This window comes from Lepidochelys olivacea (genome assembly GCF_965140295.1).
Source record: "Lepidochelys olivacea isolate rLepOli2 genome assembly, chromosome: 1".
Lineage (NCBI taxonomy): Eukaryota > Metazoa > Chordata > Testudines > Cheloniidae > Lepidochelys > Lepidochelys olivacea.
In genome coordinates this window covers 221,279,555-221,351,643 of record NC_140411.1, presented here as the reverse complement: position 1 = coordinate 221,351,643, position 72,089 = coordinate 221,279,555, and the positions used below count along the sequence as shown (strand labels likewise).

Below are 72,089 nucleotides of genomic sequence, written 5' to 3'. Positions count from 1 at the left end.
GAGGGATTTAGAAAAATTGGAAACATGGACAGAGAGCAACAAAATTAGATCATCCAGGAAAAATGCAAACTAACAAGGCTGTAGTAAATTAATGGGAGAAGCCTAAAAGTCAGTATATCCTGGGGTGATAATGATCAAATTAGATACAATATGGTAAGGAGGGGGTGGGTGGGGAGGCAGTGTGATTCAGGATTTAAAGTACAGTGGCATCCCATCACAGGCCAGGGACATCATAATTCCTGGCCGGTGAGACCATGTCTGGAATATTGTGCTCAGTCTGGACACCACAGTTACAAAAATGTAGACACACAAGGTGGGTGAGGTATTATCTTTTAGTGGATCAACTTTTGTTGGTGAAAGGTAGACAATTGGGAGGGAGTTCAGAGAAGGTCATGGGGCAGAAGGTATTGATTTATGGAGACAGAGAAATGTGGATAGCTGTCTAAATGATTATGTGGCACGATAGCCATCTGCAAACATTTGAAGGGTGTCTGCAGCAAGGGGAGAAACTGATACTTCAAATGGCACAATGGGCATCTATAACTAGAACTGCTTAGAAAAGAAAATTTAGGCTAAATACTGGGGGAGAATGGGTATGTTAATTCCTGACATTAAAGTTTTTAGGACTGATGCTGAGGGCTGCACAGCACCTTGCACTTCCACTGAAGACACTCAGGATGAAACAACAGATCAGTCTGAATCGGGCAGAGCAGAGGCTTAAACCTCAGTCTCCCACATCCCCGACCAGCTCCCACATCACCAGGCTATAGAGTGCAGTAAAGTCTGTCTCTCAAAACCTTTCCACACAATGTTTCAGCTTTGACAAAACAGCATATTGCCATGAAATGTAATTTCACCAAAGAGGTTTCAACCAACTTTTCCATCATGGAACAAGAAGCCGGTTTGGAGCCTTTGATTTTAAGGTCATGGGGACAGAGATTGTGTTTTCATCTGTAAAAAGCATTGTGAGAGGCAACGAATAATAAAGCAGACATGAGAAAATAAGGTGAAATGTAAATACACACTGAGCATAAAATACAAATAGGGCCAGTACGAAACTTGCTGCATGAGAAAAGTATTGAGGGCCACAAATTTGACTGTGAGATGGTTCCTTGTAGGTCACCAACTCCTTTTGTTGCACTAAAAGGACACAAGCAACATAAAAATAAAGAGCCTCTCTGCCTCACCATGGGTTTAAGAAAGGTTCTTTGAAGAGAAATTTAATATTCAAATCCCTCCTATAGGCCAGCAGAACTATGGGACACAAGTGAGTTGCAACAGAAGTTTCAATGTATATGGAAAATGTAGAGATGAATTTGCAATAACTATCACAGACTGAATATAAATTAAAAATCCTACTAAGGTTCTGGTGATCTAGAGAGTCACACACCTTGTTGCTTTTATAGGCCAGCTGTACACCCAGCCAGGCCCCTTTACTTCTTTCCCATGCTGGTCAGAAACCTACTGATTATGATGAAAATCAGAAAGCAGGGAAAGCCTAATTTCCACTAAAATAAGGCTATTCCAGTTTTCTGACTTTCATCAAAAATCAATATGAGACTACTCATTGATGCCGAGAACATTCTCTTAAAATTTTGGAATTGAGTGGTAGTACATTACTGACAGTCAGAGAAATACAGCATAAAAATAAATAGCCTTTCCTCCTATCCATAGCTTTAAGGAAAGGGGCTTTGAAGAATATTTAATACTTAAATATTTAATATTATTCCAACCCCTGCTATCATCTCACAGGATATGGGAAAAAAGTGCATTGCAACAGAAGTTTCAATGTGTATGGAAAATGCAGATGTGAATTTGTAACAGCTATCAGTAAATGAAGAGCAATCAAAAATCCTACCAAGAGTTGAGCGTAGGGCTTCGATTCATTCAGCCTCACAAGTGTAAAAATAAAGGATGGACTCTTGGAAGGATTGAGAGATCTAGTGCTTTTAGTTTTAAAAACAGGCTTCATGCAGAATTTAGTCCACATGAAGGGGGCACATGGCTCATCTACTCAGGCAAGAAGAGATGGTTTTGAGGCTTAAATACAAGATTAGAAGGCAGGAGACGATGGTTCTAGTCCCAGCTCTAACACAAAATTCCTTTGTAGTCATGAATGAGTAATTTAACCATTGATAACTACTCTTTTAAGTACAGTCTTTCAACCAGTTGTGCACCCACCTTATAGTAATTTCATCTAGACTGTATTTCCATAGTTAGTTTATGAGAATGTCATGTGGGACTGTCAAAAGCCTTACTAAAAACAAGACATATCAAGCCTTCTTTCCCCCTGACCCCCATCCACAAGGTCAGTAACCTTGTCAAAGAAGGAAATTAGGTTAGTTTTGCATGATTTATTTTTGACAAATCCATGGTGGCCATTCTTGATAACCCTAGGTGCTTACAATTAAATGATCTAAGTGATTGTTAAATAATTTGTTCCAGTATCTTTCCAGGTACTGAAGTCAGGCTGACAGTCTATAATTCCCCAGGTCCTCTATGTTTGTACTTCTCCAGTTGTCTGGGATCTCACCCATCCTCCATAAATTCTCAAAGATAGTTGCTCACAGTTCCGAGATTGTTTCTGCTAATCCCTTAAGTAGCCAAGGATGAATTTCATTAGGCTCGGCTAACTTGAATACATCTAATTTATCTAAGTATTCTTTAACCTCTTCTCTCCCTGTTTTGGCTTTCATTTCTTCCCTCTTGTTAATAGTGCATTGAATATCTGGTCACCATTAACCTTTTCAGTGAAGACTGAAGCAAAATAGGCAAACTCCTCAGCCTTTTTGATGTCATGAGTTATTAGCTCTCCTTCCTCATTAAGTAGAAGACCTACAGTTTCCTTCATCTTTCCTTCTCCTCATGTATTAAAAGGCAATGAGAAGTGGTCTTTAATGTCCCCTACTTGGTGTTTCTGATTTTGTCCCTACATACTTGTGCTATTCTTTCGTATTCCATCTCAGCAATTTGTCCCTGTTTCCAATTTTTGTAGGATTCCTTTTTGGTTTTCAGGGCATTGATGAGCTTCTGATGGAGCCATATTGGCTTCTGTCACGGAGTGTGGGGGAGTCCAGGCCCTGCACCCCTCTTCCTGGGGTTCACTGAGACTCTCAGCCAGCCAGTAAAACAGAAGGTTTATTGGACAACAGGAACACAGTCCAAAACAGAGCTTGTGGGTACACCAGGACCCCTCGGTCAAGTCCTTCTGGGGGAGCAGGGAGCTTAGACTCCAGCCCTGGGGTTCCCTGTGTTCCTCTACCCAGCACCAAACAAACTAAATCCCCCCCAGCAGGTTCCCTTCTCCAGCCTCTGTTCACGTTCCTGGGCAGAGGTGTTACCTCCCCCTCCTGGCTCAGGTTACAGGCTCTCAGGTCTCCCATCCCCAGGGCACATTCCCAGGTCAACACTCCCCCCTCCCTGCTGCGTCACATCATCACAGCTTCTTACTATTCTTCTTAACTTTTCTTCACACAGGGATAGTTGAGAAACTGCCAGCTCTCCTACACCCCTTTATCTCTTAGATTTTCTTCCCATGGTACCTTTCCTACCAGTTCTCCAAGTTTGTTAAAATCTGCCTTTTTGAAATCCATTGCCCTTGTTCTGTTGCTTTCACTCCTTCCTTTCCTTGGAATGATTAAATCTATCATTTCATGACAGGTTTCAGAGTAACAGCCGTGTTAGTCTGTATTCGCAAAAAGAAAAGGAGTACTTGTGGCACCTTAGAGACTAACCAATTTATTTGAGCATAAGCTTTCGTGAGCTACAGCTCACTTCATCGGATGCATAGTGTGGAAAGTGTAGAAGATCTTATTATATACACACAAAGCATGAAAAAATACCTCCTCCCACCCCACTCTCCTGCTAGTAATAGCTTATCTAAAGTGATCACTCTCCTTACAATGTGTATGATAATAAAGTTGGGCCATTTCCAGCACAAATCCAGGTTTTCTCAGACCCCCCCCCACACACACACACAAACTCACTCTCCTGCTGGTAATAGCTTATCTAAAGTGACACTCTCCTTACAATGTGTATGATAATCAAGGTGGGCCATTTCCAGCACAAATCCAGGGTTTAACAAGAACGTGGGGGGGGAGGGTAAGAAAAAACAAGGGGAAATAGGCTACTTTGCATAATGACTAAGCCACTCCCAGTCTCTATTCAAGCCTAAGTTAATTATATCCAATTTGCAAATGAATTCCAATTCAGCAGTTTCTCCATCATCTCTGACTGGGTCCTGATAGAAGTTTCCGGAACAGAGCTAGGCCTCACGGCTTGTTTAGCCTGGCTACGGGTGACCATTCCCACCCCCTTGGCCCGCTTCACATGATTGGCCAAGTCTTCCCCCAACAGCATGGGGATAGGATAATCATCATAGACTGCAAAAGTCCACGTTCCTGACCAGCCCTGGTACTGGACGGGCAACTTGGCTGGAGGCAAATTGAAAGAGTTGGACTTAAAGGGTTGAATCGTCACTTGGATCTCTGGGTTGATTAAATTGGGGTCCACTAAGGAAGCATGGATAGCTGGCACTTGTGCTCCGGTGACCCTCCACGCGGTGACCTTCTTCCCGCCCACACTCACAGTTTCCCTCTGCTCCAAGGGTATCTGAGAGGTATCTGGGCCTGCGGACCTCTGGTGTGATTCCGGTGCAATGAACTGTAATCTGTTGGGGTTCTTGGGGCAGCTGGCCTTTACATGCCCCAGCTCGTTACATTTAAAACATCGTCCAGCTGACGGGTCACTGGGGCGAGGAGGGTTGCTGGAGAACAGGGTGGTGGGACAATAAGGGGTCTGGATGGTTCTTTGGGAGGTAGGTGGAGCTTTGGGCGGCCCTCGGTAATAGGGTGTGGTCTGGGGTTGTCCCTTCTGGTCTCCGCTCCAACTGCGACCAGTTTTCTTCTTCTCGGCCACCTCCACCCATCTGGCTCCAATCTCTCCTGCCTCGATTACAGTTTTGGGCTTCCCATCTTGGATGCATCTTTCTATTTCCTCAGGAACACCCTCTAAGAATTGTTCCATTTGCATTAGGAAGGGCAAATTTACTGGAGATTCAACACTTGCTCCTGATATCCAGGCATCCCAATGTTTCACAATGTGGTAGGCATGTCGGGTAAATGACACGTCTGGTTTCCACCTTAGGGCTCTGAACCTCCAATGAGACTGCTCGGGTGTTACCCCATCTGACTCTCGCCTTGGATTTAAACAGTTCATACTTGTTCATGTGTTCTTTAGGCATTTCAGCTGCCACCTCAGCTAAGGGTCCATTGAGCTGTGGCCTCAGCTCTACCATGTATTGGTCAGTAGAGATGTTGTACCCAAGGCAGGCCCTTTCGAAGTTTTCTAGGAAGGCCTCAGTATCATCGCCTGCCTTGTAGGTGGGGAACTTTCTGGGATGGGGAGTGGTACCTGGAGAAGGATTGCTAGGGTTTGTTGGTATATTCTGCTGAGCCTTTACCTTCTCCATCTCCAGTGCATGCTTCCTCTCTTTTTCCCTCTCTTCCTCCACATGCTTCCTCTCTTCTTCCTTCTTCAGCCGCATGAGTTCTATCTGTCTTTCATGTTCCCTTTGTTTTTCCTTAGCCTGAAATCTGGCTAATTCCAGCTTTTGTCGAGCCATGGATTTTGTCATCCTAACGCCTCTGTTTTTTAACTAACTTTACACCCGAGGTTTAGAAATAAACAAACAAAACTTGGCTGTAAAATTTTGCTGTGCTGGAATAGAATACCTATTCTCTGATAGTGATTGTCAGCCTACAGAAAAAGACAATTCCCTTGTCTCTGCTCTGGCCCCAAATCAAAGCAAAAAACCTCCAACTACTTGGAAACCTGCTTACCAGCAGCCCAAAGGAAAAAAACAATTCCTTTTCAAACTTGTGCTCCTTGTAAAAAAAAATCAAAATCCTAAAAAAAAAAAAAAATGGCCCTGCCACTTTTGTCTCCAGGCAAATGGGTAGAACACCCCCCCTATTTACTTTTAGGGGGAAAAAAACCCTTCTGGTTTGGAAGACTGTGAATTTCCCTGCAGGAGTAAAGTACCCTGCCTCCAGGCAAAGAAAACCTGCAATTCACAAAGATAATCCCCTTTTGTCTCTCCTCTGGCTCCAAAGCAGAGAAAAAACAAGCTGCTTTCAGTTTCAGCTGCTTTCTGGACCTCTTTTCCAGCAGCCCCAAAGGAAAAAAAAAATTCCTTTTTAAAATCTGTATTTCTAGTTCAAAAAATCTCAAATTGATCTCAAAATGATTTCAGGTTAATCCCACCACTCTCTTCTACACTTTCCACAGTATGCATCCGATGAAGTGAGCTGTAGCTCACGAAAGCTTATGCTCAAATAAATTGGTTAGTCTCTAAGGTGCCACAAGTACTTCTTATCATTTCATGATCACTTTTACCCAGACTGCCTTCTACCTTCTGATTCTCAACCAATTCCTCCCAGTTAGTCAGAGTCAAGTCTAAAATGGCTGTCTCTCTAGTTACTTCCTCCATCTTCTGAAACAAAAAGTTGCCCCAATACATTCCAAGAACTTATTGGAAATTTTGTGTTTTGCTGTACTACTTTTCCAACAAATGTCTGGGTTGTTAAAACCCCCCATCATTACCAGGTCTTGTGTTCTGGATATTTCATAGTTTGGGTCCATCCCTTATATACAGGCATCTCCAGAGGTGTTCCATAGGATTTACATATGGGGACCTCAACAGGCATACAATGTCCCTTTAAAATAATTTGCAAAGCCCCTAAACACACACTTCTCCCCACCTATTTATTACACTAGCAACTAGCTATGTCAGCATTAGAAGACAACGGCTGCCAGAATCTCCAGTGTAAGCCAAAATCTGCAATAATGCCCTTCTAATTTACGTTTTGCATGAGTAACACCATTAGTATGTGAGCACACACTCAGAAAATACCTGTGGGAAAAATACCATATTGCCCTGATCCATACACATGCAACCCCCATCCAGATCAGTGACTGTGCTGCTGGTGCCTGAAGGCAGTATAGGACACGGAGAAGTTTAACATGCCTTCCAAATATCACTGTCCCCCTGCTGAATGGTATTATTCAGGTGTGTGTGTGGTGATTGCCCGGTGGTAAAGTTTTCTCTTTCTTTTTAATCCTCTCTACCTCAGCAGCACTGTAACCTCAAGAAGCATGTGTTCCCCCATTGTTCCTAGACCCCACATAGCTGAGTCTGTTCCCACTTCCAGCCCGGTGATTGAGCTGGAAGAGTACTTTGATGAACTCTAGCTGACTGCAGGCAGAGCGCAGAGATCATGGATGGCAAAAATCAGTGGGCAAAGCATGCAGAGGGGAGGGGATCACTGTCAGAGGGTTTAGATGAGCCCAGCTTTTCAAAAAGGCCATCAGTCTCTGCTCTAGTAGTGCCCTCCTGTGGTCAGTGTGGCAAACAACCCTTGTGTTTTATGTGAAACCTTAGTTTCACCATTAAATTGCTTTGAGCAATTTCCTGTAAAGAGGAAACAGGATTGGCTACATTTTCAAGTGCACTTGAAGAGCCTTCTGCAGCAAAGTGTATAGCTTTGCTGTACAAATTCATTGTGGGCTGAGAGTTAGTATCCAAGGTCTTCACTATTGGAGTAATACTTTTTCCAATACAAAATCATGAAAAGTCAATTGTGTGTTTTCTAATAACAATTAAATGAAATATGACAAATAGAGAAACCAGGTCCTTTCTTCTTCCCCGTTCCTGACTTTGTAAGCATCAAGATGTCTCCACCACTCCAAGCCCTCCTGAATTTAAACCCCAAGTGTAGGAAATTTTTACATAAGCCAACACCACTCTCCTGACCAAAAACAATACTCTTCTCAAGTGACAAAGAGAAACAAAACCAGAATCAGCACCACACACTCCAAATTCTGTGCTACCAGACATTTTACCAAACAGCACCTCTGTTGGAATAATTTCAAACATTATTAATAATTAATATGGGAACCCACAAAATATTTATTTAACTATAAATTTCTTTATTAAATCCAACGGCCAAATGGTATGTATACAATTGCACTAAACATGCCTAGAAAGCCTAAATGATAAACAATTTACTATATCCAAGCAGTATCAAAACATTTATAAAAGCATTTAATCAAGATACTTTTACAAACAGGCTAAACCAAAGGGTGCTTATTGACAGTGGTGAGCTGGAGCTGGTTCACACCGGTTCGCTAGAACAGGTTGTTAAATTTAGAAGCCCTTTTAGAACCGGTTGTTCCGCGAGGGACAACCGGTTCTAAAAGGGCTTCTAAATTTAACCAGCCAAAAGTGGCTCCTTAGGCACCAACTCCATGGGTGCTCCAGCCCTGGAGCACCCAAGGGGAAAATTTGGTGGGTGCAGAGCACCCACCGGCAGCTCCCCACCCCACCCCCACCCCCAGCCCCAGGTCACCTCCGCCTCCTCCCCTGAACGCGCCACCCTGCTCTGCTTCTCCGGCCCCCCAGGCTTCCTGCGAATCAGCTTTTTGCGCAGGAAGCCAGAGCAGGCAGAGAAGCAGGCCGCGGCTTCCTGCTCAGGCCCAGGGAGGCGGAGATGAGCTGGGGTGGGCTGCCCGTGCAGCAGCAGGTAACGGGGGGGGGGGGGACGCGCAGGGCAACCGCTCCTTGCCCCAGCTCACCTCCACCACCCTTGGCCTGAGTGGGAAGCCGCGGCCTGCTTCTCAGCCCTCCCCAGCTTCCCTCCGAACAGCTGATTTGCGGGAAGCCGGCGGCGGGGGGGGGGTGCAGAGAAGCAGAGCGGGGCGGTGCGTTCAGGGGAGGAGGCGGAGCAGAGGTGAGCTGGGGCCGGGCGCGGGGTGGGGAGCTGACGGCTCTGCACCCACCAAATTTTCCCCGTGGGTTGCTCCAGCCCCAGATCACCCAGGGAGTCAGTGCCTAAGGCTCCACTTTTGATGTGATCAGTGGGGGGAGCAGCTGCTCCCCCTACTCCCCACCTAGCTACGCTCCCCCACCCCTAGGAGCCAGAGGGACCTGCCGGATGCTTCCTGGGAGCCGCCCCAGGTAAGCACAGCCGGGACTCCCCACCTTGCCCCCTGGCAGGTGCCTCTGGCTCTTAGGGGTGGGGTAGGCACCCACTACGGTGGCCCACGAGACCCTCCTGTCCAGTTCCAGGGACAGTCAGGGGACAGAAGAGGGGTTCTGGGGGGGGCGTCAAGGAACACGGGGGGGTTGGATGGGGCAGGAGTCTTGGGGGACGGGGTTGGGCAACGACCCCCTTGTGGGGTGAGGAAGGAACCCGTTGTTAAGATTTTGGCAGCTCATCACTGCTTATTGGTCAGCTCCAGCGTAGTCAGGCAGGTATTATCAACAAACTGTTAAAAAGTCTACTCTTTATACCCTTTAACCAACTAGTGATCATTGCCAGTTACTGATGTCAGCTAAAAACCAATTTGAGACAGTTCACCCTTATTTCCAGTCTTAATCAGGAGAAGATTTACAACCTCTTTTCTTCCCAAGGCCTTTCCTCCCCTGGGTTCACACAAGCTTTAACATGGGTGTGTGGGTAGGTAAGGGCCATGTGGTCTCATTTTAAGACAGATTCTCTTTGTTTGATTTAAAGCTATTTGCACTCAGTCATCCCTATTGGTCAGAGGCCTTCTTTTTAGAAGCTTCCTCTTATCTCATTAGTTATTCTTTGAACCAGACATCCTCCCTACTTCATTCCTTCTAGCCTTATAACTTATTACTTTCAAGGCCTTCCTTCTACTTGCTGCTCAGGACCTTTGTTTACAACACGCACATTTCCTTAACCAAACTTAAGCTAACTTTAATTCTTTTAATTTTATACCTATCCTACAACCCGTCCCAGACAAGAAATTTAATGCTTTAGTCTAACCCAGGTTATTCAGCTCATTACTGGAATAATTGGGTGGCGGTGATGTGCAGGTTACAGTAGGTCCTTTCTGGACTTAAATTCTATGAAACTAGAATCTCCTCACAGAGGAACAAATCCTGAAAGAAGCAGAACATGTGCAAATTGCACAGAAGCCAGTGGAACTTGTGGATGCTCAGCATCTGGCCCTAACTGTATTTTGCACCATATATTTCTACAGTAAAATTCTTTGACGTTTCCTCTGGAAAGTGTCTTGAAAGTTTCACTTTCCAAGTTTACATTTATTCCCCCCAAATAATAATTCCTAGCACTTACATAGAGCTCTTCATTCCAAGATCTCAGACATTACAGAGGAGACTCGCAAATAACATTATCCCCATTTTACAGATGGGGATATGGAGGCACAAGAGAGGATAAGCGACCTGCCCATGATCACACAGCAAACAGAGGGTAGAGTTATGAACAGAACACAGCTCTCCACACGCCCAGTCTAGTGCACTAGCCTCTGGACCATGCTGTCTTTTGAATAACCAAATGTTCTACCATGAATGAATTGGGAAGGCATGATGGACTATATGCCATCCCTCCCTCATCTTAGCAGATGCTTCAGAGGTTTTGTACTATATTTACCATAGAAATGTTATACCAAATCTGACAGACGGAGGCAACCAGAAAACTCTAAGCTAGTCGGAATACAAGTGGTGAATGAGAGTGTAATGAAGGGATTTAAACTATGGAATAGGGCATATCGCGAGGAAACAGTGTAAAGAATAATGTTAAAGTGTGACTTGATCACAGTCTGTAAATACCTACATGGAGAACAGAATTTGATAATAGAGGGCTTGTCAGTGTAGCAAACAAAGGCACAAGATGCAATAGCAGAAACCTGAAGCTAGACAAACCAAGGCTAGAAATAAGGCACATCTTTTGGACAGTAAAGGTAATTAACCACTAGAACAACTTACCAAGGCTTCTGGTGGATTCTGCATCACAAGAAATTTTCATATCGAGATTGGATGATTCTCTAAAAGATATGCTGTAGATCAGTGGTTCCCAAATTTCATTGTTTCACATACAATATTCGTAAAGAGGATGTTTGAAGTACCACATGCAAATTTCTCCATCTTGTGCATTTATTTTAGGCCTTAGTAGGCTTAGCTTAAGTATTTATGAACTCCTCATAAAAAAAGTTTTGAATTTGGTTGGTGGAGATCTGTCTGGAGGAAATCACAGGTGAAGAGAGTTTGGCTGGGGGAGACTGGGTGGGAGGGTTGGAGGACATGAGATTTAGAGACGGCTGGAAAATGCCTATTTGTCAACACTGAAATTTTGCAGGAACCTACCTGTTTTGATGAAAATTTCATCACAAAAGATTTCTCAGGTCTAGGATGGAACTTATGGTCAAGGCCAGAGAGAGAGAAAGAAACCCACCTCAGAGCAGCCTGGTAGTCAGAGCACACACCTGTAGCGCGGGAGACCATTCGCTCTGCTCTGCCTGATTCAGATGAATGCCCTGGCCACCAGGCTATTGGCTACTCTGGGTTGGATGGGTCTCTTTCTCTCGTGTGCACTCACTGATTTTTCATGAACAACTTTGAAAGTTCTGCCATCAGGATGAAACTGAGAATGAAAAGAATTTTGACATCACAAAAAGTTTCATAAAATGAAGAACAATTTTCCACCCAGCTCTAATGAGGTTAGATTGAGACAAGATTCTGGATGGAGAGCAAGGGGGCATTTTTGGGGTGGGGTTTAGAGAAAAAGAAGGGACAGGGAAGACTCTGGTGGTTGGTGTGTGTGACTCAGGCAGGAGGGGCATAGAGGTATGGGGAGTCTTGGCTGGGAGTGAGGGGCTTTACCTGGGCATCAGGCTGCTTGAGCTCCAATTCACCCTCATTCCAAGGCTTCAGGTTCCCAATTTCCCTCAAGCTCCTTCTGCGCCATGGAGCTCAGGCAGTGCCAGTGTAGCCCTTGGATTCTTTGGAGTCTTTCCCACAGGTCTCCTCTTGCCTTGCTCTCACAACTCCTTCTCTTTGGATAAGGGATTCCACAACCCTCTTCCATGAGGGTATGCTGTGATTCAAGCAGGCTTCCCCAGCCCACCAGAATCCAAGTTCCAGCCCCACTTCACGGAGCTTCCCTTGGTCCTTGGACTCAGACTATTCATCCCCTACCAGCCCCCTTCTTGTGGCCGTCATTTGATGGAGGCAGGCTTCCCCAGCCCACCAATCTTCCTGCTGCTTTTGGTTCCCTCCCCAAAGAGTTTTACTCCAGACTGGATGCCCCTTGCAGTTCTCCTCTCCAGGCTGTCTGTCCTCTTCCTTTTAATCTTCCTAGAGGTTACCGATCAGCTGGGTTTTATCATGTTAAGGAGATAGCTACCTTTTTCCACTACTGTGCTGCCCCCTTGAATACCTGGTTCCTTAAAGAGGCCATGTCCTATAACAGGGACTGGCTGGCCCCAAGCCCCACTACCTCTTCAAGGGAACAGACCACGCTGTTACAGCACAGAATCCTAGAAATGTAGGGCTGGAAGGGATCTTGAAAAGTCATCTAGTCCAGCCCCCTGAGCTGAGGCACAACCAAGTAAACCTAGACCTTCCCTGGCAGCCATTTGTCCAACCTGTTCTTAAAAATCTACAGTGATGGGGACACCGTAATCTCTTATGGAAGTCGATCCTAGAGTAGCATGCCTCTTCCAACAAGCTCATGTACCACTAGTACACACGTCACAGTTTGGGAACATCTGCTGTAGTTCAAACAGGTATTAATGCAAGGGAGTCCTGTGTTATACAGGAGATCAGACTAGATGATCACCATGGTCCATTCTGGCTTTATGACATATGAATGAATGTTTAATCTAGAGGTAAAATTTGATCTAAAGCCTTCTCTAGAACTATCAAAGTACTTCAGAGAAACTGAACCACTGTATTCAAAGTGACATGGATGCCAACTATAGGATTAAAGTCACCCTGTGGATTTTGTTGCATTCTACTTGCAAAAAGCCTTCACGGTTTATTGGATATGCAGCTATCTGCAGTCAAAAAGCCAAGTAAGAGCCACCAACTTACCCTATATTCCAATTACACTAACAAAAACTATGTTAAAAACCCCATTATTATGGTCGCTAAGTGAAGCACTCAAAAAAGAGGAAATGCCAGAATTAAGGTTTCCCATGAAAACTTAATGCAGCCTCCTTGTGCATATGCATGATGATAGTTTTTAATGACATGATCACATACTATGTTTTCCACAGGCATGCTTCATCCAGTGCTTAGAATAGATGATGGCCACTGAGCTCAACATGTAGCTCAGGCCTTATGCACTGAACACTAGTCAAATCCTGCCCTGAAGACAGAATTACTAATTTCCTCATGGGGTTTGTTATGGTACTCAACAGTATAACATCTGAGCGCTTAATAACCTTTAATCTGTTAACAATACTCCTCTGAATGGAGGGGTTATCATCCCGATTGTATAGCTGGGAAACATAGGCAGAGATTTCAGGCCCAAAGTACCTACTACTGGGGTGTCCAATTTGAGATGCCTGGTATCTGATTTTTCCAACGGTCTCTCATTATGTACCACTTCATATGCTCAAAGCACAGCTCCCACTGACTTCATTTGCAGTGAGAGTGCTCAGCACATCTGCAAGTCAGACACCAGGAAATGAGGAACACACAGTGATCACATGTGAAAAGCCTGGTTTAAGTGACTTGTCCAGCATTACACAGGAGCTCTAACAGAGGCAGGGATAAAATGTGATTCTCATGGGCAGCATTCAACTGCCTTTACCATGAGCCCTTATTTTCTCTTCCTGCAATCCTTGGCCTCATTCTTGGCACATCTTCAAAAAACTGAAACAGGTCCTACAGAAACAGCCTCTTTCACTACATACTGCTAATTCAACCCCAGAGCAGGTCCCTCGTGGGCACTGAATAAGGCGGGGACATCTGAAAAAAACAGTATTGATCATGTAATTAAAGACTGCATCATAATAATTCTGTGCAACCTTTATTCTGGCATTTCCTAACTTCTGAGAGCTTGACTTTGCAACCTTACTATTCTTTTAACTCTTTTATGTGTGTGTAATTTCCTAGTTTTTAAAAAAGCAAAATGAAAAGACATATTCCATCATCAGGCATCATATTAACATCCACTTGGTTCATCAGCAGGGTTGGAACCATTAGCTCCATGACACAGACTTCTGCCACTTCACCTAAGGGGATAAAAGATAGCAGTACTATGTTTCAGAGTAGCAGCCATGTTAGTCTGTATCCGCAAAAAGAAAAGGAGGACTTGTGGCACCTTAGAGACTAACCAATTTGAGCATAAGCTTTCGTGAGCTGCAGCTCCTATGAAGTGAGCTGTAGCTCACGAAAGCTTATGCTCAAATAAATTGGTTAGTCTCTAAGGTGCCACAAGTACTCCTTTTCTTTTTGCAGTACCAGGTTGTCATCCTCTAGGTAGATAGCACTAGACAAGGACAGGGCACTGTCAGCAAATATGTGTGAAACACACAGGCAGCAGAGGAATAGTGAGACTCAGAAATTTTGGGTTCCATTGCAGGCTCTGGAAGGGTATGTTCTCTGGTGGATACAGACTCTTTTGCCCATTCCTCCACATGTGACACATTCTATCGTGTCCCTCCTACCTGTCCTTATCTAAGTTATGGCTCAGGCTCCTCCCTGGTTCTTTTGTTACAGTTCGATTCTCCTCACCTAGCCAATCCGTCTTCACTCCTCAGACCTCTCATCCCACTGCCAGTTTCCTTGTCCAGCCAGTACTAATCTCCCGCTTTTGAACGTCTTGTCCCAGTTCTCAACCCCACTCCTCACACCCAACCCCAGTATCGATCTTCTTGCCCAGCAAGTCACAATTCCTCCCTTCCTTGTTCCTCATTTGATCTCTCCCATCTCAGCTTCCAGTCACCTCCAGACACATGTTCCCTGTCCCCACTGTGTCCCAGTCCCTGTCTCACCCCCCCTTCCTTGTCTGATCTCACTCTCCTCTCCCCCTGCCTCCCAGTCCCCTTGCCCAACCCAGTTTGCCACCCAACTCCCACATTTCCTGTCACGCCCATCAACCTCCCACCCCAGTCTTCCCCCACCTAGTCCTCCCCTTGCCACAATCTACACCCACAGCCTCTTGTCCCCTTAGCATTTGATTCAGGCAGCTTCCTCCTCCACGCTGCCGGGGTCCAGCAGGGTGGGGGCATTGAGAGCACAGGATAGGCAGACCCCCTACTCTGAGTTCTGGTGCTCAAACTCAGACAAGCATAAGCAGCTGGGAACTGTGATTGCAGGGCCAGTCCTGCTTTACTCCTAGACTGCAGCATTCAGATGGAATCTTTGGGAAAAATCAAACTGCAAAGCTCTAGCAGGTCTCTACTGAGCATATGTGAACTATAGGTTTTCAAAGCCTTATAACTTGGCCAAACTCAGGCAGATTTTCACAGGAAGAGCAAAAGGCACATCCCTGACACAAAATCTGACCCCTGGCCAAATTTCAAGTCCCTGCACCAAGAGCGTGGTGGCACTTCAGCTTCTCAAAGAAAAAGTCACCAGAACTCTTTTGATCTACACAATCTTTTTCCCTAGCCTTGTTCTCAAAAACAGCTGACCTGCTTTGACTGAAATCCCCACCGCCCCAAAATAAAATCAGCTTGAGGCAGACACCCAGCATGGAAAATTTCATCCCAAATGGTTAAACTCTGGCAACGTATAAGCAACTAAAAACAGAGACTTATAGTGAGAACTATTGGGCAACCTTAACAGGCAGCACTACCAGCTCCACCTATAATAAGGGATGGCTTCTAAAGTCTGATGGAGGAGCACTGAAGATGAGAGGACAAGGGCTCTAAATTTGTTGAGCTAGGTTACACTAAGGTAGGAAGCCCACTGTACAGTGGTTTTAAGATAGGAAGAAGAAACTGACTGTATTGTTTAGGCTCCCATGAGCTAAAACATTTAATGATCACAAACTGAGCAACATCACGCAGTATGGATTAGATGAGCTTTAAAAAAGGAGAATTACAGAAAACAGACCTTTTTCCCCCATGATTAAAATCTTGAATGAAAATAATGACGCGGCTGAAATAACGCTTACATGATCAACATAGGGATTTTACTCAGTATGTACAGAATTCTCCAAACAAAGTAGGTCAGCACAAAGGCAGTGTGAGAAGCACTGGAAGCCACCTTGGCCACTGTTAGATGGGAATAGTCTTTGATGGTTTTATCTCATCCAGCTCAGCGTCCAGCCAGCGATATCTCCGGTGACGGCGCAGAACTTCAATTGCTTTTAGTTCTACGGGAGTTGGTTGAATGCCCAGGTCCTCCAACCCAGGAAGATCAGGGAACTTCATGTCTGTTGTATGAAACTTTAAAAAAAAAAAAAAAAAAAAAAAGGAACTATAAATGAGCATAGCAGAGAGAACAGCTATACATGTAGTTACTCAGCTATTACGGTGAATCTAATCCTTACTGTACTAAATACATTATATTATACTTATAACTGAGCTCGCCTTTTGTCCTCCGGAAAAACTGGTATGGAATACTACGACTAGAAACAATTTTAAATAAGTCTAAATGCAATGCCATAGCATCACTGCAGATCCTGGTAAACTCTACTTCCAACTATTTGCAAAATTTCCTTGATATTAGTGCAGGCTGCTGGAATAAGATCTTTCCCAGGAGAAATAACGCTGCAATATAAGGCACTGCTGGATCTTATAATGGATTACAGAGGACTGTGCAGCTACTGCTGAGGGATTAGGTAACCACATACCACCTCCAGATCTCTGATCACAATATGCATGCATGGATGTGTGTGTTTGGAGGGAGGAGGGCGGCAGCAGGCAGGCGTGATCCAAAGAAGCCATGTACATTTGTGTCCTGAATTAGTTTCAATAGGAGTAGCAGATTTATATTAGGGTACAGGGGAGACAAGCAAATGCACTGCATTTCTTTATTACCTCCCCTCTCTTTCATATATTAATGGGAAGTTTACTCTGCACCACCTGCAAAGAATTAATTAATGCTGACCTTGTATTCACAAGCACACAGCTGGACTGAAATTACTTCTCTGGCACTTTGTCAGAAAACTTACACAGAATTAACAACTGTGATGGGGTGTTTTATTCAGTTGCAGTCCTGAACAGATTTTGTCATACAAAGATATGTTCACTCATCTAGCCCCGCCTCTGGTAGATGGTGCAAGATTGTTCCTTACTGTATATTCCGCAATGTTTTGGTTCAAGTCCAATTTTAAAATGGCTCAAGTGATGGGACCTTGGGAGAATATTCCATAACCTCTTCCATTTCACACGTCACAACTGAGTTTGAACTTTAAAGTCACCTACAGATGGCTAAAATTGTCATTTTAAAAGAACTGTTATAACTTTAGATAATTTGCAGTTTTTAAATGAAGAAAATTAGCTACCTTTGCTATGAAAGCTCTTTAAAACGAGGTAACTAAAAACTGATTCTGGATTCCTGAGGTCAGCATTTGCACCATGTCCTTGCATCAACAAAACCTTAACACATATCTTTGTTTATGCTATTTATGTTCACCTTATTTAGCTGCACACCGGCAGCATGTATCCTCATTTCTACAACACCACAGCTTTGAACCCTCCATTAAAAACACTTCCCCTGCTTCTCTGCTGTGTGCTCCAGCAACTACATTATCAAAGGTTTCAGAGTAACAGCCGTGTTAGTCTGTATTTGCAAAAAGAAAAGGGGTACTTGTGGCACCTTAGAGACTAACCAATTTATTTGAGCATGAGCTTTCGTGAGCTACAGCTCACTTCATCAGATGCATAATCAAACTCTGTTTAATCTTGACTACTGCAGCTGCTCACCTTAGAGCAGGAAGACAGCTGGATTTTGCTAGTTTTGGTTTAGAACATTGCAACCCCTGAGAACTCTACTGCTGCGGGTATCCCACCATGATCCAACAACAAAGGCCCTCAAGCAGTTTATCCAGCTGAGCCCACTGAAGGTGGTGTGCCTATGAGCTGCATTGTTATGATCACAACAGACCAACTGAGGGCAACTTTCCCTAGGGTGGCAGAGGGAGGAAAGAGGGCCAAGTTTTTGCAATATGTCCTGGACTAGCTCATGAATAAATAATAAGCTCTTACATAGCACTTTTCACAAGGGAGCTCAAAGTGCTTTACCAAGGAGGTGAGATGTTTCTATTTCACAGAAGTGGAAACTGAAGCATCAGTGACTTGCCCAAGGTCACACAGTGAACAGATCTGGGAACAGAACCCAGGTCTCCCGACTCAGTCCAGTGCCATGTCCTACGGACCATGCTGTGTCCAATTAAAAGTGATGCACACGTTATGTTCAGACAGACTATTGCTGCCCTATCTTAGTGAAAGATTATCTAAATAACTCCATTTATGCAAAGATTTGTAGAATATCATCATCAACCTTTGGAAAAGATTACATCAGGTACTGACATCGAGGATATGTCTGCATTTTCGCTAACCCTACCCGTGGAATAACAGGGCTCTGATATGTAAATATTGGCTAATACCCACATTTTCACAATTGAAACAAGGTTTGGCAAGAGCCACATGGCTAAAACCACATTAAAAGCAACTATGAAAAGTTATGGATAAATGTCAAGAGGCAACACTTTTGCCTATTGGTCAGAAGATCACGGATTCCAGTGTTAAATTAAGACTTCGGTCATAACCAATGCGGAGATTTCACCTTGAGTTGTTGAAGGTGTCATCATCTGGATGGGATATTAAACCAAATTCCCTTCTGCCCACCCTAGTAAAACACAAATCCTGCTGAAAATAGCTATGTAGGCTTAACTGTGCTACAAGGGAAGGTGCTTGTGATTTAGTGAAGTGCACATAAAAGTAGGAAAAAAATCCTCACTCACTGCACACAAACAGGTAACCTTTCCAACAGAAAACAGTCAGCTGCATGCCAGATATCTACTTACAATAGTTTTCTCTTTCCAACCACCCCTTCCTCTGATACTTAAGAGAAAAGGTTTATCTTTCCAGGTTACTATCAACAATTCTGTTGTCAGTCAGTCTGGTTCCTTCCTTACATGTTTAAGAGAAATGCGCCAAACCCAGCTGGCCCTAATTTCCCATTAAACAGCTGCCAGACCAAACCAGGGGAACCTCCAGGCTGCTTCAGGTATGCATCCCTTTGCAGTCAACCCCCACATCATCCAACAGGCCTGGACAGGTAAAGTAAGTGGGAATTCATGGGGTAACAGTGGCTGCAGCAACTATGCTATGTATTCCATGAGGACTTTTGAAGACAGTAAAGGAGAACTCTGAAATCTTAACATCTCCATAAAGAGATTTTGTCTCCAAGAACAGTCTGCAAACGTTTACAGGGTTTATACATTCTGTTAATGACACACTACAACACCAAATTCTATTTGTGGAACAGATTGAAACACTGCAATATACAATCTGCAGGGACATCATGTTTCATTACTCCTTGGATTGCTAAGGAACACTCATTACACTTCCCCAGTGAAAATATTAACTAGTGCTGCCCCAGACCTACCCGATCCACTTTGTCTCTCGTTGTCCATGGTTCAAATGGATTAATCTCAAAGAATCTTGCAAATAAACTGTAACCATGAAAAATGGTGCAAACATGAGAATTGTCATAATACAGATACACAGAAGGCAATTCAGACAGGCAACAATATTCAGACTACCCAAGGAATTAGCATTTTCTGTTCCATATTTCATTTTCCTAGCTGGAAATTCCATTAGTGCATAGTAAAGAATGTTAAGGTTTCAGCAAATTCTCAGTTATGGTTCTTATTACTATAAATGATCACTACCACATTCTTCCATCTCCCAACCCCAGAGGAATGATATATGTGCGCACGGAATCTGGGGAGGGAGATAAAAATCCACATCTAATTAATGCTCACTTCTACCCCCACTTTTGAAACGGGAAGGACTAGTATGCCTCTTTTTCAAGCTCTGCTCCTTGGCAGACATAAGCAATAATCTCACCACTCATAAGGGCTACAATTCAAAGCCTCTAAGGCTAAAACATGCTTGCTGACAGCAACAATTTAATGGATGTGCAAGCTAGGGGATGTAGCTTGGAGCAATCTGCATATATAATTTCCATATTATAAAAAGTGCAGTTTTAGTCTTTAAAAAAATGATTGAAAATGGCAGTAGGGTGATGAAGCTCAATGTTTATTTTTGCTCAATGCCTCAACATCAGATTTGCTCAGTTTAAGTGAACAAGTGGGTTTTCTAACTGCTAGCCCTGCAAACGAAGCCTGGAATCTAAGAGCCAAGATGTTGGGTTTTTTTCTGGTTCATGCATTATAATCCAATAATCATGATTCTGTAGGCTAATTTCTGCCTTCAGTTACCCTTACACAATCCCATGGTCTCCAGACATAAAAGGGCAAAATTTGGCGTTGCAGATTTACTTGACAATTCTGTCAACGATACTCAAGGCCAGAAAAGAATCCAGTTCACCCTCATAGTTATGCTATCTCTGCAGTGCTAATAAAAGTGAATTCATTTAGCCTCTGAATGACAGAACACACAGCAGATCTGGACACCTTTGGTTAGTTTTGATTTAGCAAAAATGAGACCGTTTAATAATTGCATAGTGAGCATGCACAGTGAAGAGTTACCTTAAGACTACTACAATTGCACACTTAATTGCAGTACATCCTAATGCGTGGATTTTTGGCTGAGCATGAGAGCTAAAATAACTTAGGAGTATTTTGGGAAATTCAGTCTACATCGACTTCTTATTATATCCCTTGTAATTATCCTGTAGTAAAGTTTAAAGACTAATGTAAATACTCAGTTACTTTAAATTCTTCATGCTTCTATCCACTTGATAGGCAGCAATTTCTAAGCCAAGAAAGAATTCTACTTACTGGTAGAGAAGACGTGGGAGTGGGTATGGGAAATAGTATCTATAGGCAGTCGCAAACAGATAGTCTACCAAGTCATAAAGAAGGTATCGATGAGGTCTGCAAAAAAAGGGTACCAGGTAAATTATGCTGTTTCATGCCTCCTTTTGCAAATATTCAAGTAACCTAGCAACATCTAGCTTTCTTCAATCTAAACGATTTTTCATTCTTGTTGCCAGAGGGCAATATTAAGGGAAGTTTAATGGCTCAAGAGAAAACTGTGTTGTTTGAAACAGTAAGCAATGAGGTCAGTAAAATGTACAAGCATCATATACAGTGTGTGAGGACACAATAGGTTTTATGAGCTTAGTGATACCAACCAGATTCATCCCCAAGGTGTAAGTCTATTGCCTGCAGTGAGCTTACCACAGGTAAATAGGGCCTTATTAAACCTGGATACAACATTTTCAATGTTGGGACTGACCTGGACTTGCAGTGTCCTAACACTCAGACTTCTATCCACCTTGTCCTAGAAGGAGGCCAGGAAGCAGTGGATCTTGTTTAGATTCACCAACATCTTGTTTTGAACTAGGACCCCAAATAGAAGACTTTGCCAAGGAAAAGGGGGTGGTACCCAACTCGAACAGGGGAGAGAATAGGGGCTACCAGAACACCTCTGGACCAAGAGTTTATCTATGTTTATCTGGAGGACTTTGCCTACCAGTGAGAAGGCAGAGTGGTAGAAATCAATAAGAAAACCTCCCAGAAAAAAAAAAATGCATCCACCGCAGGGCTAATACCTTTAGCAATGGAGTGTCACTTTCCTGCTTAACAGGTTGGGCACTAGTTCCACACATAATTGTGGCAGATTAAGAAGAAAACAGATTATTGGAGTTCCCACTCCCCTGCCTGGTTCTTGATCATGTTTTGCCAGTTTGTCCTGGCAGTTTAGTACACTTGTTAAGTAAAAGGCTGAGCCTAATAAAGAATTTCTCTTGGCCCATATAAGGATTTGTCAGAACTCTGTTGCCAAATCTTTGAGACTACTCATGGAAGCCCTTTATTATTGAGCTATGCGATATGTCACACAGTCTGTTTGAATCCTCATAATGTTGTCATGCAGGTCACGATCAAAGGACCATTGAACATGCCAACAGATTTGGTCTCTGAAGGGTTTATTGGAAATTCTCAGCTAGCAACCAGTGACCTTGATGAACCATGAGCCTGGACGTGACTGCTGCAACATTATACAGTTGGGGCATTCCAGAAGTAATATTTTGTGGCATTTTCATATTTAGTATCCAGGGGAAAGTGGGATTTCAGATCCAGCTGTAAACATAGGAGGATCAGACAGTGCCAGGATTATGGTGACCAGTAGGTGAGCTTGTTAAACTACACACATTACATCTATGCAGCTAGCCATGAAACTGCAAGTTGGGACAACTGAGTCAGAGAGGTGAACAAAACTTTAGTTTGACAAGCCATGGTTCTGATGGGAAAACTTTGTGTTTCTGTGTATCAGAACTCGTGCCCACAAATGGCAAGCTTTTGGGAAGAAAGAGCAACATTTAATAATTGTGTAATTCCATTTTCTTAAAGAATACGGAAAGTGTTATTGTATAACCACAAAAGTTGTCAGGGGGCACCAGAGCAAGGACAGTACAGCTACACCTTTTACTATTTTTGTTTCAACTGACTAGGTCAAATATTTTCTCATTTGTGTGCCTAAAGTCAGACATCTAAATACAGAGTTAGGAGCCACCTAATGTAGGTGGCCTGATTTTCAATGGGGCAGGGCACCAGCAGTTTCTATTGACTACAATGGGATTTGTGGATCTCAGCATCTTTGAAAAATCAAGCCACATATATTGAAAATGTTGACAGACTTCAAGATGACGGTGCCCCTTTAATACCTCATTCTTATAAAGCCACATTAAATTCTATTCTCTTGATACAGCTGATAAAATATGAAATGAAAACAAATAAGTAATGTCAAATTCTCCTGAATTCTAACATTACCAAATGTTGAAACAGAAAAACAAATAAAACCATTCTTAAGGCTTGTACTGAGTTTCTTGCACTCTTAACATCCTCTTGTCTCTAATTAGTTAAAAACTAACATAAGTCAACTTCTATATTGGCTAAAAATCTATTTGTATAATACTGTATATAGTAGGGGTATTAAAGTATATTCACACTTCAGCACTCATTTTTCTTTAGTGTTCTCTGCTTTCCCACTAGTAGTTCCTTGGTGATAACAGGGGCCTTATTGTGCTAGGCATGGTATAATCATATAGTACATGAATAGCTTACAATCTAAAGGACAAGATATAACCAGTGGAAGTGACAAACAGAGCCAAGGTGGGGAAAAGGAGGAAACAGCATGACAATAAAATGTACCAAGTATCAGAGGGGTAGCCATGTTAGTTTGTATCCACAAAAACAATGAGGAGTCCGGTGGCGCCTTAAAGAAGGTGCCACCGGACTCCTTGTTGTTTTAATAAAATGTATAAAATTCTTAGGCATTCAAGAGAAGCAATTACAACAGCACCTGCCGTCACAATTTAACACACATCTCAAAGAAATTTAACAGAATATTAGAAAACAACGTTTTGTTTTACAAGATGAGCGATTTTATTTTGCAACATTTTAATAGCTTGAGTTGCCAGCACCTTTTAAAAGAGGCAGTGTGCAGCTTTAGTCAAAGATTACTAGGCAGCCTTTCCTTGATTTTCCAAAATTGATCTGACCCTTAGCTCAGAAAATTAATTATTCAAAGTCTTTTTAGTCATTGCTAGGTGCTTGAATCTCCAAATTCCTTGGGGTGAAAGGATGGTATCCCCTGCTTGAATTCCTGCCTCTGAAACACGGGTGCTTAACTCTTGGCCTTCTGTGGACTTTCAAAAAATTAGACTTTCAAACAATATGAGTATGTTCGGAATTTAGCTGATTCCTCTTTATATGTGGCTGAAGAGCTGGTCTGCTATTTAATATGCAATCCTCACTTCCTTCTGAAGTTGGAGCACTTGTTTCAACAAGGCCAAAGCCCTGCAGTCGAATACATTTTTTTCTGTTCTAGTAGGAATCATCTACTATCACTGCTTTGCATGCATAGAGACCTATCTTCTCGACTGCCCCACCTGCAAAGTACGACAATTCAGAGGTTTAACTCCACTCTTATCTCGTTGTCTGGACTCTCTTCTAAATTTGCTGGATTCTTGCATGTTCTGCCCATGTGACATGCTTCTCTCTCATTCCTTCAAATAATTTCTATCTTTGATCTGCTGTGCATCATTTGTCTCTACTTGTCCTTTAAGATGACACTTCATCCAGAGACTTGTAAAACTTTTCCAGGTTTCTTAAAACACCCATCATCATTATTTGCTCCTTTAGCCAGTTACTTGCTTCTTTCTACTGCTTTGCCATTTTTTGAGAAAGATTTTGTAGTGTACTTTTCAGGAAGAGTGAGTAATGGCTGGTTCTGGACAGACAGCATGAAGCACACCTGCCACAACAGCTAGGACACTGCCCCTTCTAGGAGCCCTGCGTTTGAAAGATTAATTACAGTGCTGAGGACAATGAGATCACAGGAGGGAAAGACTGACCACCCGTGTCCACTGCATATGAAACTGGAGGGCTACCATAGTGACAATATAATAAACTAATGAATACAGAAAAGTTATTTAGTCACAGATAGGGTTTTTACAACCCAAGTCCCAGACCACTAAACATATTTTATATAATTGTGTGCAGGTTTTTTTTAGAAGCACTTTGTAACTTGACTACTTAGCAACCATTCCTCTCCATGATGTAGTCAAATGCTTCTCTCACCTCATATACTAACTAGACCTAATTTTGCTTTGACCCCACATTACATAACTGAACTGGTTAAGTCAGAGCAAAATTTGGCTCTTGGGAGTTTGCTGATATCCTATTCTACCCTGGAGTTTTTGTGCTTAGACCACTGAGTGGCTACACAGTTTGGTTCTAAGTGCCCCTACAGAGCTGTTCCAGAATTCTCTCCAAATCTAAGCATCTGCATCAGAGGCTTTCACTAAAGTCAGTGGGATTTCTCCTTTAGTTTTTGCCTCTACCTTGTATTACTACTTTATCTTAAATACCAGGTACTGTAAATCAGAATTACTCAAAAATAAAGATTATAAGTGAGCTGCTTCTACTTCATGAAAACATCTAAATGGGGCTCTTAACTAACAGAGATACACTTGTTAATGTGGAATAAGGGAGATGTAACTGACAAATAGATTTCTAAATTTACAGTAAGATTAACATTAAATAACATAACATTAAATTATGTTCTTCAGGGAACTGACTGATAGTTCTCTCCATGTTACTGAAATAATGCATACAAATTTCTCTTTAAGCTTACTCCTCTCTCACTTCCTTTATAGAATATCATGACAAGCACATATGCTATTCAGTCCTATACAATAAAAATCAGTGTTTATAAGAACTGTTCCGTGTGTTGATGTTTACAATATTAGACAAAAAAGAAAACCCAGAACAGAATGTCTTGTGTTAAATATTAACCATCTGCCTGTATGTTATATCCCTTTCCTACACTATCTTATCTAACTTGTCTAGTTAGATTGTGAGCTCTACAAGGAGGACTGCCTATTTCTCTGGATATGTACACAACAGTAAATACAATGGAGCTCTAATTGGGATTACCAGAATATTAACAATAATGGCTCAAGTCTGTGTTTTTGGTTTTTTTATTATTATTTTTTTCCCAACAAATGAGATGGAATTTATTCCAGCTAAAACAGCATGCATAACACAGCGGAGAAGCACAATTTACTGCGTAATATGTAGGGCCCTTCGTTTTCAGTTTTTATTTTATTTAATTTTTCCGGGAAATTTATCAGTGTTTATTATCACAACAAAAAGAAGCGAAAACCAGTGCAAAAAACTATTAATAGTTTTCCTGGGTAAATATCGGGGTTTATTTTGGTGGCCGGAAAGATGGGGAAAAAATATTCAGTAGATTAATGCTTTGAATTCCATTCATCAATGTGGTTTGTTGCAGAACTAAAACAGAACTCAATGTCATCTCTGAGATTAAGAAAATATATCTCTAATCCCCAATAAAACTTTTCATTTGAATAAACAGTTTACTGTTGTAGTCTTAGAACTATTAGCCTATAAATATTTACATTTAATAATTGGGCCACATCATTTACAGCGCATACACTCAACTTCATCCCTTTCTCCTGTTTTTGTTGTTTTTAAACTTTTGAATACTTCCTTGTGTTCTGAAACGTATTCTGATACAGATTTTCATTTTCTTCCCATTTTAGTGTGTCAAATCTTTAAATCGTTATCTGCTAACGGCTTGAAATGTGTATGTGGTGGGCGTGAGATTCATCAGTATGTTCAGATGCTCGTGCACTTCAGAGTGTGTGGACCTGTTTGTTTATTGTGTGTATCTTCTAGACTAGTACATAGCCTTACTTCAACAGGTAGCTTTACATATACACACAGACTAATGTATTATCATAATACATCTATCTCATGCAATGTATTGTATTTTCCTAATAAAACAAGTTATTTTTTATATATTTGAATTATAGAAAAGTAGGGTGAAAATCAGAAAAAACTGAATAATACATTTTGCAAAATCTGGGAATTTTTCAGTAAAAATCGGTTTAAACTGAAAACGAAGGGGTTTAATAATATGTGAAAAAAGGCACCACACAGAAGCACTACAGTTAATTAGAATCAGATGGGTAACCTACCCAGTCAAGGCATATGTTTTTCCTTTAGCATCAGGATCCTTAATTGCACTAATAATTGCCTTGGCTACATCAACAACCTAAGAGAAAGATTTATGTTAGTTTAAAAATATTTTTAAAATAACTTTAGAAAAGCAATTATACATTTTCTACAAGTGGTTTGAAAACAAGTTTTTGTCCTCCCCCCCTCCTTTTTTTTTTTTATAATACCTACATATACAGGTTGCTTCTCTGTTTTCTTGCCCAGAGCAATAAGTGGCACACCGCCAAAGGAACGCATATCTGGTAAAGAAGACATATGAGTAACTTAAGAATGTGATCAGTGAATCAGAGCATTGGGCAATAACCAACACATGATGTTTCAGAGCAAGGCAGACGAGCCAAAATGCAACTACATAGTGTTGAACTATTGTGGAAAGGAACTATGTTTGAAAGGTGCATAAAAAGTGTTGTTCGACCACAGTCTAAAATGTTTATTAGCTTTTATTGCAATTAGCAGTGCAGAACCCATACAACCTTGGGAGAGGGACCTGGATTCTATTCTGCCGCATGTATCCGCATCAGAATTGCTACATAAATTACAATTGCAGAATCTTTATTCTTGACGATGCATGAGCCAGAAAGAGAACCCAGCTCAACTGTTGCACTCCAACCCTGGCAATTAGATAAAATAAGCAAAGAGTGTCTCAAATACTCCAGATAAAAACATGAAGTCCAACACTATAAAGTCACTTTTCATAGTAGACACTGCATATTCTTTCCTAATCTCCACAGATCATGGTCTTAAACATGAGGTTCAGTTTTATTTACATTATATAGATGATGACTTAAAGTACAGGAGATTTTTAAAACAAGTGTGCTTATGCCCTTGAGAAGGGAAATTATTTATTCCCTACTTCCTACAGCCTCTAGGGTTAGTTATACAGATTGCATATTGCTTTATTGTAATACATACTTGCATAATAATTGAAAAATCGGTCCTCTCTTCCAAATATCTCAGCGGGTTTCATAATGATAGCGTCTGGAAATTCCTCCCTGACTACCCTCTCTCCAACAGCCTGCATTAAATCAATATGAACAAACCAAACAACATCTCATTAACATGATTCACTCTAAACAGACTGGGTGTTTCTCAATCTTTTTGATACCAGAGACCGGCTTGCTGCCTTCCTAAACTGTGTTCTCCAGGACCAGCACCGGTCCACAGATCGGTTGTTGAGAAACACTGATATACAGAATACTATCGTACCATACTATTGTAGCAATACCTGAATAAAATATTCCATGAACTAACTCTGGCAATAACATCTCAACATTATTTCCATCCAGGCCATTTGGTCTTTGATAATGCACAGAGTTATAGTAATGTGCATTTCTCAGGGCAACCCACAAAAGCACCATCAACATTTCTTTAAGGCTACTCAGATATAGTTTACCTACATAACTCCCTCCTTAGTGACAAGATAAATATGTAAAGTAAAGGAGTTTAAGAAATAGCTTGGCCTCAGCACATTTCTCTGACCATGCAGGGTTCAGAATAAGTCAGGTGAGTCACAGGCCTCCACTTTGCCACCAAAACAAATGACTTGAACAACTTTGCTTGACTATAGTTTAAACTTGGTTGCAGCTGAAATGTTTTCTAACATTTGACTGGCCTATGTTGACAAGGTCAAACTATTTTCTAGCCTAGTTAGAAACCAGGGCTATAACTCATTTTTTAAAATTGTCCTAATATGATTTGGCCCCAGTTTTTAAATTTTGTTTTGATACTATGAAAGTCTGGTGAGTTCACTGAGCGGCCTACATACCCCAAAATGAGACAGAAGCCATCTGAAAAAAGCAAGGGAACAGAAAAAAAGGGTACCTCCTATTAAGAAAAAGAGATTAAACACTAGTACGGATAATTGTGGTGCAAGAGAGCCTATGTGATGTAATCCCAATACAAAGATAGTACTTTTGAAGCCTTTCTATACTCTCGTCCCCCATTTCTTCATTTCCACTACCCACTTATCCCACTCATGCCACACCACCACCGGTTGTTAGGCCTGTTCCCAAATATCAACTCATTTTTGCTGACTAAGACAGTTTCCTCCTCTTAATAAGAATGGTACTAGATGCAGGGGATGCTTGAGGATATAGGGGTAAACCAGATTAGATCCAAGATTACTTTTTTTTTGCCTAGAAATGTGTATGGAGAGCTAGGTGGGTCTGTATACACACTGAAGGGCACACTGCACTGGTCCCAGGCACTCTGTGTCTAATGGTGTAAGGAGATTACATTTTAGGAATTGCTCTCAACCAGGGAAAATGTAACTAAATGGACATAGTTCCCAAAGTACTCTCTTGAAATGGATCTGGCAAAACTTTTCAGTCTTCTGAATAAAATACAGACTGAATTCCGACTCACTTTATTCCTAAGGTATTTGGAAGGACTTTTCATGTCAGCATTCAGGTGAGAGATGTGAATGAGCTTTTCTACTCCAGCTTCCCTGGTTACCTGGGCAATATCTCTAGGAATATTTACAAATTCATCTTCAAAACTGAAGTTTCTAAAATAAGAAATTAAATGTTACTTTAAGACTCTTAAGAACAACCAAGCCTGTTATCTGGTTCACCGTCACATTTCCTGAACAGATTTAAGAAACGCATTATGATGCTATTGTTAAAAAAATGTCCTTAAATTAAGGGACTCTGCATATTCAAGACACAGGCAACTCAAACATAGCAGAATACTGTACCAAAGCAACTCTACTTTGTGGTTTTACCTTGTCTCTAGTTATACTAAAGCACAGCTTTAAAAAATTCACTCATCTGCTTGTCTGTGGCAAGCAAGAAATTTTTCCAGGCAAGTGCTATCAATTTCCACAGAAGCTAAACTTTTCAAAAATAAAAAGTATGCTTATAGCCCTTTTTGCAGGCTACCTTTAAGCCACATGTTAAGACTGTTAACCAATGTGATGTTTAATCTTCTTAAAACTATCAGTTTCAGTGCTTCTAACTGTTGCTCAGTTTTTCCAAGTTCGGTCACACGGAAGAACTGTGGCACACAAGATTTCAATCTTGTCTCTTTATAGATAGGGAGGATAATCCCGAAGTGATCACGTACCATACCTGTGGTGCTAATTATGTTGCTAAAATATCCAATACCGGTTATGAATCTATCCAAACAGAGAGACAAACAAGAAAATTACTTTGTTTCCCATTCTTGTCCAACAAGATTAATGACCACATTGCTGTGTTCCACGGCTCTTCGGGTAGAGTCTTTGTCTCTAGAGTCCCATTCCTGTAACCATAACACCAATTGGGAAGGTATATGAGATAATGTGCAAACAGGTGTAATCAAAGGAAGTTCTTTCACATAACTTCCATATACAATTTAAACAGATAGAACTCTGTGGTTTACTTCACAATTGATAACCACTGGCTTCCTAGCATAAATCAAAAGCAATACTATTGCTAAAGTCAAAGCCAAAAGACTCACCAAGAACAGAATTTGCCCCAGGTCACCCATGGGTCGAAGATACATGAGCTCATACTGATCGCAGCGATGGGGTATGATTATCTGGGATCCAATACGCCCTAAAATGTTCAAAACAATATTTCTTGATTTAAATAAAACTATAATATAAATATTAAAGGAAATGCTGCTGTTAAAGTACAATATTTTCTTTTTTAACTGCATAAAATAAAAACTCAATAGATGAGCTCAAATAACTGGATTCTAGAGATAACCTTTGTGATCAGACTAGTAATGACTTTCATGCATCTGAGGATCTAAAGGTACTGTACAAATAAGTTAAGTTTCTCAATAGCCTATTTTAAGAATTCTTATGGATGCCTCATGGATCAAACCCTGTAACTTTATAATAAGTTTACAGAAGTCAACTGCCTGCAAAAGAAAAATTCTGTGTAATAATATGCCACATAAGTGTGTGTATTACAATGATATGACTAGCGAGCACAAAAAAGTGCCTTACATCTAAGGAGATATATGATTTGCATTGTGATTAATATAATTTTTTAAAAGTTGGGGGAAATTGCAAATATTATTTGACATTTCAAATGATAAAGGACAACTTTAAAGGGTCAGATCAAAATTCTAAATAAAAAAGTACTGCTGCAAAAATGATTTTATTATACAACTAAACACAAGTTCTCATCACTATTTACTTAAGAAACATTATTAATGTTGAAAACATAAGAACTGACCAGAAGCTTCACCTAAACCTAGAACTGGATTTTATGAGTTCAAACAAAAGGTAATTCCCCTTCAAGCACTATTCCCATTACTTTAAAACACATTCAGATTCTTCTGCACTCCCTGGATCAAAACCAGAAATCTTGTGAAGATAAGCCAGTTTTCATCTTTTGGGACTACAACACTAGACAAACATTAGGAATGTACCATTGAGAACAATCCTACACCACAGAGGTGGGCAAACTATGGCCAGCGGGACCCTCCTGCCTGGCCCCTGAGCTCCTGGCCTGGGAGGCTAGCCTCCAGCCCCTCCCCTGCTGTTTCCCCTTCCCTGCAGCATCAGCTCACTGCGCCGCCGGTGCAATGCTCTGGGCGGCGGGGCTGCGAGCTCTTCTCGGGTAGCGCAGGTGCAGAGCCGCGGCCTGACCCGGTGCTCTGTGCCGCGCGGTGGGGTGGCTGGCTCCAGCGAGGCGGCACAGAGGCCTGTCCTGGTCTCTTGGCAGCGCGGCTGTAGCGCCGCCAGCCACCAGTGCTCCAGGCAGCGCGGTAAGGGGGCAGGGGGGATTGGATAGAGGACAGGGGAGTTCGGGGTGGTGGGCAGGGGCCGGGGGTGTGGATAGGGGTCGGGGTGGTCAGAAGGGGGGGAACAGGTGGGTTGAATGGGGCAGGGGTCCCGGGGGGGGGCAGTCAGGAAGAAGAGGAGGGATTGGATGGGGCGGCAGGATGCAGTCAGGGGCAGGGGTTCCAGGGGTGGTCAGGGAGAAGGGGTGGTTGGATGGGGCAGGAGTCCCGGGGGGGGGGGGTCGGCAGTCAGGAATGAGAGGAGGGGTTGGATGGGGCAACGTGGGGCAGCCAGGAGCAGATGGTCAGGGGGCAGTCAGGGGACAGGGAGGGGTGGATGGGGCAGGAGTCCCGGGGGGGCCGTTAGGGGGTGAGAAGCAGGGGGTGTTGAGTAGGGGTGGTTGCCGGGCCATGCCCGGCTGTTTGCAGAGGCACAGCCTCCCCTAACCAGCCCTCCATACAATTTTGGGAACCCGATGTGGCCCTCGGGCCAAAAAGTTTGTCCGCCCCTGCTACACCGGGTCAATTTCTAACCTCCAGTACTCAGGAGATTTCCAGCCCAACTTTGTAGACTGAAAACATGTGGATAGTTTAGACAAACATCTGAACTACTCAGTGTTATTCTCAGGAAATATTACCCAGACGGGTGACAACATATCGTCCCAGAAATCCTGTGGCCCCGAAGACAGTTGCCACAATGCCACTAACGGAGGAACGCCCGCTTCTTCCATGGGGGATCACAGTATAATGTACGTGACGATGCTGCTGCGGTGCAGGAGATATTGATGCAGGAATGCCAGAGCCTGAAATACACAATCAAAGGGAGAGAGCATGTGAAGTCACTGCAAGAGTTATTATTTTCACTCCACAGATAAAGTTGAAGTTAGCTTTCCATTAAAACCCTGATTTTAAACCCACCTCCTTTTATTTCCCTCCAAAGAAACCAGTCTGCCCTGAAATTTCCCATACTACATCTCAAGCTAGGGTAGGATATTTCAGGGAAGTTTGGAAAAGTCAACAAAGGAATGGGTTTGGGTACAGGATCAGAGTGAGAGAGAGTTGTGGGGGAATTACAAAGACATAATATAAACACCATAGTAAGATAGACAGGGAAAGGGGTTAACTAAAAGATCATTAAGGCACTGACTCAGACAAACACAAGGTAGCTCCTGTAGGGACCTTGAGGAGATGAAATGTTCTTCTTCCCCAATCCAGGCAACAAGGGGAAACTGATCACTTTGCTATACTGTTTATAAGACAATTTCAAATTAAGGTCTTTTTGCTCTCGTCTATACAATGGACCAGGATGAAGAAGTGTTCTGTTCAGCTGTATGTGCTATAAGATGGCAAGATGCAGTATTTTCTTTATCTGTAGCTAAAGCCTGTTATTTCTTATTTGTATTACCATAGCACCTAGGAGACCTAATCAAGGTCCAGAACTCAATTGTGTTAGGTAAAAAGATGGCCCCTGTCTCAAAGAGATTACAATCTATGTATAAGACATAAGACAACAGATGGATACAGGCAGATAGACCAGGAAGTGCAAGGAATCAATGAGACAACATTGGTCATCACAGTAGGCAATGATATCGGTACACCAGCAACCTAATAGCTGTCAAGCTTTCTGCAGGCTTCATGGCAAAGGAGAGTTTTAAGAAGGGATTTGGAGGACAACGATGAGGTTGCTTTGCAGAGGTTTATGGGAAGTTCCACTCAAGCATGAGGGGCAGCACGGGAGAAAGCACAAAGCTGTTTTCACATGTACAAGAAGCAAAATTAATAAATATAAACTGATTTGCCATTGGGCACAGGGATACATAGTAGGAAATGAGGGGTGGGAGTAGATGTGATGACACAGGCATCCGGGAAGGGACACGAGGGGCAATGGACTAGGTGGTTATGAACTGTTACCTGCTCCTGGAATATCTGGGAGATGGGTGAGTAAGACAGGGGTAGGAGACTAATAGGACAGAAGGGGCTGAAGGGGTGGTGGTGTAGACCATGGGCAGGCATGGATAGGGACAGGGGAAAGTAGAAACTTTTAACATTAAACTTCAAATGCTTATTTTCTAGATATAAAAACCTCTTCCCTTCCACTGTACTGAAGTAACAATTGTACACCTAACTACCCAGATCCTGAAAGGAAAGCATCCTCCTTGTTTCCCTTGTCTCATCCAAGTACAACTCCCACACACTTCCTATGGACTTGCTAAAGACTGCAGCACCTTAAGGTCTAACAGTGCAGGACTACCCTCTTGTGGACCTTACATGCCAATGCAAGTTAAACTATTAGGGCTTATTTTAAAAAAATGGGAAATTCACAAACAAAATAATTTGTTAAAGAGTTCAGTTGCAAAGAGTCCAGTTAATGCCATCATCAGTTATACTTTAACACAAACATTTAACATTTTTTTAAAAACCTAAACATTAGAATCCCTCAAAATCAACATCTGAGGAATCTGCCAGTTCATCACGACCATCCTTCACCACTCACTATCACCCCAGCTGATTTACACCTCTGAGTCTACTTTAAAGTTGCCCCTGAAATCTACAAAGATATACACAAAGGTAAAAAAAAAATTACTAGGAGATTATAGAATCTCATTTCCTACTTAAGGGATTCATTTCAATATAGTGTATTACTAATATAACCTGGGTTATTACTCACTACAGAAAACATTAGCTGTTTGACAATTTTGCAAAGTTCTATACACACAAACACAACACTCCTTATAAATAATATACTTCATAACACTAAACATTTAGTCATAAAAAATATTATTCTACTCAACCAATCCATTTCTTCTACGAGAATTTATAGAACTCACATAAATTAATATAGGCTAGGACTATATTCCTATCAATATATAACTTCAACAGTATACCTCCAACAATCTTTTTCTTTATAGAACAAAGCAAGGAGCAATGTTTAAAGTAGGCTAGGTGATATAAGTGAAATAGGTGAACAGTGTGTGATCCAGAATTATGTTGTGGTAGAGAACTGGATAGATGGTTTAACTTCATTTTAAAGTATTCTAACATTTGGGGTGTCTTGAAGAGGTATATAATTTTTGCAACGAAAGTAACTGCTTTTTGAGTAGTTAGCTGGACTCCTTTGAAAATATACTTTCTACCTTAAATGTTGTAAGTTTTTTTGTGAAAACAGTATATATAATATACACATACAGTATTAGTGCTACTAGTTGTATTACTAACAGCAGAAGAGTTTCAGTCACAACACATCCTCCCAAAAGCAACATTACCTTAGACAGGTATGAACGGAATTTGAAAAATGTGTATTATTAGACAGATGATTAAATCTAGTGGCCAGAAGCTAATATGAAAGATGGGGCAAAAGGTTCACCAACAAGATTCCAGTAAACATCCGTAAAGCTACCTCATTATCTTCCATCAAATCTCTCCACAAAACTCTCATTTTCCATGATACCTACCAAAAAATCTGACAACGGTTAGGCTGATATTGCACTGATACCACTGTCTACCATGCTGACCAATACTGTCTCGTCATTTTCTTGTACTCCCTCATCTATGTCTGTATCCATCTGTTCTCTTGTCTTATTCTCAGATTGTGAAGTCTATGGAGTAGGGGACATCTTTTTGTTCTGTCTTTGTACTCTCTAGCACAATGGGGTCTTCGTCCATGACTAGGGTTCCTAAGTGCTAATACAAATAAATGATGAGACAAGATCCAGAGGCAATACTCTGGTAAGAGTCTCAGTCTCTCAGTTGCTGGGAAGGGGGAGGATACTGATATTTTCCCCAAAACTATGATCGTGGACCCTGTAGGGATTCCATCTTCCCTGTAAAGATCTGATATTTCATCATTGAAATGTCGATTCTTTTGGTTGATGGAAAGAAGCACATCTCTCTCCATCCTTACTCCCTTCTGTTACACCTCCAGAAACCTTCTGATGCTTTTGGGAGGAGTTGTTCTGTTACTCTGCCCTTCCCCAGCTTCCTTCCTTCTCACTCAAAATAGCTCCATTGCTTGTTCTTGCTGCTACCTGTAATTTTCTGAGGCAGCAGTAGATCGACATAGATTTTGACAATATTACTGCTACCCAATGTGTTACGAATTACAACAGTGAAACCAAGTTTATTAATTTCACTCTGCTGCTTCCCAGAGCTATTGTAACTGTCTGCAAAGTCAGGAAGGTAGTTCTACATTGGGTCACATTCAGAAAGCTATGCTTACAACGTTAAGAGTTAGTAACATGGCCTAAAAGTGTTGCTGCTCCAATTGAAGTCACTAGTAGAATTAGTTCCTTTGAGGACTTTTAAGAAAGTTTACACACTGTAGAACTTGTTGGCATAGGTCTTTTCACCGACCAGGGAGTCTCCTATTTGTCACTAATTTGATTTTAAAAGCCCTGCTTGACTAAATTTTACAACACCCGAAGAGGCAAGGAAGTATCATCTATCTCCAGAAAAGGCATATTTTTTAAAATGTAAAGTGTTAAATGCTCAAAAGAGCTGCCCAAGAGAGGTTTTGGTTGCCAACCTTGAGACACATAGGTCCAGATTATCTGAGGTGCTGAGCATTTTCAGGTCCCTTTGAAATAAACTGAAGTTCTTTATCTCCTTGGGACTTGGCCAAGGTCACACAGAAAATCTGTGGCAGAGCCAGGAATAGAACCAGAACCCTAATTCCCAAGCCTGTGCTCTGACCACCCTTGCTGCAGCTCATCAAAATGGCATTTATACTTCATTTAATTAAATTAGATGGTTGCATTCTATATATACCAGACTACCTCGAAAACAATGCTTATGGTGATGGAATTAAATTTTAATCACTAATTTGTCATGCCATTTATCATTTTATATGCTCCATGTGAATTTAGCATAATGACGACCACACAAATATTTAGAAATGAGAGGGAAAAGCTATTCCCAGCCTGTGGAATAACCAACTTGATTGGTGCATATAGAACTTACTGAAAGAAAGCTATATCAAAGAGACGAGTACTAAACACAATAAAATCTGTGGTTATTTTTAATCACTTACAGGAATAAATCCAATAGTTTAATTCAGTCCTGCAATCATGCCCCTATTCTCTGCATTTCCTGCTCCAATGGTTAACAGTTTCATAGAGTTTGCAGTATAGACCTGGCCTATGTCAGTTTAGGAATGTGAAAAAAATCCATCCCTAACTGACAAGTTACAGAAACAAGGTGGGCAAGGTAATATCTTTTATTAGACCAACTTCTGTTGGTGAAAGACACAAGCATGACAAAATCCCCCATGTAGACTCAGTTTATACCAGCAACTCTTGCCAGTGTACAGTATGTTGCTCAGGGAGATGCATGGGCAGCGGGTATCGAGGCAGGGGTATGCTGTGCCTCCCCAAACAGCCTAGCGTGGCCCCACTCACATTCTACCCCTAGGCCAGGCCCCCTCCTGTGGTTCCCAGCACCCTGCCCAGGCTGGCTGACCTGCCTCCCACAGGGACTCAGGGCAGCTGGTGCTGTGCCACCCAGCGCAGCAGGGCTGGGGACGCTGACACCTGGTGCACCAGGGCTGGAGCCTCGCTGCCTGGCACTGGGGCCTTCAGTGGAGGTGCTCTGGGCTTGTGCGGGTGAGAGGGGGGCAGAAGAGGAGAGGCACAGCCTTGTACACACGGGGAGGGGCTGGGAGCCTGTCTCCCCCAATGGCTAGGTCACTGGTCACTCATGAGGAAATGGATTAACTATGGACTTGTCCACATGGACAGCACTGTAGTGCTTTAGTAAAGACGCTACCACGCCGATGGGAGAGCATCTCTCGTCTGTGTAGTTAATCCTCCTCCACAAGGGGTGGTAGCTATGTCGACGAGACACAGCACTGTGTACACTAGGGGTGCGTCTACATTACACACTGGATTGACGGGCAGTGATTGATCCAGTGGGGGGGGTCGATTTATCGCGTCTAGTCTAGACGCGATAAATCGACTGCCGAGCTCTCGCCCGTAGACTCTGGTATTTTACCGGAGCGAAAAGTGTAGGCGGAGTCGACGGGGGAGTGGCAGCCATCGACTTACCATAGTGAAGACACCGCGGTAAGTAGATCTAAGTACGTTGACTTCAGCTACGTTATTCACGTAGCTGAAGTTCCATAATTTAGATCGATTCCCCCGCCTGTGTAGACCAGGCCTAGGTTCACACCCCTGAGCAACATAGTTATACCGATGTAAGTTTTCAGTGTGGACCTGGCCTATATTGATAAAAGTATTCCTTTTGTCAGCATAAGTTCACTCTCTACTAGGGAGCTTTGCCAATAAATATAACTACTGCAGCATAGACTAGCACATATGTCCAGTGCAACACAGCTTCTGTGTACGTTAAGGTAAGGAGAGGTACTGTCTCACACTTGTTCTATAACTAAAATAGGTCTACCTTGCTACATTGTCCTGGAAAACATCATGCCCTGTGCGATGTAGGCAGTTTGATCTAATCCCCACTGTAGACACAGCTAGACTGATGGAAGAATTCTTCCACTGACATAGTTTCTACCTCTCCGAGAGGTAGATCCACCAAAGCAACAAAAGAAACCCTTCTGTCACTGTAGTTAGTGTCTACCTACACTGCTGCAGCTGTACTTCTGTAGCAATAGAAATACCTTGAAGTAGCTAGGGCCAATCCAATGCAGTACTTTTAATATCAAGACAGATCTTACATTGAACTCTATTAACTGGGGAGCTGGAGCAAAACACCAAAATCATGATAATCCCTGTAATGATTCATAAATTTAAAGAATTCTCAAAACTGTAATCCTATGAGCTTTTCCTGGCGCTCTGCGGAATTATTTTGAGGACCAAATGCAGGGAGGAGAGAAAGACCCATGGACCTTTTATGAAGAGAGGCCTTTTATGAAGTGGGATGCTGAAGAAGAGAAATGTTGGGGATGCTGATCTTGGTGGAGTGGAGAGAGCACAGTGGTGGTGCTAGTCGTAAGCAAGCTATGCAATGCTTAGGGCTCCAAGCAGCTCTTTAGTATTATCTCCAATATTTCATCTTATTTAATGTGGACTTTTCAAGAAGTGTCTTAGTAGGGGCAAGCACTACCTCTGTGTCTGTATCACCAGATATGCAGTGTAGTTATAGGCTTGTGGGTCCCAGCATATTAGAGAGACAAGGTGGTTGAGACAATAACTTTTATTGGACCAACTTCTGCCAGTGAGAAGAACAGACACACTGGATTTATGGCTTATTACAACAATCTGCAACCCACTAAGCCTTTTTGTCCTATGACTGCAGCCGGGGGGAGGGGGTGGGGAGTGTCAAAGGCCCACTCAACCTTGACTGGTTCCTTACAGCCTGTGCTAACTACTTATGCCAAACAACCTCCCCCTCCTTGCGCTTTGCTGTGACACTTGGAGTTCCTTCGAAAGCGTCTCTCTCACCCACAGGCGCTATGGCCTCGCCCGGCCCGTGTCTCTGTGTCACCAGCGGTCACTCCCCCTACTCCGGGCAGCGCAGACGCTGTTTCCAGCCGGGCGGGTTTCTGCGGCCAGGAAGGAGGAGCAGCAGCGGCCTCTGCGGGAGCTGCCCCCAGCCCCGGCCCTGGGGCACGACGCGCCCCCCCGCGCGAGGCCGCGCCGTCACCCAGCGGCAGCCGGGGAAGCAGGAGCTTGGTCCCCCTCGCTCGTCTCCGGGCAGGGCCCTGGCAGCGCGGGGCCCGGGGCGAACCCAACGGGCAGCCCGCGCCGGGGACGGGCGAGGCCGGGCTGCCTCACGCGGTGGCGCCGCGGCGGTGACACTCACCTGCCCTTGGCAGCAGCAGGAGACTGCGGGCAGCCCGAAAGCAGCCAGCCGCTGCCATCTTTCCTCTCCCACAATCCCCCGCGGCTAACGGGTCCTGCGCGGGGACAAGCTTCCTTCCTCCGCCAGCCGGGGAGGCGGCCGAGCCGCCTCCGAGCTGCGCATGCGCCACTGGGCGGGGCAACGGCTCCAGCCCTTCATCCCCGGGGTCGGAGTGGGAGGGCGGGGAAGCAGCAGGGGCAGGGCGGGGTGTTCGCAGGGAGCCACCCGGGGACGGGGAAGATGGACCCGACCCGACCATCCAACAGCCCGGGCCCTGCCCCCTCCTCTGCCTGGCAGGCCCTGTCTGCGCCTCCGTCGGCCAGCCTCGCCCCGTGCGCCCATCGCCATGGCGTCGCGGCGTCGCCCGGCACAGCACTGGGCAGGCGCCAAAGACTCGTCGTCCTGTTAGTTTCAGTCAGTGTCACGTGCTCTGTGACTTCACCTCTGCCCCCCCCCCCCCCCGCACACACACACTCTCCTGGCCAGGGGCCGCCCCTCCGGGGGTGTGCTCGGCCCTTCCCCGTGCTGGGGTCCAGCCTCCTGCTCATCAGGCTGCTCGGGTGCTCCCACCGCGGGGCCCGTCTCTCGCAGGCGTGTCTCTGGGACTTTGGGGCCATTTCCAGCCCCGCCCCTGCAGGGTCCCCTCTGATGGCTGGGTCCTCTGATGGTGTCACTAGAGGACCCAACCACATGAGCCACACCATCAGGGGCTCATTCTGCGGCTCATCTGCTAACGTGATATATGCCATCATGTGCCAGCAATCCCCCTCTGCCATGTACATTGGCCAAACCGGACAGCCCTTATGTAAAAGAATAAATGGACACAAATCAGACATCAGGAATGGTAACGTACAAAAGCCAGTAGGAGAACACTTCAGTCTTCCTGGATGTTCAATAACAGATTTAAAAGTAACCATCCTTCAACAAAAAAACTTCAAAAACAGACTTCAAAGAGAAACTGCAGAGCTACAATTCATTTGCAAATTTAACACCATCAATTTGGCCTTGAATAGGGCCTGGGAGTGGCCTGATCACTACAAAAGCAATTTTGCCTTTCTGGGTATTGACACCTCCTCATCAATTACTGGGAGTGGACCACATCCACCCTGACTGAACTGGCCTTGTTCACACTGGTTCTCCACTTGTAAGGTAACTCCCTTCTCTTCATGTGTCAGTATATATATGCCTGCATCTGTAGTTTTCACTCCATGCATCTGAAGAAGTGGAGGTTTTTACCCACAAAAGCTTATGCCCAAATAAATCTGTATCTCCCTTAGGTACATTTGAAAATCCTAACCTCACTCATTAGTTTTTCTGGAGGGATTGCCATTTGTCAGGTACTTATGCCTACTTCTGAATGCTTGTCCCACTAAGAAACAAACTTGAGACCAAGGGTTCAGCGACAGCAACTTTTGGTCACTACCTTGCTGCACTGATTTAAATCATACTTGGTAATTCACTACTTATCCTTTGAACCACCTGTTCCCACTCCACTGATCTTGAATGGACCCTAAGGTATAAGTTATATGAATTCTGCATATTATCTGTCTATTAAGGACATCCAGCAGTTCTATGATTCCTAACTCATTCCTCCCCCAGCTCTTAAACTTATTTTTCATCCTGCTGTAAATGTTGTATTATAGCCAAACACAATGTTCTCTAAATCTGCTACATGCACTTGTATAGCCTGGATTTTCCTACAGATTCCGTCTGCTTTTTAGTCTACTTTGAATACAAATGACCAGTCTTTTGTAATCTTCCTTACCTCATTGTAATGAGCACTCATATTCACTCAAAATCTTTTAAAAACATGAACTCAGCCAGTAAGGCGGGGAAGACAAAGATCTGTTCCAGTAATTGTGGAAGTGCAAGAAACACATCATGTAAATGGAAAGAAGTAGGATAATAAATGGGCTAGAATATGATCTCACTTATGCTGGCATAATTTCAGAGTAACCCTCAAGATGCTTTTCATTTACACTGGTGTAAGAGAGTAGACCTTGCATGGTATTTATATTGACTTCAGTAGATTTAATCCTAATACACATACATGCAAGTGTAAGTGACAGCTAATCAGGCAACACTAGAATCTAATGTAAAACAACCTCAAAAAATTATCCAGTTTTGTCCTAATTAAGGGCCCAGTACTGTACTCAGGGACGGGGGCTGTTGCATATCACCCCTTCTCTTTCCCAGGCCCTTGCCTTTTCTTTGGTGTGTATTTATTCTGAGAGTGGGCTGCATTGATGGAACATATTTGCTAGGACAGAGGCTAATTGCAAATTTGTTGTTATACAGTGGGCCAAATTCTGTGTTGGTGTAACTATTTGTCACACTGCCAGTGAAGTTACACTAGCTGAAAATATGGGATAGTGTCAGTTCCTTAATGGGCAAGCAGATGTGTTGAGGCAACATTTTACTACTAAAAGCAATACGGTCTAGATTCTGAAAGCCTTACTAAATTTTCTCAGCACTTTCTCAGACACAAATTTCCTTCCAATCAATCATTGTACTTCATCAAATTCCTTGGTTTGATCCTTACCCTGGACGCAAAGCACTAACAGCCAGATGAGCTGAGCCTGTGAGATCATCTTGATACGTCTGACTGGCCTGATGCTGATCAACAAGCCGTAACAAGTGACGTGGAACATTTAAGACCTTAAGAAAGGTCTGATCTGACTTCAGGTTTCAGCACTATATCAATAAGTATATTGTACTGTGTACTCAGGTGGAAACCATGGAGACTTACAAAGCATAGTTGGAAACCAGTCTCATTTTAACCTCAGAACTGTAACTTGTGAGTTTGTACTTTAGGCATCTAAACAAACGAGAATTTCAGGGATGCTGAACAGCTACAACTCACATTCACTTAAGTCTATAAAGCCATTCTGTTCCCAAGCAGCTGCATGGATTTTCTAATCTTTGCCTTCCTTCTCCCAAGCTCCTAACCCTCATGTTGCCCTGTTCTTGTCTTAACCTTGACTGGAAGCTTTGTACTACAAGGGCTCCATCTTTCTTTGTGCTGTACAATTCCATGCACATGTGTGGTGGTATATAGAAAGTAATAATATTGTTATCTTAATGAGCAAGGATGGATTGTGACTGAGACAATAGATTGAAAGTCATCCAATCTGGGTTCCATTTCTGGCTTTGTCACAGACTTCCTCTGTCATAGGCAGTGAGTTATATGGGTGCATGGTGTCCGTGCTCCACCAACATTTAGGAACATGGGCCTGGCTCCACCAACGTTGGGGCTTACCGTGCTTTGGGGGGCCCTGCACTTCAGGGGGATGAGGGGTCCAGGGCGGCCTGGGGAGATAGCGGGAGGCCTGGCACCAGCAGTAGCGAGCGATCCAGCCCCAGCCCGCTCTGCTCCGCCCTGTCTGGCCCTGCCGGCTCCTGGCATCGCTCTGGGGAGAGGGCGGAAGCCAGAAATGGGTAGAGGTGGGGGCTTGGGGAAAGGGGTGGAATGGGGGTGGGGAGGGGGAAGAGCAGGGGTGGGCTGGGGCCAGGTTGCTCGCTGCTGCCAGCACCAGGTCCCCTGCTAACCCCCCAGGCTGCCCTGAACCCCGCATCCCCCTGAAGCGCAGGGTCCCCCAAAGCACGGGGCCCGGGGCAGTTGCCCTGGTCTGTCCTATGGACGGGACGGTTCTGCTTGGACCCGTTCTGGGCACCACCAAAAATTATACAAACCTGGCGCCCTTGTCTTCTGTGACTGTGCAACTCACTTCCCATCTCTATGCCATATACTCTCCTCATATAAAATAATGCTTTCCAGTCTCACAGTGATGTGAAGGTAGATTTGTTAGTTTGCCAGAGATGCTCACTTATTTCAGTGATATTCGTTATTAAAAAGCCTGTAAAATAATAAATAAACCCTGATTGCCTTGATCATGCAGTGAGTCCCATTCAAATCAATTTTAATTAGTTGCATGACTCAAGGTGAACAGGATTTGGCCCTTTATATTTTAAAAGGTTTTGGGAAGGCAAAGCTGAGTGGGAAAGATCTTATCGTATTTGAAACATGGGAAAATAAAAACCAAACACCAAAAAGAATTCTAACTGTTATTGATCACCTGAAGATCTGGTAAAAAATCACATACTTCAGCAGTCATGTATTTCTGCCCCATCCCCTACTGTACCCCAGGGTGGAGAAAGTATAGCTGCAAACTCTATATTACTTAATGTGCTAGAAGAATGGGGATCAGATATAAATGGTATGTCTCATTTTCCATTTGCCCACCTAGTCTAGATCTCCTCCTTGTGGTGTTACAGTTGCTATAGAAACACTGAGGTCTCCAGAAAGCCTTGTGATGTCAGTCTACATTCTGACAGGAGGAGATTAAGTGGATGACCACAGCTACTGTCTTGCAAGAACATCCTAGCAGCTTAGTTGATAAAAGTGTCCTTTGAAATCCTTTTGGGCCTTCCACTTTGATGGCGCAGAGGTAGGAAAGTCCAACTGGTTTTTTATTCCACAAGGTATTAAATGTGAGGATTAAACAGTAACCTAGAGAGAGCTTCCTTATGGGCCTACTCAGAGTGGAGTAAAGTACAGATTACTCAGTCTGAGTAAGAGGGAAAGAATTAGGCCATGAGTTACTTCCTGCAGGTTCCTTCTATTTGTATCATCACCCTATGAATTGATCCAGATGGCTCAATGTTTAAAAAACAATAAAATGTTCTAAAGCTATTTGCTGAGTCCTCCCATCCCCATCTTCCCAAGGCTGTCCTTGTCCCCAGTTTGACATCTGTGAGTGTGTGGCAGGGTGGGGAGCAGATCATCTCTACCTTCAGGAATGCTCATTTCTCTGTTAATGAGCTCAGAGAAGTTTGGCTAGTGCCTAAGAGGATAAAGCAGAGGTCCCCAAACTGTGGGGCACACCCTTCCGGGGGCCGGGCATGGAGGAACATCTGGGGGGAGCGTGGCGGGACCCAAGCCAGCCCCCATGGGGGGCGGGGAGGGATCACCACCCAGCCCCTCCCCAGCTCTGCTCCAGTCCAGCACATGTTCAGCTCCTGGTCCCAGCCCCAGCCCCAGCCTCAACGCAGCTCCGCTCCCATCCCCAGCCTTGGCCGCTGACTGCGGTGGGTGTGAGGCCAGGGCCCAGCTGCCAGCCCCCACCACAGTCCACCAGCGGCTCTGCTCCCACCCTCAGCCTTGGCCTCTGGTGCAGTCCGAGCCGCAGCCTCGGTCCCCTTACCCCCATCCGCGTCCCTCCCCCACATCTCACCCCAAGCCAAAACCCTGCTCCAGGGTCAAGGTGGGTGCAACCCTCAAAAGTTTGGGGAACGCTGGGGTAGAATATAGTGTACCAGGGGTAGGAAGCACCCTTGGAACACACACATGCAACCAGAATAAAGTGATTGGAATGCGGTCTATTATCCTCTCTAACATGAGAGGTTAAATTATTTCCCCAAATCAAAAACTTCTCAAGTCAAATTAAACACTCCCAGGGCACTAGATTGGTGAGTGCAAGGGGACAGTCTTCAGCTGTTGAGACCACTGCATAGGGATGGTATTTAATGTCTCTCTTCTGTTGTTACTTGTCAGTCTGTTTTGCCTGAAGTTTGATTGATTGAGCTCGGTGACAGATAGTAAAAATTAGTTAAAGCTATTGCTGGGGAGGCAGTGTTGTCTACTGGCTAGAGTGCTAGATTAGAACTCAGGAGACCTGGATTCTAGTGCCCGCTCTGCTACTAGCCTGTTAGGTAACCTTGAGCAATTCACTTCACCTCTCGTATTGTCTGTTTCCCCATCTATAAATGAGATAATGAAACCTCTTTTATAATGCTCTTTGAGAGCTACTGATGAGAAGTGCTATAGAAGAGCGAGGTATTATTTATTAATAGTCACTATTTTTTCCCCAGGTAGCCTCTCATGTGGACTGAAATCCCAACTCTACAATCTCCCCTGTTTTTATAAAAAGAAAAGGAGGACTTGTGGCACCTTAGAGACTAACACATTTATTTGAGCATGAGCTTTCGTGAGCTACAGCTCACTTCATCGGATGCAACTCATGTAGCTCACGAAAGCTCATGCTCAAATAAATGTGTTAGTCTCTAAGGTGCCACAAGTCCTCCTTTTCTTTTTGCGGATACAGACTAACACGGCTGCTCCTCTGAAACCTGTTTTTATAGTTATTTATATCTGTTGACCATTGTTTACCTTTATATAATATAATATAATTTTTATGTCTTTTCCCTAATTGTCCCTTTAATAGCAGAAATCTCTTGCTGCTTCATTTTTCTCTTGACACAGCGGTAACGTAAATTGTCACTTGATTGTGCCTCAGCTTTCCCCACAAAATTCCCTTTCCCATAATATACTTCAAGAAAAAATCTTTGAGAAGAGCAGATGTGCCAGCTCACAGTCAGACCCATTCAACCAAATTACCTTAGCACCAGTGTGAAGACCTGCTTTTAGCTGGGCAAAATTCAAGCTAAATTCAGTCTAGAATCTACTGTAATGAAACCTGGTGTTACACCTAGACACAGGGAGCCTGAGGCAGAAAGTCCAATAGGAGGAGGTTGGGTGGGGGCACAGATCAGCCCAGATTCCTTTCCATTGGCGTGGAGGGAGGCTAGTTGGAGCCCCACACAAAGCATGAACCAGCACATCCTCTGCTTCAGGAAGTGACTAGTTTTTAAAGCTGCCTCCCTTAAGTGGAAACCTCAAGGAAAGTGGGGGACAGTAACACTCCCTGCCCTTCCTGTGGTGCAAGGCTCTAGGCTGGTAGAAGGAGGAGGTATAACTTATACTTTTCAGCACCATGCTCAGGAAATCTCTCCCAGTACTTAATTAAGACATTGCTGTAAATGATTAGCAAAACTCATCTCTTCCTGTCATCCATACTATGTGAATCTTAATACAAGCAGATTGTCCCTTACAGGCATGAAGGGGTGTAATTTGCTGCAACTGATGTGGAATTCACTTTCTGGATAGGTCAGGCAATAGTATTTAAGGGTTATGCCAGGGCCAAACTTCTAATTTATAGTCAGAGCCCATAGGATTGCTGCATCTCTTGGGTACCCTGTTCCCACTTTGTAGCTGGACCTGCCCACTTGCACCAGCTGGCCCCAGGCTTTCCAGAAGAATGGGGATTGCAGGCAGCTTGCATTGCTGTTTGCCTATTTCCTTTTCCCTCAGCCATGGCAGCCTTTCTGCCCATGGCCTAGGTTTCTCCAGTACAACTTAGTGAATCAAGCCCATTCTTTTCTACATTACGGGCAAATAGTCATTTTGAAATGTAGTCATCTAAAAAAATTAGATGAGTTGTTTCAGCTACTACACCTATCCCTGTGTCTCCCTAACAATTTTTGTGGTTTTGTAATCATATTTTCCTAAAATTTTAAATGTTTTCTCCCAGCTGTTGCCACATGAATGATCCAAACACATTGACTATAAGGGGAAATAGTGAAACAGATGATAAACAAAGTGCATCAAATGCACAAAGTAAATAAATGGAAATAATCAAGCTTCTTTTTTCTCTAATCTTTCAGCTATATTAATCTCAAGTGGTACTTGTAGACACAACATATTTAGAGCTGTGTAATTTTTAATTTGACGATTCATCATTCCCGTAACCACATGTTTATGTACTCTGTGTCAAGCTTGATCTAAATTCTGTAGCACTCTAGTGCAGCAGACTGGAAATTCTGTGGCATCTTCAGATTCCTTGAATGTATTTGGTTTATTGAATGAAATACGAAAGAATGGGATGTTCCAAGGGGATTTACACACATGCTTAACTTTACACACTGAGTACATCCACTGAAGTCAGCCAGACTACTCGCAGCATGTAAAGTTAAGCACATGCTTAAGTCTTTGCAAGACAAGGGTGTAAGGGAGTTATGAGCCTAAATCATTCCAAGCCATAATGAATAATACCAACAATACACTGCCTTTGTGTTAATTTGGTATTTAATTTATTTTGTTTCCTCATAAATTTTACTGTGATGCAGAATTTTGTATTGAAAGTGGAAACCACTAGAGGGCTTGTCTAAACAAATAGTGCATGACAAGCTGAAGTGTAAATCTACAGTGCACTAGCCTACCACACACTAACTGTCCGTGTGGACCCTGCTACCACGTACTGAAAGTTTTCTCGTGCAGGTTGATCTCCCTCTGTTTCAAAGCAGAGTAGATCCTAGCACACTTTTAGTGCGCAGCAGCAGGGTCCCCACAGACGTGAGTGCACAGCACCCTAGGGCACTGTAGATTTACACCCCAGTTTGCTGTATGATAACTGTTCATCAGGATGAGCCCTCAGAAAAATTCAGGGGTAAGCGAGAAATTTTTTGGAAATTTTGGAAATTGGGTAGGGGGCAGTTGAGGCTTTTGGCAGCTGACAAGGTGTTGGAGGCAGTTAACGTTTGAAATAAGCACATTAGTTGGATGTGAAAATGATCAGCAATGTAATAGTGAACAATGTTGATAGTGAACTTTGCATAATTAGATTTCCAAATTAACACATCTCTCAGAGCTGTGGTTTCAGGATGTGTGGAGACTGACACTGTAGAAGGACATGACTGTGCCACTGTACACACTGTTCAAATCGGAAAGCTGTCTTCACAAGCATAAGGGCTAGTGCTCTGGAGCATAATGCTGCAGCAAGTCCACAGCTCCAGAGTACATGGGACCTTGACCATACCCAATTAATTATTATTTACATCTGAACCATTACTGTATTATTTGGCAGTTTTTCCAGCCATGCTACTTGTTGCTGCTTTTTTTTTAAACTGCAGCATAAACAGTATTTGAAAGGTCAGAGAGTTTAATTTTCTCTCCCCCCCCCCCTCAGATTTTATTTCTGGCATCCAATGGGGCTTTAAATAGCTGACACTGCTGCAGTATGATGTTATTAATGTTCTCAGGTATATGGTGTTATTTCTAGTCACAAAGAGTTTTGCAGGCTGGATGGAAAACAGGAATTTGATGCGGCCACTTTACAAAGATGTCTTAAAAACAGAAAATTTTCTACTCCCTTTATAGGTTCTGATTTTATATGGCTGCCTATGGGAGCAATTCTCAGAAACTGTGAGGACAAATCACAATTTTTCAGAGACTTTCCTTGGGTCTCAGAACGTGTCCTAGAAAACGGTGAGTTCATTCATTCTGTCTGAACCTTATTTTCATTAAAACTCAGCTCTGAAAATTTTGGGAGAAGTGTCTTGAAGACAATGATTAGATTAGGACTTTCTGCTCTTTGTGAGCATTTGTGTAGTATATTCAGTTGTGTGGATTTTCCAAATTTGAAGTCTTCCCTTACACAATCATGATTCTGTTTTCTGGCAATTGTATCCTTTGTCAGGCTGGGGTTTTTTAAAGAACCTAAGGGAGCTAGGTGCCCAACTCTCACTGAATTGCCTTTGAAAATCCCAATTACAGTATACAACTCTCAATGCCTGTCAAAATCCATTGTGTCACACCTGCATTCCCCTCTGCAAAATTGTGCTTAAAGGGACATTGCTATCTTGAGATTTTGATTTCTAGCTGAAAATGTATCTTCTGAAATGTCGGGTAACACCTAAAGTTTCTATAGCTAAAATAATTTAGCGTGGGCAAAGAATTGTCTTTGTTTTTTCTTCAGTTTATTGCTAGCATTATCTTCTACAGTATGGTAGGGCATAGGTGCTGGAATTAGGAGTGTGGGGGGTGCTTCAGCACCCCCTAGCTCGAAGTGGTTTCCATTATATACAGGGTTTACAGTTTGGTTCAATTGCTCTCAGCACCCCCACTATACAAATTGTTCCAGCACCTCTGCAGTAGGGTACTGCTCTGAGACTATCTCTGGAATGGTGAAGGGTCATGTGGTATCAAGACACCCCATTTTGGATATCTCTACTGTAGATCATCACTGATTGTCCCCAGCGTTGTACACATTCCTTCCCCTTTCTTATCTGTGCTTCTGATTTTGGTTTTCTTTCTACTTCATCACAGATGACTGATAACATTGACTGGTTACAGAGCCAAAATGCACTCTGTAAAGTGGATCGCTATACTCCAGGAGGCGAAGAAGAACAGAACTGGACAGTAAGAAATGTGTTGGGTTTTTTTAATTATTGTATAAACCTATTTTCATAAAAAGAACAGCCTGGAAAAATAACCAACAAAAATACCATACAGAGCATGAAAAGTGATTTGTCTCTGTATGGATATATTAAAGAAAGATAAATGTTTTTCCCAATGAATTTGTTAGTAAACAGGGCTCTGTACATTGCAATTAGATTTTCAGTCATGTAATCAAAGATGCCACTTTTATATTATATTGCACCGTTATATTACAAGTTTGGATTCATTTGAATGGTTTTATGCTATATGTTTCATACCTTGGAATTAGCAAGGTCCTTGTCTCTCACATATGGTAGTTACTGGTCCCTTACAGTAAGGGATTTACTCTCCAAATGAGAGGAATCAATGTTCAGCTCCATATATTGTAAATAATGTAAGGTTACCATTTGGGAAAATGGGATCTAGAATTTTTTCATTGATATAACACTAACAGCGCGGGTGTTGGTTTAATCTCAATGAAAAGTCGGTTGCTGAATGTTCATAATTAATCATCTTGCTGATAAATTTGGTTATAGATCATATACTAGAAGAAAACATAGGGTATGATGGCACTTTCTTGCTCTGGGTGAATAGTGAGAAAATTTACTCACAAACGTTGTCCTGAGATCAAACAAGAATTTACTTTTAACTTTGTTCACCTCCCTTTTTATTAGCTCTTTGCAAACATTCATCCAAGCAGAAATTGTTCATACAAAAGTTCCCCAAAAGCAGTATTTCTGACCAGAACCATAGATTTGTTTAATACATTTGTCAAATAAGTTATTAGCTGTGATTTGTTTATCCAGCTCTTGTACCCAGAATGTTGTGACGGCACCAGCAGCTGTTATTAGAAATACCAACAATGTGTTTTAGGTTGCTAATGTATGGTAAAGATTATGGATAAGATAAGAGGTATGTATTGTGACGTTCCCCTGGTGTTATCTGGACTGGTGATCTGCTAGTCACTCCAATCCTCGACTCTGGGAGCCAGCCTTACCCTGCTCTGCTGTGAGAACCCCCACTCCCGGGCTGTTCATGCACAGCCTCTAGCACGTAAGCTGCTCCAAGCTATGTGAGTGAGCACTTTTGGCCAGCCACTGCTTGGATTGTGCAACCTATTGACAATAGTCAATATCTCCGGTCCCAGACACGACCCGAGGAACCTCTGTCTTGCAGTATCCAGTTGTGCCCACTGGGCACTGCAATCTTATATGAGTTTGTCAATTTAATAAAGAAATTGCTATGTGCCAGGCTTGTTATCCCAAGGGGAGTCTCTGACACACTTCAAACCAAACGCACTGCTTCAGGTAGAATAAACAAACAAATTTATGAACTACAAAAGATAGATTTTAAGTGATTATAAGTCAAACCACAACAAGTCAGATTTGGTCAAATTAAATAAAAGCAAAACACATTCTAAACTGATCTTAATAATTTCAGTGCCCTTACAAACTTAGATGCTTCTCACCACAGGCTGGCTGGTTGCCCTTCAGCCAGGCTCTCCCCTTTGATCAGCACTTCAGTCGCTTGGTGGTGGTGTCTGTAGATGGAGGTGGAAGAGAGATAGCATGGCAAATGTCTCTTCCTTTTATCATGTTCTTTCTTCCCTCTTGGCTTTCCCCCCCAACCACCCCGCCTTCAGAGTCAGGTGAGCATTACCTCATTGTAGTCCCAAACTGACAAAGGGAAGGGGGGTGACTCACTTGAGAGTCCAACAGATCATTTGTTGTTGCCCAGGCCAGTGTCCTTTGTTCCTGTGAGGCTGGGCTGGGTTTGTCCCATACCTGCCCTGATGAGATGTGAACTGCCCCTCTGCTCCTGGAGAGTTTTGCCTGGGCTTGTTTTAAGCCAAAAGGACACATTTTCAGCCTCATAACTATTTACATGAAATTACAACCTATAACATTACTATAACAACAATGCTCAGTGCATCATGGTGCTTCCGAAGACACCCAACATGACAAACTTTGCATTGGATACCACACAATCATATTATAAGAATGAACATGGGGTTGCAGGGTGTTCCTCCGCGGTACAGAACATCACATATACCATCTTCAAATTATGTGAATTTGATTATGATTATGATAGTTGTTCTTAAAGTAAAGGCACTGAGAGAGTTGTTGATAGGTGCAGTGTATAAAGTGAAAGAATACCTACAATTATTATTTAGGGCTAAATTGTGCTCTTTTACATCCAAAGTAACTCCACCAGAGTCAATGGGCCAGATTCTGCTTTCAACTATATCTGTGTGAGTCCAGACTAAATCCACTGAATTTATCAGTTACTCTGGATTTATACCAGTATGACTTAGGAGCTGCATTTCCTGGGTGGAATCTCTTACAAACTTTATTTAGGTAAGGTTGGCAGTATCGGGCCCATACAAAGCCTGTAGCAACATTCAGAACCAGAACTCAAGAATCCTGACTGAAGCTGTGAGATTCATGTTGGTTTTCGTTTGCCTGGTTCATACCAATTTTCTGTGGATTCAGATTAATGTAGTTGTGCACACTGAGTTTTGATGAAAGTTTTGGGTTTATCTGACTCCCAGATAATGATGGCAGTAAAGAGCAGTGTGAAACTAGCAAAGGTTTGTAAAGTTCTCTGTAATGCCAATAGGTTTAGTAGGTTTCAGTTTGTGATATTGCTGTCTGTTCACCCGTCTGTGTCTCTCTCTAGTAGTGGAGGCCTGTTGGTCCTGATGTAGCTGAGGTTGTGTCATGGACTGACACTCTGGAGTTCTTTTGTGTAGGTGACATTGTGGGACTGAAGTCTGCTGTTGTCCAGGCTTGAGGGGTTTATTGGATCTAAGCATTACATCCCTTCTCCCACCCAATCATGCAGTCAAGATAAAATACATTATGCATCCCAAAGAGATGTCCTTTTGCTATAATACAAGGATGAGATGACCATTAGTTATATATCTTCTGGCATCTGTACACTACACATAGACATAGTGAGTCACATCCATGATGATAAAAATTTAGAATGCACACACAATAGAACAGCTGCAGCATTGAGGCAGATACATTAATTAAACCGTCATTTCCCCTATCAGGTTCTCATAATTACTAGAGATTTAAGCATGTTAAAATTACTGGACAAAATTATTAATTACTAATTTATTTATTTATTATTGTTTTAAAGTGAACAGCAGCAAGAGTACAGCTGCTATATATTTCTTTCTTTCTTGATGTGGGGGGCGGGGTGGGAGCAGGTGGGGGGAAGCCATCAGATCCACATCAAGCTCCTCCTTTGAAGCTGAGGGGATATCCAGATGGTCTAATGGGATAGTTACATGGCTATTCATTACGGCTGTGATTGTTCTATTCCTCTCCGTCAAAGTGCTTTAAGAGGGAAAAAATAGTTAAACAATCCCTGTGCTGCAGACAGCTCCTAGATAGATGACAGCAATGCTGGTGGAGCTGTGATGAGAGCATTAGCCCTTCAGCTTCACAAATACAGGCCTCTAACTGGCAATAGCAGTAAGAGCCTTTTCATGAGAGGGAGCTAGCTAAAAGAAGATAACATCAGATAGATACACAAAGAAAGTACCTTTCAGAGGGACAATGGAAATAAGATTAAATTTACTAAACGGCGTTCCTTTGTTGCTGTTCTCAGATAACAAGTAAACTCATCCTCAGTGCTGGAAGGGTAAAGCAAAGAGCAGTCTCTGATCTTTAAAAGACAATGTATTTCTTGGAGAATCAGGTGAATGATATATGTCATTTGGATCCTTGGTTTGTTCATTCACAAGAGATTAAACTCAGATGTATCTATATCTTTTTGCTTCTCTCTCCACGGTTGTTAAAACATCCAGTTTGTACATCCATTCATTAGTCCTTGTTATTTACATTTTTCTCTACTATGTAACCCATACAGAAGAAAGAGGCCAGACTACATGCTAGTGTAGGACCTGATCCAACTTCCACTGAAGTCAGTGAGAGTCTTACTATTCACATCAATGGGTGCATCTACACAAGAAGAGTTAGTGTCCATGTTGCAGCTGCACTAGTGCTAAGCCACCAGTACAGAACAGGGTTTCATGCCATGATAGTAAAAATGTCATCATGTCTGCACTAACACTTACATTGGTTCTACCACGGGTTGAGCTGCAACAGTGCTAGCAATTGCTATAATATAGGTATTGATTTTTCTGGCATAGGCAAGGCTGATGAGAATTGCATTAGGTTTTTATAGAATGCCTTGGACTGAGCAAGGTCTTTGTACCAAGGGAATATGAATATTAGGAAATAAACCATTGTAAATTTGTGATTTGTTTCAATCCCTAGACTGATTCAGCAAAATTTTTCAAACAAGCTGCATCCGATCCACTCAAAGTCTTGAGCTGGCTCCGAAAAGATCTCGAAAGATGTGCACTTGGAATCCAGGATGTGCTGAAGTCTACCAGTAAACAAAAGGCTTGTGAGAACTCAAGGGAACCATCAATAGGTGGGCAGAGCATCCAAATGCGCAATGCACCCTCACCAGGTGGTTTCAGTGTCTATGATGAGCAGTTTAGCATGGATGTTAGATCCAACAGTGGGTCACCTGATTTTCATATGGAGATGAAAGCAACCTCAAGTCAAAAGGAACCAAAGGACATAGAAGGTCAGCTAACTTCTGCAGATACCAAGCAAGGTGTGGATGAAGTCTCTTTTTATGTTAACAGACTCTCTAACCTTGTCATTGCAATGGCACGTAAAGAGATTAATGACAAGACAGATGGCACTGATAAGTGTATACACAAGTCACTTTTCGCCTCTCTTGGGGAACCAGGTCACAAGTCTACTGGAGTAGGCACAAATGAAGGCAAAAATAATCCATCCGAGAATTCAACTCATATTACTATGAAGGAAACCAAATATGAAGAGAATCCATCTTCCAAGAAGAAAACATTTTTTTATAAAGAAGTAGATGAACAATCTTCAGTCAGAAATGAGCAGAGTAATGAAAGAAGGTCAGCACACAGTGAGAACAGATCATGTCATCATAAAAAACGCTTTGGCCCAGATGAATTTACGAATACTTTAAGCAAAGGGATTCTGGTTTATGCCAATAATGTGGTTTCAGATATGATGGTCTCAGTTATGAAGACCATGAAAGTTGAAGTGAATGACTCAAGCATAGCTTGTGTGGTGCTGAAAAAGGTGATACTAAAGCACTCCAAGGAGGTAGTTTCAGACTTAATAGATTCCTGTATGAAAAATTTACACAATGTTACAGGGACACTCATGACTGACTCAGATTTTGTTTCTGCAGTTAAGCGGAGCCTATTCAGTCAAGGAAGTCATAAGGCTGCAGAAATAGTACAAGCAATGCTAAATCGTTTACATTCTACCTTAATAGTGCAAAAACCAGCAGGAGATAAGTCCCAGTCTCAAAGCCTTGCATATGCATCTGTAAAGACGGGTTCACGAGCAGCAGATGCAAAGGCTCAGAACTTGAGGTTTTCAGCAACAAAAACTGAAACAGTTACCAAAGAGAAAGAAAAAGAAATTACCTGTGCAGAAACAGTAGGTAACCACATAATTAAACATGGGCTTACTCTATGGCATCAAAAGCAACAAAAATGCAACAGATGCTCGAAGTCTCAGCCTTCAGCAAGGGAAGCTGAATCTAAACCTCCAGAAAATCCACACTGGAGTTCAGAAATTCAGAACATGACCAAAACATCCGGAGATGCATGGGCAAAAGATCTGATTGTGACTGCACTATTGTTGATACAGTATCATCTAATCCAACAGGAGAACGCAGGCAAGGGCACAGCTGAAGGGGGCAAAACTAACAAAGCAGGTACCACTTCATTTGGATTCCTCTCACATGAGTCCCATGAAAAAGGTGGTTGCAGTAGTTTCAGACCATCTTCAGCAAAAGATCAGGATGCATCAAAGCAAAGTGATGAATCAGGTTCCCAGGAGTCAGAACTTCACAAGCGGAACCCTGAAAATGACATGTCCAGTGTCATATTAATGCTCATCCGAAAATTAATAAATGAAACTGGTTGCAAAATAGAAGGCCAGCAAGGAAATTCCATGATAGATGAAACAAACAGGAATCCTGGCAAAACCTCTGAGGGACATGCCTTTTCAGAAGTTGAACAGTCCTGTGAAGAGGCTATATCTGGACTGACAAAAATGATTACTGATCAGTTTGACATAAGTGGAAAAGAGGGGGGCAGCGGGCAATTTGTTGACAGTTTGGTGGATACAGTGACAAAGTTGTGTCTTATGATAGCCAAATACAGCAACCCACAGTCTGCTCTAGCAGAGATAGGGGACAGGGAAGATGGCACAGGATCTGTGGATTCCAAGGGCACAGGAACCGCTGAGGCTGGGCTTGGATCAGGTGAAGACAGTGCATCCGGTCGCAAAGTGGTAGTGGTGAATCAGAATCCTTCCGAGAGCTTACATAACAAACAGCTCCAAGCACTCCTCCAGTGGGTAGCAGCCTCTCAGACAAATGTGCCTGTATTGTATTTCTTGGATGAGGATGATGAGTTTCTGAATAAGGTAAGCAATGAAGTAATTGGGTAATGGGCAGGGACTTTAGGGCATGGTGGGATTTAGGTTCTTTCTTCAGTTTTTTGCTATCTTGTGGTGTAAAGCTTTTGTTCTAAGGAAAACTTAATTTCTGGCCTTTTCTCTTACTAAAAGAGTACTCATCATGTTAATGATGGTGCTATTGCCTTTATAAAATAACAACATCATAAACATTAGAGGTGGAAAAAGCTATTATGCCATCTTCTCCATCCCCCTCCAGTGAAGAATTGTTCTCTATGGCGCACTCTCCACTACTTTGAGTCTAGTTTTACATGACCCAAGTGATTTTACTTCCACCACTTCCCTTAGTTCCACAGATTAATAATCATAGAATATCAGGGTTGGAAGGGACCTCAGGAGGTCATCTAGTCCAACCCCCTGCTCAAAGCAGGACCAATCCCCCATTTTTGCCCCAGATCCCTAAATGGCCCCCTCAAGGATTGAACTCACAACCCTGGGTTTAGCAGGCCAATGCTCAAACCACTGAGCTATCCTTCCCCCCTGCTTCATAGAATATCAGGGTTGGAAGGGACCTCAGGAGGTCATCTAGTCCAACCCCCTGCTCAAAGCAGGACCAATCCCCAATTTTTGCCCGGATCCCTAAATGGCCCCCTCAAGGATTGAGTTTACAACCCTGGGTTTAGCAGGCCAATGCTCAAACCACTGAGCTATCCCTCCCCCCCATATTAAGAACTTTTTCATGATATTCCGTTGTATGATACATTTTATGAAACTGACCTCTGCAAAGCACTTTGAGATCCACTGATGAAAAGCGCTATATAAGAATTGATAATTATTATCATCATCATTACTATTATTTATTATATAGGGACACTTGTCAATTTCAAAGTTACATATTGTGGACAATCAGATTTCTTTTCCTAAATTACTAACCTTAGATTATTAATAGTAAAAAATTTTAAAATCCAAATTACTTTTCACTACATGTGATTTGTTTACCTTTTATATTTCTTTCACTTAGAAAGGCCATTTGTCTGGTTTTCAGCTGGACAGTCCTGGTTTTCTAAAGTAGTGTCCCCTGTACAATAGTGATTTAGACCTGGACTGGTTTTGTTTGGTATTTTCATGTAAAGTCAGTGAACACACAGAGGTTGCCAATTTTCAAAGCACGTCAACCCGCCCCCACTGACATGACCTCGCACACACCATGCGTGCAAGGTAATGTCGGCAGGGATGGGATGATGGGCTTTGAAAAATGGCATCCTTTGTGTAGCGTGACCTTTTGCACACTAAGCAAGGTCACACTGACGGTGGCAGGTACACTCTGTTCCCAGAAGTACTGGAGTATCCAATATTCTGCGGAAGCGGCAGTAGCCACCCTACTCTCATCTTGGACAATGAAGATCAATTTTAGTGTTACTTATAGTAGATTTCATTTTCAGGTTGCTGCAATTTGCTCTATATACATAGGAAGTTTAAGAACAAAGAAATGGAAACATTCATGTTGGTCTTAGGTTTTATAGGCTTGTCTTTACAAAATCTAAATTATGGGTCAATTTTGAGTTGACAGTGCCACTTTAATGTCATAGCTCTACTAAGTTTTACCCCTTTGTATTATCTTAAATAATTCTTCTCTCCCCTTGGTGTTTTTACCCTTCAAATATCTGAGGACTTTAATCAAGTCCCCTCAGAACTGTTACTTAGCCAGGGTATAAGTAATTAGGTTTTTTTCAGTCTGTCCTCATAAATCAATCTCTCCATTCCCCTAGTCATTTGTTATTCCCCTCTATATTTCCTCCAATTTGTTAGTATTACAGAGGCATTGCTAGCTAGCTAAAGCTTTATTTAGATTTATATATTTTCATTTAAAGCAAGAAGAAATATCTTCCATTTCACACTTTAATAATTGAATTTAGTTTCCAATTTTATACACCAATTCTTACTAGGCTAATTGAATTGTTTATATATTTTAATAAATGTTCTGACTTCATCAGAAGAAGCATTTCTTTTAGCTTTGCCCTGACAGTCTCACCACTTTTGTCTCCCCCTAGCTAAAAACACACAGTCCCCAAAACCACAAGACTTCAAACACATCCAATAGTATCTCTGATGTACCACTGTTCAAATTTTAAATTACAATTTTAAAATTATTCCCCTTATTTGGCTTAATCAATTTGATCTACTCCAAGGAAAGTTGCTGGAAATGTCAATTTCTGACAGCTGCTTCAGTTCTTCAGTGCTGGCAGCCTGCCACCCTGACTCGGTTGCTGTATTGAGGCCAAAAGGCACTCTAGCCCTGCTGGGGAAAGTGGCAGGCCTAATTAACAAAAAGGTCACATCTCCAGAGTTCCTTTTATAACAAACCAACATTCTCCCTCCTATGGCTTTTTTTCCCCAGTCTTTCTTCAGGTAGCAAAGAGTTCTCCACAGACAATCTTGTGGCAAAGTTCAGAGTGAACTAACTTTTCCTCCCTGTGGTTATATTTCCAAAATAAAATCCAAACAGACATTGCTTCCCTTTGCCTGGGAGAGATTCTCAGCTCTTCTTGCTCCCTTCAGGTCTTGGGGCAAGGCTGGGTTTATGTAGTATCAAGTATCTTGATCTGAGAGTAAACAAAGAAAAATCTGCATTGGTCTCTAGACTTCAGATAGGCTACCTTAGATTCTACCAAGGCTCTAGCTTGCCTATTCCCAGGGCAGTTCATAGAGCTCATCCAGGCAGTCAGTCTAACCAAATGTAGGTTAGAAGATTTAGTGATGGAATCCAGCACTTTAGTCACCTCCTAGGCAGGGTTGCAGATGAACAAACCAAGCATTTACAAATTGAATACGATAATGTTTCCCCACTCAGCAGGTCAAAGACATTCTACTTTAGTGGACACTGCCAGAGAATATCTGAGAAGCAGACTGACAGAAGACAATGATAGGCACAGATGCTTCAAACGTGGGTTTGAGAGCACATTCAAAATGTTTGTTCATAGCTTTGAAGAGCCTGGGAGGCAAAATTCCCCATAAACTTGCTAGAGTTCACAGCCATCAGGACAGCTCTCAAATCCTGTCTCCTACAGATCAAAGGACTGCCAGTGCAGATTCTCTCATACATTCTGTTTATGATGTAGTACCTGGACAAACAAAGGGGAGATTTGTTCTCTCTGTTGAGACAGGGGGCAATCCTTGGGAGTAGTTAATCCAGAATGAAATTTCTTCATCTGCTCTGCAGCTGACAAATATAAGAACCCTCCACAATAGCCAAACATGTTGATCATCACAAGTGATCACATAAACCATTAGTGGCTTGTCCAATATTTGCTAGGTGATGTCATCTGGACAGGAGTAGGCCCAAGTTATTTAGAATGTTGAATATATATTTAGCCTTTGGAGAAAATTCTACAGATCAAATTATCTTGACTGAAAAGTTGGCCAAATTGATAAGACATCCTGCCTCCAGATGAATCTAGTCATGCTATAGACTACCTAATATTCCTGTGCTGGAACATCTCAGAGCTTTATCAGGTAGGGGATAGTGGCTTTAATAGCATGTATCACAATATGCCCTTGTCTGAAATTAATAGGACTGCTACGTGGAGTTCGGTTCACACCATTGAGAATCACTATTCTCTCAACACCACATCAAGAGCAGATACTGGGTTTGGAAGATCGGTGCTTCATGTAATGTTCAGCTAATAGCGTTCCACAGTCCACCTCCTCAGGGAGGTCACTGCCTCCTAACTTCTTACAGTGGGGCTTTGTGGAAGCAGTGTCATGAAGGAGAAAAGTCAGTTATTTACCAATAGTAAATTTTGTTCTCTGAATGTATTGGCTCCATATAGCCACACTGTCCCCGCTTCCCCACTCTTAATATGTCTTGTTACAGAGCCCACCTACAAATAGGGCTTCTGGATGTAGACAAGAACTGAAGGATGGTTAGAAAGGATGGGATATCTATGACCTTGTTCTGTGGACTGTTGGAAGTGGGGGAATTGTGCACCCTCCCTAACTGCCAGCTACTGCTCAAATATAGTTCCATGGTCGCATGTCTAGGCATTTGACTCCTGCATTGTGGCTCTGTGGAAGCCATACGGTCAGAGAAGAGGAGTTATTATGGGTAAGTGACCCCTTTTTTCAAGGGGTGTAAATACACATAAATAGATGAAATTAAGAAAAAGAAATACAGCATTTTCTGACAGACAAGTCTAATTAAACTGTGGAATAGTCTCCCAATGGAAGGGTTGGAAGCCTATTGCTAGGGACATTTAAAACTAGACTGAAGAAAGTCTGGATAATTGATTACTGGGAGCAAGCTGGCACTGAGGAATGGATTCTCTGAAGTCAATAGTACTAAGTCTGTCAGGTTGTATTTCTATAATTTGAGTAAAAACCCTAGGATTGGAATGTTTTTGCATTTTTTTTTATTTTGTAGAAGAGAGAGTACATAGCCACAAAGCTCAGACATAGATCTAAATCTTTCCAAGTCTTGAAAACTTAGGGCCTGATCCAAAAACAATTGAGATCAATAAGAGGATTTCCATGGACGTCAGTGGACACTAAACCATGCCCATACTCGCTATGAACTGGCTAAAGATATAGAAGGCAAGAAATTCTGAGTGAATGCGTATGAACACACACGTCCTAACATTTACTTCCCAAATTCTGCTCCATTCTGCCTTGTGCTCGTCAAACAGTGGGTGTTCTTAAATGCCATATGTGCTCTGATACCTCAGCATGGTGGAATAATAGCCTTCCATGTTGATTATGATTTCCAGTCATGTTTCATTTTAGTAAGAAACCCTCTCTGTATCAACCTTGCTTTCTGGCATTTGATTTTCTCCCCACTCCCTTCAATGTTTTAATTAAAAAAATGATTAAAACAAAACATTTTTCTCTGAAAGTGCCTACAGTTTTTTTTGTCACTATGGTATTTAGCTGTAGTCTGCTGTATAATTACACATTTATAAATTTAAAAAAATTGCTTCCATGCCAGATGGTAATGGCTCGGGAGTCAGGATATGTTGTTTAGCATCAATACTATTCTAACTGGTATGGAAGAAAAGCCCTAAACATCTGAAAAGAAGACACTTTTCAAAGTGAAATATATGGCATATTTTCAGTTGCCTTTGTCTGTCTGCATACTAAAACCAATCAGACCCAGGATGACTTAAATGCAGCCAGGTACTCAGAACCTGTTGCCAGAAGTCTTTTCATTTTCTTCTTCTGTGGCCCAACAACGCCTATTCTCCTTGGCTCCCAGTACACAACTTGATTTCCTTTTTAATAAATAACAGACACAAAAAGTAGTGCCAAATTGTTTTCTACAGAGATAGAAGCCAAGGAACAATGTATGCCTTTCTTGAACCATAATGCTATTAAGTTATCACTGGACACTACAGCCCACACATTTGCATTTTGGGCCAAACCTTGATCACCTTATGCACTTAGTCTCATTCAAGACAATGGGACTGCTCAAATGAGTTAGGAAAGTAGTGGGGGTTGCAACAAAGTAGCCACTGATGAAGATTTTTCTGATATTCAACCTAAATTTTCCCTTTGTAAACCTTAACCCATTTCTTCTAGTTATTACGCCTTTGTATTTAACACTAAGTAAGTCTCTCCCTTTTGGATTTTGTAGAGGATTATCTTGTCCCTATTTACAAATGACCTAGCCAGACTAGCTATTTGGCTCTTTTAATCATTCCTCATAGGTCAGCCTCCTGCAGCACCTGGGAATTACTGGGCTTGTACACCTAAGAGCATAGAATGGAAGTAGGTGAAAGAGAAGTACTTCAACACCCTTGCCTCTCATTTCTCCCTTTTAAAATATCCCATTTATGGTGTATCATACTTGTGTTTTGCTTCTGTTTATTTCACAGCTTCAACAACTGTCATCAATAGCAGTGGAGAAGGGGTACAGCGTGGGGGAAGTCATACAAGCAGTGCTGAAGTATGAGAAAGAAAAACAACTGGGCGAGGCCCTGGGAAATTTTGTTCGGTTGCCAGTGCTGGACTGGCTGCTTAATAACCTGTGAGCAGAGGCATCTCCTCTCTCTTCCTCCCCAGCAGTGCTTCGTTTCCAGCCAAGCACCTATTACAACTCCAACATATCAGACTCAACTATCCACCACTGATTTGTAGGATACGATATTATCAGTTATTCTGACTCCTGCTGGACAAGCATATAAATAAAACAAAACAAATAGCTAATGAAGTCTGGTTGGAAAAGTTAATTATATTATGTCCCTTTTAGTTGTCTCTGTCAATTGAATTTTACACCTTGTGGCCTTCGATGGCTGCTGAAATTCTCTCTTTTCCCATGCATCTTTTTTAAGCACAGTCTGGTCTAGGGGAGGAGGATTTAAGCTCTTTAACAAGACTTTTTACTGTATTTGGGGCCAGGTTTGAACAGTGCAGGATAGTTCATAGGCTTGATTCACTCATGCCAGCCAGATTCAGTTTGCATCCTTCTGTGTCCCCAGGGATAACTGCTCTTGAGTGGAGGTGATCCATCAGGGAAAGGCAGCTTTAAATTCCTTGGTCATCCTTCTCTCTGCCCAGAAGTTGCAATGAATAAATGTCTCTCTCATGCATCTTGGCCACTTCTAGTCCCCCAGCCAGTGCTGCACACTTTTGTGGTTGTGGCTGTCAGCTCAGGGTCCCTCAACAAAGGCGGGGTTTGACGGTGTAAGACATGCATCTTGGGGTGTATAATAGTCATCTTAGGGCATGCGGGGTATATACAAACTTACTATACACTAGTAAGTATATACTATTACATTTGAAAAATTGTGGAGAGCTGGGGGAAAGCATGTAGTGGGATATCACAGAGACTGGATGTTAGGTCTGGTCTTATGTAACATCTTCACTCGTGATCTGGAAGAAGGACCAATTCACAGATGACGATAATAGGAAAGAGTCAAAATACCACTGAGGGCAGAGAATGGGACCTAAAGCAATTAGAAATATGGGCAGAAACTAGTATATGAAAAGAATTTAGAAAAATGCAGGACAGCAGCAGGAAAATAATCTGAAACACAACTATTCAATGGGAAATAGAATCCAGGAAATCAGTGCTGAAAGAGACCTAGGGATGATAATGAAGAGCAAACTAGATGAGAATTTACAATACAATAAAGCGGCAGTAGGGTTAATACTGTGTTGTGGTGTGTATGTAGAGGCATCATGTCAAGGTGCAGGGACACAATAGTCCTTGATTGTACAACTCCAGAACAACTACACCTAGAACAGGACATTCAGTTCCAGGAATCAGTTTACCCAGAAAGGCACTGATAAATTGGAGGAAGTTTAGGGAGTTTTGGGGGGAATTGGTTTATGAGAAAAGACTAAAATAGTTACATATATTACTCCTGCTGGAATCTGCACCCATTGCATAATGCAGAATTTGAGCAGAATTAATGTTCCCCAAAGAATTTTATTTTTTCACGTAGAATTTGTGATTTCCACCAAAAAGCTTCTTTTTTCCAGCTGGGGCTCGGATTGTCAGCTGCATGTGGCTGGGGTTCCTGCCGCAAGGATGACAGCAGGAGCCCCAGCCATGCGGGGCTGACAGTGGAAGCCCCAGAAGTGTGTGATTATATTGTGTTATTTTGGACAAATAAATTATGCAGAATTTTAAAATACTTTGTGCATATTTTTTTATTTTTTTTTCTTAGAATCATAGAATATCAGGGTTGGAAGGGACCTCAGGAGGTCATCTAGTCCAACCCCCTGCTCAAAGCAGGACCAATCCCCAATTAAATCATCCCAGCCAGGGCTTTGTCAAGCCTGACCTTAAAAACTTCTAAGGAAGGAGATTCTACCACTTCCCTAGGTAACGCATTCCAGTGTTTCACCTCCCTCCTAGTGAAAAAGTTTTTCCTAATATCCAACCTAAACCTCCCGCACTGCAACTTGAGACCATTACTCCTTGTCCTGTCCTCTTCTACCACTGAGAATAGTCTAGAACCATCCTCTCTGGAACCACCTCTCAGGTAGTTGAAAGCAGCTATCAAATCCCCCCTCATTCTTCTCTTCTGCAGACTAAACAATCCCAGTTCCCTCAGCCTCTCCTCATAAGTCATGTGTTCCAGACCCCTAATCATTTTTGTTGCCCTTCGCTGGACTCTCTCCAATTTATCCACATCCTTCTTGTAGTGTGGGGCCCAAAACTGGACACAGTACTCCAGATGAGGCCTCACCAATGTCGAATAGAGGGGGACGATCACATCCCTCGATCTGCTCGCTATGCCCCTACTTATACATCCCCAAATGCCATTGGCCTTCTTGGCAACAAGGGCACACTGCTGACTCATATCCAGTTTCTCGTCCATTGTCATCCCTAGGTCCTTTTCCGCAGAACTGCTGCTTAGCCATTCGGTCCCTAGTCTGTAGCTGTGCATTGGGTTCTTCCGTCCTAAGTGCAGGACTCTGCACTTATCCTTATTGAACCTCATCAGTTTTCTTTTGGCCCAATCCTCCAATTTGTCTAGGTCCCTCTGTATCCTATCCCTACCCTCCAACGTATCTACCACTCCTCCCAGTTTAGTATCATCCGCAAATTTGCTGAGAGTGCAATCCACACCATCCTCCAGATCATTTATGAAGATATTGAACAAAACCGGCCCCAGGACCGACCCCTGGGGCACTCCACTTGACACCGGCTGCCAACTAGACATGGAGCCATTGATCACTACCCGTTGAGCCCAACAATCTAGCCAACTTTCTACCCACCTGATAGTGCATTCATCCAGCCCACACTTCTTTATCTTGCTGACAATACTGTGGGAGACCGTGTGAAAAGCTTTGCTAAAGTCAAGAAACAATACATCCATTGCTTTCCCTTCATCCACAAAACCAGTAATCTCATCATAGAAGGCGATTAGATTAGTCAGGCATGACCTTCCCTTGGTGAATCCATGCTGGCTGTTCCTGATCACCTTCCTCTCATGCAAGTGCTTCAGGATTGATTCTTTGAGGACCTGCTCCATGATTTTTCCGGGGACTGAGGTGAGGCTGACTGGCCTGTAGTTTCCAGGATCCTCCTTCTTCCCTTTTTTAAAGATGGGCACTACGTTAGCCTTTTTCCAGTCATCTGGGACTTCCCCCGTTCGCCACGAGTTTTCAAAGATAATGGCCAATGGCTCTGCAATCACAGCCGCCAATTCCTTTAGCACTCTCGGATGCAACTCGTCCGGCCCCATGGACTTGTGCACGTCCAGCTTTTCTAAATAGTCCCTAAATTTTGGTGCAGAATTCCCCCAGGAGTAATATATTTAGTCTCATTAAGAAATGACTAAAGGGGGATCTGATAACAGCCTCCATATATATGACAGCTGTAAATGTCAAGGTGGGAAAGGAATATATTTACAAGAGTATAAGTAAGAATAAGAATAATGGGATGAAATTAAGTATTGATAAGGGGTCTGTGACATCCCCCAGGGTACAATCTGGACTGTTGGATCGTTGTGCCGCCTTAACAATCCAGTCTGGTGTGCACTATGCCCTGCTTTGCTGTGTGAGCTGCCACTCTGCCCACTCACACCAGCCTCTAGCATGCAAGTCACTCCCAGACAAATACCAGCATGCTATGCCCAGCCACTCTTTAATTACACTCAGAGGGCACCGGCATATCCCTAGTCCAACCATTGCACACCAGAAATGTGTGCTTTACACTGCACAAGAGCACCTTGATTAGAGTAAGCTCATTAATTAGTTTGTCCATCAAAGGGTATGAATATGTACCAGCCTTTGTAACTTGAGTAGATTCCCCAAACTTAAATCAAAAACGCACTGGCATAGCTAAAACATTAAAATAAATTTATTAACTACAGAAAGACAGATTTTAGGAGACTATAAGTGATATAGGCATAGAAGATTATCACTGGTTACCAAAAAAAAAAAAAAAAGATAAAAACCACAACCTGTTTCTTAAACTTTACCAGGTTAACTCAAATTTCAAGCAGTAAGGGTTATCTTACCCAAAAGCCTGTAGCAATCTGTGCTAACGGGAAATTTTTCCAGTTAAGACAACTCCCCCCCAGTTCAATAATGTTTTTCTCTTTCAAACAATGTTGTTGCCTTCAGCATAGGTGGGGGAGGAGAGGTGGTCTGATGATGTCACTGTCCCTTATTTTATATTCTCCTCCAGGTGCTGGAAAAATCCTTGCTGTGTCATGGGGTTAGGCAGACCCATTGCCTACATCCTCTGCATTCAGTCCTTCATATGAATTGCAAATTCTTGATTACACCCTTTGTGTGCGTAAGGCTTGACATGTAAGGCTTGTGTTCACAGTTCCTAATGAATAGGGGACCGCAAAGGGGAGTTTGTGGGAGGGAGACATAATATAATCATTATAGTTAGGAAGGGGACCTCAATGCCAGTGTCAACGCTGCTTCTGGCTGTTTAAAAAAGCTGGTGCTCCACGAACCAGCTGAGCGGCGGGGAACCAGCTGAGCAGCGGGAGACAGCAGAGCGGCAAACAGCAGGAGTTTGCCTGGGATCTGTGTTGGTGAGTATCTGGGTATCTGAGTGTGTGTTTGGTGAGAGGATTGGAGTATTTGTAGGGAGGGCAGCTTGAAAGTTTGAGCGAGTGCTTGATTGGTTGGCTGAAAAGGGCAGGAGTTGGGAGTGTTTTGTTTCAGGTGAGCCTGGCTGTTTAAAAAAGCTGGTGCTCCGCGAACCAGCTGAGCGGCAGGGGACAGCAGAGCAGCAAACAGCAGGAGTTTGCCTGGGAGTTCGCCTGGGGTGAGCCCACTGAGGCTTACACCCTAATGACTTCTCTGAGTAATTACTGCATCTCCTGAGGAAGCTCATAGTAGGACAGTAATATGGATGGGGAGTGTTCAGCTGTTGTGATCTGCACTGGATGTGCCATGTTTGTCTTTCTTCCACAGGACAGAAGTGACTTTGTGTGTACAAAGTGCAAGCTGGTCTCCATATTGGAAGAGAAGGTTCAAGGTCTGGAGCAACAGGTATCAACCCTGCGTTGCATAAGAGAAACTGAAGATTTCCTGGACAGACGTCAGGATATGCTTCTACAGGCTGGCTAACCTAGTGAGGAGGGCTTTAAACTAGGTTCACCGGGGGAAGGAGACCAAAGCCCTGAGGTAAGTGGGGAAGCGGGATACCAGGAGGAAGCACGAACAGGAGCGAGTGAGAGGGGAGGGCTCCTGCCTCATACTGAGAACGAGGGGCCATCAGCGGGTTATCTCAAGTGCCTATATACAAATGCACAAAGCCTGGGAAACAAGCAGGGAGAACTGGAGGTCCTGGCAAAGTCAGGGAATTATGATGTGATTGGAATAACAGAGACTTGGTGGGATAACTCGCATGACTGGAGTACTGTCATGGATGGGTATAAACTGTTCAGGAAGGACAGGGAGCCCAGAAAAGGTGGGGGAGTTGCACTGTATGTAAGGGAGCAGTATGACTGCTCAGAGCTCAAGTATGAAACTGCAGAGAAACCTGAGAGTCTCTGGATTAAGTTTAGAAGTGTGAGCAACAAGGGTGATGTCGTGGTGGGAGTCTGCTATAGACCACTGGACCAGGGGGATGAGGTGGACGAGACTTTCTTCCGGCAACTCACAGAAGCTACTAGATCGCACACCCTGGTTCTCATGGGCGACTTCAATCATCCTGATATCTGCTGGGAGAGCAATACAGCAGTGCACAGACAATCCAGGAAGTTTTTGGAAACTGTAGGGGACAATTTCCTGGTGCAAGTGCTGGAGGAACCAACTAGGGGTGGAGCTCTTCTTGACCTGCTGCTCACAAACCAGGAAGAATTAGTAGGGGAAGCAAAAGTGGATGGGAACGTGGGAGGCAGTGACCATGGGATGGTCGAGTTCCGGATCCTGACACAAGGAAGAAAGGACAGCAGCAGAATACGGACCCTGGACTTCAGAAAAGCAGACTTTGACTCCCTCAGTGAACTGATGGGCAAGATCCCCTGGGAGAATAACATGAGGGGGAAAGGAGTCCAGGAGAGCTGGCTGTATTTTAAAGAATCCTTATTGAGATTACAGGGACAAACCATCCCGATGTGTAGAAAGAATAGTAAATATGGCAGGCAACCAGCTTGGCTTAACAGTGAAATCCTTGCTGATCTTAAACACAAAAAAGAAGTTTACAAGAAGTGGAAGATTGGACAAATGACCAGGGATGAGTATATAAATATTGCTCGGGCATTTAGGAATGAAATCAGGATGGCTAAATCACACCTGGAGTTGCAGCTAGCGAGGGATGTTAAGAGTAACAAGAAGGATTTCTTCAGGTATGTTGGCAACAAGAAGAAAGCCAAGGAAAGTGTGGGCCCCTTACTGAATGAGGGAGGCAACCTAGAGACAGAGGATGTGGAAAAAGCTAATGTACTCAATGCTTTTTTTGCCTCTGTCTTCACGAACAAGGTCAGCTCCCAGATCACTGCACTGGGCAGCACAGCATGGGGAGGAGATGGCCAGCCCTCTGTGAAGGAAGAAGTGGTTCGGGACTATTTAGAAAAACTGGACATGCACAAGTCCATGGGGCCGGATGCATTGCATCCGAGAGTGCTAAAGGAATTGGCGGCTGTGATTGCAGAGCCATTGGCCATTATCTTTGAAAACTCATGGCAATCGGGGGAAGTCCCGGAAGATTGGAAAAAGGATAATGTAGTGCCAATCTTTAAAAAAGGGAAGAAGGAGAATCCTGGGAGCTACAGGCCAGTCAGCCTCACCTCAGTCCCCGGAAAAATCATGGAGCAGGACCTCAAGGAATCAATTCTGAAGCACTTAGACGAGAAGAAAGTGATCAGAAACAGTCAGCATGGATTCACCAAGGGAAAGTCATGCCTGACTAATCTAATTAATCTAATACTGTCTCCCACAGTATTCTTGTCAGCAAATTAAAGAAGTATGGGCTGGATGGATGCACTACAAGGTGGGTAGAAAGTTGGCTAGATTGTCGGGCTCAAGAGGTAGTGATCAATGGCTACATGTCTAGTTGGCAGCCGGTATCTAGCGGAGTGCCCCAAGGATCGGTCCTGGGGCCGGTTTTGTTCAATATCTTCATTAATGATCTGGAGGATGGTGTGGATTGAACCCTCAAGCAAGTTTGCGGATGACACTAAACTGTGAGGAGTGGTAGATACGCTGGAGGGTAAGGATAGGATACAGAGGGACATAGACAAATTGGAGGATTGGGCCAAAAGAAATCTGATGAGGTTCAACAAGGACAAGTGCAGAGTCCTGCACTTAGGACGGAAGAATCCCATGCACCGCTACAGACTAGGGACCAAATGGCTAGGCAGCAATTCTGCAGAAAAGGACCTAGGGGTGACAGTGGACGAGAAGCTGGATATGAGTCACAAGTGTGCCGTTGTTGCCAAGAAGGCCAGTGGCATTTGGGGGTGTATAAGTAGGGGCATTGCCAGCAGATCGAGGGACGTGGTCGTTCCCCTCTATTCGACACTGGTGAGGCCTCATCTGGAGTACTGTGTCCAGTTTTGGGCCCCGCACTACAAGAAGGATGTGGAGAAATTGGAGAGAGTCCAGCGAAGGGCAACAAAAATGATTAGGGGTCTGGAACACATGACTTATGAGGAGAGGCTGAGGGAACTGGGATTGTTTAATCTATGGAAGAGAAGAATGAGGGGGGATTTGATAGCTGCTTTTAACTACCTGAAAGGTGGATCCCAAGAGGATGGATCTAGACTATTCTCGGTGACAGCAGATGCCAGGAAAAGGAGTAATGGTCTCAAGTTGCAGTGGGGGAGATTTAGGTTGGATATTGGGAAAATCTTTTTTACTAGGAGGGTGGTGAAACACTGGAATGCGTTACCTAGGGAGGTGGTTGAATCCCCTTCCTTAGAAGTTTTTAAGGTCAGGCTTGACAAAGCCCTGGCTGGGATGATTTAGTTGGGATTGGTCCTGCTCCGGGCAGGGGGGTGGACTAGATGGCCTCCAGAGGTCCCTTCCAACTCTGTTATTCTATGATTCTATGATTCCTGTCTCTTCCACCTGCGCCTGAATCGAGACAGACAACCTAACCATGGATGCCTCTACCCAGGAAGCATGTGGGAGAGCTACAGGAGGAGGTGGCTAGGCTGAGGAGCATCCATGAGAGTATTCATATGGAGACATCCAAGGCTGAGGAGGCTATCCAGCTACAGCGGATTGCTGTCACACCACTGGGGAAGGAGGATATGGCTCAATCACAGGGAGGACACTGGCTGCTGGTTACTTCTGGCTGCAAGCAGTGCTCCACCCCTACTCCCAACCCGCCCACCATGGTGATGGAAAACCATTATGCTGCCCTGGTAACGAGCGATGAGGAATCACCCCCAAAGGTGGAGGAGGAGAAGCCATGGCTGGGAGGATCGCAGCCACCATTCCCAGGAGGAAACGTAGGGTAGTGGTGGTTGGTGACTCTCTTCTGAGTCATCCTGGGAGGTATGCTGTCTGCCAGGGGCCCGTATCCAAGACGTTACAGAGGGATTGTCAAGGATCATTCAGCCTCTGACTACTACCCCATGCTACTCATCCATGTGGGCACTAACGATACTGCAAAGTATGACTCTCAGCAGATCAGAAGTGACTACAGGGCTCTTGCAGTAAGGATGAAGGAGTTGGGAATGCAGGTGGTGTTCTCTTTGATCCTTCCAGTCAACGGTAGGGGCCCAGGCAGAGAAAGATACATCCTGGAGAATACCTGGCTGCAAGGATGGTGTCACCAGGAAGGCTTTGGCTTCCTTGATCACGGGATGCTGTTGCAGGAAGAAGGACTGCTAAACAGAGATGGGGTCCACCTATCGAAGAAGGGGAAGAGCATATTTGGATATAGACTGGTTAACCTAGTGAGAAGGGCTTTAAACTATGTTCGAAGGGGGAAGGAGACCAAAGCCCACAGGTAAGTCAAAAACATGGAGACCTGGGAGAAGGGTTGGAATTTGGGGGAAGCATGGGCTGTTATAGCAGGGGTAAGGGAGAGACAAGACAGAACTGTGTGGGAGGGGAAGGGGAGAATCAAATCAGTATCTTAGATGTCTGTACATTAATGCCAGAAGTATGGGGAATAAGCAGGAAGAATTCAAAATGCTAGTAAATAAACACAACTGTGACATAGTTGGCATCACAGAGACTTGGTGGGATAACATGCATGACTGGAATATTGGTATAGAAGGGTACAGCTTGCTCAGGAAGGACAGGCAGGGAAAAAAGGGAGGAGGTGTTGCCTTATATATTAAAAATGTATACTCTTGGACTGAGGTTGAGATGGAAATAGGAGACAGAGTTGTTTAAAGTCTCTGGGTAAGGATAAAAGGGGTACAAAACAAGGGTGATGTCATGGTAAGGGTCTACTACAGACCACATAAGCAGGAAGAAGAGGTGAATGAGGCTTTTTTTGAAAAACTAACAAAATCATCCAAAGCACGGACTTGGTGGTGATGGGGGACTTCAGCTACTTTGACATCTGTTGGGAAAATAACACAGCAGGGCACAGATTATCCAACAAGTTTTTTGAATGTATTTGAGACAATTTGTTATTTCAGAAAGTTATCAGGGGAGAGGCTGTTCTAGATTTGATTTTGACAAATAGGGAGGAACTGGTTGAGAAATTGAAAGTTGAAGGCAGCTTGGGTGAAAGGGATCATGAAATGGTAGAGTTCATGATTCTAAGGAATGGTAGGAAGGAGAACAGCAAAATAAAGACAATGGATTTCAAGAAGGCAGACTTTAGCAAACTCAGGGAGTTGGTAGGTAAGATCCCATGAGAAGCAAGTCTAAGGAAAAAAACAATGGAAGACAGTTGGCAGTTTTTCAGAGATGTTATTAAGGGCACAAGAGCAAACTATGCCACTGCGTAGGAAAGACAGGAAGTATGGCGAGAGACCAGCCTGGCTAACCCAAGAGACCTTCAATGATCTAAAAATAAAAAAAGAGTCCTACAAAAAGTGGAAACTAGGTCAAATTACAAAGGATGAATATAAAAAAATAACACAAATAGGTAGGGATAACATTGGAATGGCCAAGGCACAAAACGAGATTAAACTAGCTAGAGACATAAAGGGTAACAAGAAAACATTCTACAGATACATTAAAAGCAAGAGGAAGACAAAGGGCAGGGTAGGCACATTACTCAATGATGGGGGTGGAAACAATAACAGAAAATGTGGAAATGGCAGAGGTGCTTAATGACTTCTTTGTTTTGGTTTTCATCAAGAAGGTTGGTAGTGATTGGGTGTCTAATATAGTGAATGCCAGTGAAAATGAGGTAAGATCAGAGGCTAAAAGAGGGAAAGAACAAGTTAAAAATTACTTAGACAAATTAGATGTCTTCAAGTCACCAGGGCCTGATGAAATGCATCCTAGAATACTCAAGGAGCTGACTGAGGAGATATCTGAACTATTAGCAATTATCTTTGAAAAGTCATGGAAGATGGGAGAGATTTCAGAAGACTGGAGAAGGGCAAATATAGTGCCCATCTATAAAAAGGGAAATAAGGACAATGCGGGGAA

General features: G+C 43.1%; 2 protein-coding genes across 2 annotated transcripts; one reads left to right on the top strand and one right to left on the bottom strand.

Annotated features, from left to right (window-relative positions):
- Window positions 1-15,952: 15,952 nt before the first annotated feature.
- Window positions 15,953-39,321, bottom strand: NDUFA9 (NADH:ubiquinone oxidoreductase subunit A9). The gene is made up of 11 exons (XM_084617383.1): window positions 39,009-39,321; window positions 31,886-32,050; window positions 29,970-30,067; window positions 29,680-29,771; window positions 28,896-29,037; window positions 27,444-27,546; window positions 26,703-26,770; window positions 26,492-26,568; window positions 20,760-20,855; window positions 19,400-19,466; window positions 15,953-16,230 (listed from the first exon to the last, which is right to left on the bottom strand). The coding sequence occupies exons 1-11, from the start codon at window positions 39,304-39,306 to the stop codon at window positions 16,060-16,062; spliced, it is 1,377 nt and encodes a 458-aa protein (XP_084473509.1). The 5' UTR covers window positions 39,307-39,321; the 3' UTR covers window positions 15,953-16,059.
- A 9,669-nt stretch (window positions 39,322-48,990) lies between these two features.
- AKAP3 (A-kinase anchoring protein 3) lies at window positions 48,991-61,627 on the top strand (the record flags this gene model as incomplete). Its single annotated transcript, XM_084617326.1, has 3 exons — window positions 48,991-49,083; window positions 53,394-55,613; window positions 61,472-61,627. 3 exons carry the CDS (start codon window positions 48,991-48,993, stop codon window positions 61,625-61,627), a joined length of 2,469 nt encoding a protein of 822 aa, XP_084473452.1.
- Window positions 61,628-72,089: the final 10,462 nt, after the last annotated feature.

Bases quoted from the DNA above. Each gene is read 5' to 3' on its own strand.
- NDUFA9 (XM_084617383.1), bottom strand. From the start codon at position 39,306: ATGGTCGGGTCGGGTCCATCTTCCCCGTCCCCGGGTGGCTCCCTGCGA. The intron at 32,051-39,008 runs GTGAGTGTCACC...TGTGTATTTCAG, and splicing joins CCTGCTGCTGCCAAGGGCAG to GCTCTGGCATTCCTGCATCA. The intron at 29,772-29,969 runs GTGAGTCTTTTG...TTATGGTTACAG, and splicing joins TGGGGCAAATTCTGTTCTTG to GAATGGGACTCTAGAGACAA.